This window comes from Leptinotarsa decemlineata, unplaced genomic scaffold (assembly GCF_025532065.1).
Source record: "Leptinotarsa decemlineata unplaced genomic scaffold, Ldec_3_MD MMD2_P_RNA_scaffold_14, whole genome shotgun sequence".
In the NCBI taxonomy this organism is placed as follows: Eukaryota; Metazoa; Arthropoda; class Insecta; order Coleoptera; family Chrysomelidae; genus Leptinotarsa; species Leptinotarsa decemlineata.
Window position 1 is genome coordinate 11610893 of NW_027412528.1, and position 72089 is coordinate 11682981.

The following is a 72089-nucleotide window of genomic DNA, read 5'->3' on the forward strand; positions in this document are numbered from 1 at the left end:
TTGTGGGATTCTGATCAATACTGGAGAATTGATTTCTAGGTATTGATCTGTTTTACATTTGGAATATAGGCGTTCTTCTTTGAAAGGGATTATCAATACTCGATCTTGTGTTACTTGTTCTACAATGGGATCTTGCACGTTGATTTCCAAAAGGTGGCATTTCTCTAAGGCTTTTCCTTCAAAAAGGTGAAGTGTGCAGTTATCCGGTGGCGCAAAGTTCTCCGGGCAGTAATATGTATTTTCTAGGAACGGGCAATCTTCTTTTTCGAACTGGATATCGCCCTGGTTCCGTGCCAAATATGGGTATTTGGGGAAAGACATCATGTGATTTTGGATAATAGGATATACATGATAGAATTCAAAGAATTTGGGCCTAACAATAGGGACGTGTATTGCAAAGATCAATTTGGTATTGACGAAACTGACTTGCGTTCCTAAAAATTGGTAATACGTGAGTGTATTCTTAAAATTTGGAACTTGATTTTGGTTATATATTTTCATTAAATATGTCGCCATCTCCTGAAGTTCAGTAGTAGATACAATTGAATTATGCAAAGTGTTCAGTTTTGAAAACATAATGGCATTTTCGATATTATCTATAAAGTTTATCAAATTCTGACAGTCTAAGTTCAATTGTAATAGTGTTCCTTGAAAACTAAGGTAATTATCGACATTTCTTATTGTATCACTAATCGTTACCTGAAATCTTTCCAAATCTCGCTCGAACTTCTCTTGATTCGCGTTGAAAATTCTAATGGTTTTGTTATAATGGTTTATTAATGTTTTAGACAAAGAAATTTGGAGATTGGTTTCGTGAATAATTTTTTCCTGATTATTTTCCAAAACTTTAATAGCGTTATTATAACGTTCCTCGTCATCAGAGTCGAGGTTGCCAAAAAGCCATTTGTTTACTTTACCAACTACATTGATTAGCCCTCTTTTATTGCGAGTATGGAATGAAGGTAATAGATTGTCGATTTTTCTCTGTAAAGTGCTAATGAGATATTTAGTTCTGATCAGCATATTTTCCGATAATCCGTGATAAGATATTGGGTTAGTTACATTAACTGTGGAAATACTATTTTCGATTGATTTAAAATTTTTATTCAAATTTTGTATCTGATCGATAATGATTTTAAGGTCCAAATAGTGTAGAAAGGTATGTTTAGTGTATATGAGTCTAGCGTTTCCTAGTTGTATTGGGAGGATAAGATTGTCTAGGTTGGTAACGTCTATGTCATCCTTACAATATGTTAGTTGAACGACCAGGCAAAGGAGAAGAAACTTCATCCTCTTGATTTTCCTGTAACAATGTTTGTTCTTTAATATTTCTGGGTTTTCTAGCAGAACTTTTATGATATGTTCCGGATTGTGTGATTAATTTTTTATCAGTTTCCTGATCGATAGTAACCTTTTTGAATTTTGGTAAATTTTTGTTTCGGGGTTTAGTTTTTATATAAACTGTTTTTCGACCCGTATATTGTGGGGCGTTTGACCTTTTTTCGTTTGCTCTAGTTATTACTTTTTCTTTAGTTGTTTGATTTGCTCTTTGTATATTTTCGTACATATTTTTGCTAACTTCCTTGTGATTTTGAATATAATTCGATATAATAACGTTATCGTTCATATCGAAGGGGTTAGAATCGTCAATATGTCCTTTGATAACTTCAAATGGAGTGAATTTGGTTACACTATGTATAGAATTATTATAGCTCAATATAGCGTATTTTACCAATTGGTCTGGGGTGAGGTTTTTATTTTCTTCTCTTAAACAACGAAAATGTTCAATTAAGGTAGAATGAAAACGTTCTACTGGGGAATTTGAGTTGCTATTCTTCGCTGTGGTGAAATGAAGTTGAATACGGTGAAGAGAGCAGAAGTTTTCTAAATCTTGATTTTTAAACTCCGTACCGCAATCACTTGTAATTTTTAGAGGTAACCCATGATGAGTTACAAAATTCAAAAGACCTTCAACTATTGATATTCCTGTTGCCGACTTTAAAGGGTATGCTTGGCCGTATCGGGAGAAAGCATCAATAATGGTCAAGTAAATATGGTTAGATATTCTAAAAACGTCGATGTGAATATGTTCGAATGGTTTGGATGCAGTGGGGGTCAGATTGAACTTAATGGCAGGGGGATCCCTGTCATATTTGTTTTTTAGGCATGTTTCACAATTGTTGATATAATTCTCTATATCTATAGACATATTCGGCCAATAATATCGAGAACCTAATGACATTTTCACTTCGTTCATTCCTCTATGACCGGATTTGTATATGTGGTAATACTCTAGCTTTTGCTTTTGTTCCTTCAACGTTTCTACGTCAGTCAAAAATTTTGTGCAGTGCAATAATTTGAATGAGGAATTTTTAAAAGTATTTTGGATAGTTACAGAAAATATTTCCGAGAGTTGAGGGTTTTTAAAGTACAGAGCATAATGCTGTTTGGGGTTCAAATATTCTCTTGCAAAAGTTTTAATTTGATTTTCGAGTTCGACTTTTGGAAAAGTGATGTATAGTCGGATATTTTCGAATACTTTTTCTCGTCTAACTTTGGTTTTGTCTATGTCTCCAACTGCCATAACTAGCTGATTTTTATATGTATTTAAAGATCGGTCTACTATTGGTATTGTCAATATAGGGTTTTCGGCAGAAGTATGTACTGTTTCCAAGTCCACCTCTGGTTCGGGGTTGACTTTGTTTGCCGGTTTTACTAATATATTAGAAATTATATTAACTCTTGGATTTCCAGTACTTGACGGCAGAGTATCCAATAGTGACTGATTTTCTAAGAAATCAGTGATATTCTCATTGTCTAGATTTGGAAGATTATTCAAGTTTTCTAGTTCTTTTTCTATTACTTCATCAATGTCATCCAAATTAACATCGGTTGACATTGTTTCTAGTGCATTTATCTCAAAATTAGGTGGGTATCTAGAGAGGACATCTGCTGCTTGATTATTTTTACCATTTTTGTATTTAATGACATAGTCAAACTCTTCCAATTTTAGGCGCCATCTCACAAGTCTTGAGTTTGGGTCCTTTGAGGAAAAAAGCCATTGCAGAGGTTTGTGATCTGTATAAATCACAAATTTCCTGCCAAACAGGTACGGTCGAAAATACTTACAGCTCCAAACTATTGCGAGCAGTTCTTTTTCTATTGTAGAGTAATTTATTTCAGCAGAGTTTAGTGTCCTAGATGCATAGCAAATGGGATGACCATTTTGAGACAAAATGCTACCCAATGCATATTTAGAGGCATCGGTAGAGAGTTCGAAATCTTTTTCGAAGTCTGGGTAAGCTAACACAGGTTCTGAGATTAGAATATTTTTGCAAGTTTCAAAACAATCTTTGAACTCCTTGGTATGTTCGACTTTATTGTCCTTTTTTAGACATGAAGTCATGGGTTTGGTGATTTTAGCGAAATCTTTTATAAATTTCCGATAATATCCAAGAAGGCCTAGAAATGATTTAATTTCTTTTTGGGTTCTAGGTAATGGGAAATTTTTTATCTTTTCAATTTTGATAGGATTCGGTTTTATCCCATCTTTTGTGACTATATGGCCTAAAAATTCTACTTCTTTGCGTAGAAATTCGCATTTATCTAGTTGGATTTTTAATTTAGCTTCCCTTAATTTTGTAAGAACCAATTTTAAATTTTGAATATGTTCTTGAAGGCCGGTACTGAAAATTATGATATCGTCCATGTAGACCATGCATATTTTGTGTTGTAGGTCTTTCAGGACTTCATCCATGGCCCTTTGAAAGGTAGAGGGCGCATTCTTCAACCCAAAGGGCATCCTTAAGTACTCGAAGTGCCCGTTATCCACGGTGAAAGCTGTCTTTTCGATAGAGCATTTACTCATCTCAATTTGGTGAAACCCGCTAGCAAGGTCAAGCGTGGTAAAATATTGAGCTCTACCAAGTTTGTCTAGTATATCCGCGATATTCGGGATCGGATATCGGTCGTCAATAGTTTTTTCGTTGACTTTTCGATAGTCAACTACTAAACGCCATTTTTGTTTACCTGATGCGTCTAACTTTTTTGGCACTATCCAAATTGGTGATGACCACGGGCTACAGGATGGTCTTATGATGTTTTTGTCAAGCATGTCTTTTATCTGTTGTTGTACCTCATTTTTGTGAACATACGGATATCTGTAAGACTTTGTATGTACGGGAATTTCGTCGTTTGTTCTGATTATGTGTTTGACTTTCGAGGTAAATGTCAGTTTGTCACCTGGTTTAAAAAATATGTCAGCATATTCCTTACAGAGCTTTGTAATAGCGGATTTTTCTTCAGAGTTCATGTGATCGGTACGAATGAAATCCAGTATTTCATTCTTTTGTATGTGTGTGTCTGTCTGTTGTGGCGGGATAGAAAAAGCTTCGAATTTATATGTTTCAAATTTTTGCGATTCGAAAGGGATTGCTTCAATATTGTTGTTTAATGTCATCGTAATGGATTGATCTGTAAGATTTTGAATTTCAATAGGTGCTAGACCGTTTTTTGCTGAAGTAAGAGTTCGAGGTATAACAAGTTTTCCTAAATAAATTCTTTCAATCAAAATATCTCCATCTGAAATATTGACCGGTAAATTTTTGATAATTTTTTCTTTGGGACCTACTGAGAAACTGAAACTACTGTCGTTACTTTCTCTATATTTGAGAGGAATTTCTACATGTTCCCCAATCAATCGGTTATTTGTGAGATCAATATTAAGATTCATATTGATCAGATCATTTAAACCAATCACACCGTCGAAATAATCATGAAAATCAAATAAAATAAAGTCAATTTCATAATTACTATTAAATTCTGGAAAACACGGAACAAGAGCTCTATATCTAATGTTTTTACTACCTAAAGTTGTTTTTAAGACAGTGTTCGAATGATAAATTGTGTTTGGACATAAATTTTCTATTATTGTTGGGCGTATTATAGATTTAGAGCTACCTGTGTCGATCAAGAGTTTCGATTTGGGATTTTGAATTTCTATGTAAGGAAGGGCGTTGTTTGAGAAGACATTAAATTCTTCTATGTCAGGTTTTCGTCTTGGTTGTCCGAAGGAAAATTTTGGTCTTGGTCATTATCAAATTCTATATTTTCGTCAGGCTTGGGTGTTTCGGTATTGAAATCGTAGGAATTTTGATATTGATCATGTTGATACTCAGGAGGGGAGTATAAATTTTCATTAGAATAGAAAGGGTCTGACACAAATTGATTGTCATATTCGTTAGAATTTAATTCTTCGAAAACAAAGTTTGGATTCCTACGTTGTTGTCCATTTGAATTCAGATTAGTATTTCCGAAATTTTGAAATCCGTGATTTTGAAATTGTCGGTTTCTTGATACTACAGTTGGGTTTCTCGAGGTTGTCGACATTGGTTCGGGTTTAGGTAATCGGTTTTGTGGTATTTGATTAGGTTTGAAGACATTTTTTGGGGGTCCGAAGACGTCACGATTTGTTGGGAATCTAGTTTGTTGTTGCCTAGGTTGAACAGGTATAGGCTGATTTGGCCAAACTGGTTTTTGACTATATTGTGACTGGAAAGTGTTGAAATTTCCAGAAAATTGGGGGTATTGGTGAAAGTGGGGTTGGTGATTTAAATAATGTTGGTTATTGAAATTATGCCCTTGTGAATTATTACCAAATTGTGGTTTAGGAACCAAATTAGTCCTGGGAGTTGTATTTTTTGTTTCGTTTGAACTTCCATACATTCTTTCAAAGTTTTCAAATTCATTCGCGTACGCCATTGCGTCTTCCAGTGAAGCTGGTTTTTTAATATGCATATTATTTTTCAGGATGCCAGTACACCCTGCAATGAAGGTACTCAGTGCTGTTTTATCATAGTGATTAATATGACATAATTTTTCGGGTTCGGTTAAATTGACATCATTACTTATTCTCTGGACAACACTACTTTTCAACAGTTGTATTCTACTCCCAAAATTAATAAGGTTTTCTCCTTTATAAGGTCTAGTTCTCGTGAGTTCTTGAACTAAACAATCTAAGTCCCTGCGATCTGAAAAACTTTGGCAAAGAGCATTTTTCAGTTTTTCCCAAGTATTTAATTCTATCCTGTTTCCTACCATTGCTTCTGCTTTTCCTACTAATTTTTCTTGAATGCATTCAAGTATATGTTTTTGAAAAGCAGCATCTCCATACATGGCATAATCGTTCAACAGGCTTTGACAACGAGTTATGAATTTATTAAGAGTATTACTATCCCCATCGTAGGGTTTAATGTTTTCCAAACGAGATTTAAAAAGGTTCCAGTCGACCATTCGAGGTTCCGCTGGTGGCATGTTTGGAATATTTTGATTATTGTCTTCGACTGACAGATTATTTAATAGTTGTAAAATATTTTCAATATCGTTCATAAATTGTTGATTTTGATCAATAGAATTCAGTATCTATCGATCGGCACTAATTTAACTTTCAAGTTCAATATAGTTATTATTTGTTATTTTTGCAAGTAAATGTAATGTCAATATCCAATATTCAGTTGGAATCAACGTCACTACCCTATCTCTCCCAAAGTCCTTAAAAAGAGGGTTTAGGAAAGTCGAAAAGGAATTTGGCACTTACAGTTTGGTGATTGTAGTCTCCTGGTTCCTTTCCCGATTCTTTTTTTCTGCAGAGAGCTCCTTGAATCCCTTCGATCCTCGCTGAAGAAGTTGAAACTTCAAAGTCACGAAAACGATTTCTGGCACAATGCAAATGTTCTTTTTCACGACCGCGAGAATCCTACCGACTGCGCCAATTATGTATTGGAAATCGAGAACTTAGTTTTTAAAAAGAAAATCGATTTCACATAAGACTCAAAAAGCGTTTATTCTCTTCGAGAGCAGTACAAAGAATGAATTTTTATTAAGACAATTATTACAAGATTTGAAATATAATGAGTTTGCAAAGTCTCGGGCTCCTGTAGATAAGGCACGTTTCTTGATAGCTGTTTCCACGTAACTTACGTTATTGCTGAATCATAGATTATCACTGACGAGTTTCATGAGGTATTATAAATATATTTTTAACCAATATTTCACAAAATGATAAAAAATGTCAAAATTTACAATATACCCCGTTTTCGACCACCTTGGATCAATTTTCGGCCAATAACGTACTAGTTTTCGACTACCAATCAGGGTATCATCTAGTTTTCGACACATGCAGTGTCTATTTTCGGACGCATTCGTTATTACATTGGATCCCTGGATATATGATTAATCTATTAGTACAAATAATCAATATATATTTTTCAACTGAGATAATATTCAAAATAAGAAGTATTTAACAAAATATAAATCATAATAAAAATAAAAATGGCATTCTAAAGGAACCAATAAATTGCACAACCGGTGCCGTATTAATGAAGGAAACTTAAGAGCAACGAAAACATGTATAATCTTTGGTTGCTACTTCTTCATACTGCATTCCGTAAAATTCTGTACATTTCATATGGAACCAGTTTGTACAATGATCACAGCCGATATTCTTTTCATTTTCTATTTCTGTATCACTCTCCAATTCCTCATCGCATGAAGAACATTTGATTTTTTGTTTCATTTCAGTGTTCTCTATGGAAACTACTTTTTCTCTGATTTTCTTTCCAGTGGTGGGTTTGCTGTTCTTTTTTTTTCGAGTTCTTATTAATTTCTTGTGCTTGTTTCGTAGCTTTGGCAGTCATCCGTATTTGTTTTCTTCTTTCTATTTCTTCACTCTTTTCACTTTTGATTCTGTCCTTTTCCTGAAAATGATGCCTCCAAGCCGCAGAAGAAATTGCGCTCGGGAGTTTGTCTTTGATTTTTCTATTTTTATTTTTCGATTGAATTGGTTCTGGATAGATCAAGTGGCGATCAAAAGAGTCATTCATGTCGATTTTACTATTCTCACTCGTGCTTGCCAATGAGAGATTTTGGTGTGTGACCGCTTCACATCCTGTCAGTCTTACATTTGATACATCTCTTAATACAAGTTGCAATCTTTGGTTTTCATTTTCTTTGGTTTGATATGTACCTTCGCTCCTTTGTTTTTCTTTGTCGGAACTATCTGGAATTTCTGATGACAATTGCAAGGCATCAGTTTCAGATATTTGGCTGCAATTGAAAGAGTCATTTGAGCCTATTTTACTCTTCAGACTGATGTTTGCCAATGAGATATTTTGGTGTGTTTCCGCTTCCGTTTCATTCAGTTTTATATTCTGTACATGACTTGACACAATTGTCAAGTTTTTGTATTCATTTTCTTCGGTTTGCTGTATTTCTTTGATTTTTGGTTTTTCAATGTCGCAACTTTTGATTTTTATTGTTTCATTGCGCTTTTCAATGTCAGAACTGTCTGGGATTTTTGACAATAATTGTGGAGATTCTGATACAAATTCCTCAATATTTGATAGGTCTTTGGGTTGCTCTATTGCACTATTTTCATCCACTTCATTTAAACTGTTTGGTTTTATTGACTCTTTTTCTAATTCCTCTCGTGCTGCAGTTGCATGGGTGTCATCTTCAAAATTATTTGTCATTTCCATTTTTTCGAAAATTGCCGGATTTGTTGATGATGTATCATTTGCTTCGGTAATATCCATCTCAGCTTGTGGCATAACTATTACCTTGTCTACTGGAAAAATAGTCAGCTCATCCATTGTCACAAGGGACCCAATCGGAATGTCTTCGTTAGGAGAATGACGCTCCTCGGAATGAGTATTTTCTGCTATTGCAGCTGGACAAAGGGAATCCTCTAAAACCCGAATCTCTTCAAATATAACATTGACATTGATACCGTAACTGGTCAATGTCTCACGAATTTCATTCAATACTTTCTTGGATGCTTTAATATCGCTAACTGTGATTGGTTCTGGCCTAGTCTCCTCAGTAGCCTGGTTATTTTGTTTTTCTAGAATGTTTTTCACACATTTTGTGTAATCTACGCTCTCGGGATTGAGAGGAAAAAGGCCACATTTTCGGAAACCGTTTATAATATGACTAATCATATTAACATTCGCTAGACATTCCTGGAAAATCTGACAGAAATTTGTTTTCGTGACGGAGCAGTTGACGTTTTCTGGGCGGCTTTGCCAATTCCTCACAGTGCTTTTCCATTGAGTTTTGAGTGGTTTGAATACACTGACATCTGCAGGTTGGAGTATGTGAGTTGTGTTGGGAGGAAGGGCATAGAGACTTATACCATTTTCTTCACAAAACTCACTCAGTGGCAGAGTCATATGTGACTTATGGCCGTCGATAAAGAGAAGAACTGGCTTTTTGATCTAATTTTATAGTAACCATTTGTGAAAATCATTGGCAATGTATTCGTAGAAAATATTTGATTTCATCCAGCCCGATTCTGATTTTCCGAGTACCCAATTTGCTGGCATATTTTCTACAATCGCTCTAGGTGGCCTTACGTACGGAAAAACCGCCAATGGTGGACATATTTTTCCGCTAGCAGTAAAAACTATCAAGACGGTGATCAAGGATTTTTCTTGACCAACTTTAATTTGGTAAAGATTTTTCCACCCTTTGGGAGCTAGAACTCTTCCCGTTTTGGGGCACATGGAAAATCTCGACTCGTCCCCATTCAGCATGCGGTTGGGGTCTTCCAAAATATCCATCCATCCATTGTTGGTGAGGAAAGTTTTCAGTTCTCTGAACCATGACCTAATACTTTCCTCGGTAACTATGGCTCTCGCTTTATTTATACCCTCTGCTTCACGGAGCGATATCTCAGGATGGCGTTTCAAAAAATTTCCATACCACCTTTGCCCTGGTTTACCATTTTTGAATAAAGGTTGTTTATTTGTTGCTTTGACTATTCCTTCAACAGTGGCAATCAGGTCGCATTTTTTAATCGGAAAACCACATTTCGCCAAATTTATGGTCCAATTACAAATTTTTTCCTCGCCTTCAATTGTCAACAATGGCTCCGGTCCAGTTTTTCTGATTTTCCTGGATATTTTTGGTATTTTTTTCATCAGGTAGTCCTGAATGGTGGTTTTAGGTACTCCAAATTCCCTGCTCGCTTGGCGAATTTTCATTTTATGTTCTCTTATTTCATACAGTGCCTGTTTCAATTGATCTTCGGAATACTTGAAGAACTCTCGTTTTTGTTTAGCCTTCTGCATATTCTTTCCTTTTTTTGTTTGATTGTCCATCTGCAACAATAAGGATAATGTTTAAGGTGGCCGAGAAGTATTTCCTCTTCATCTCATGGAAAACATATGTAGTTATCAATTTGTGCTGGTTTTCGGCCACTTAGGTTGTCTTCAAATTAGTGTTGATATTCCATACGAAAACAATGGCTGAAAACTGGATACTGAATTCATATCAATCTTTGAAGTAATGTGCTGAATGCAGAACGATGAAGGTAGGTGCGTGTGAATGAGAAAGAGAAAGACATTTTTCTGAGATATGACCAGTTTTCGACCGGCATGGCCGAAAACTGGATAGACTGAAATTTCATTGTCCGGTTTTCGACCACCATGCCTTTCACAGAAATGAGATTGAATATTAACTTTTATCTAATTTAAAATATGAACTCAATTATATGTTATGATGGAATGATATTTAACTCATTCAAAAGATACGAAATTTCATTAATACTCACTTTTTACTGGCAGCACTTCCACTACACAATCCACAGAACTTTAACGGATCATACGGCGAACAAAAACTCGGCCATCTTGAATTATCTAATACCTAGTTCGAAAAATTACCTGAAGGCGGCTGAAGCTGATAGTAGAGCAAAAATAGGTGGCCGAAAATGGGAATGCCCATAATACGAAGCAGGGTCAGGATTGCATACTATTTTCTGTGTTTTAATGTTGATGTGGTCGAAAACTGGCACTGGCCGGCTAACCGGCTAATCCACCCTATATAATCTTTATACTTACCACCTGTTTTGCGGAATTCGTTCCGATAAACAACCAGTGTCAGGTACATAATAACATCTGCCAACATTTCTTGGATTGAAATATCAAGAAATTACACGAAATTTCTTCAAAACTTTGCTTGGGTTGAAACTTCAACTAATAATTCACCAGAACTTGGACACTTATCTTTCGATTTAATACTGACAATTCGTCAATAACACTTAAAACACAAAAAATTCATTAACTCACTTCTTAAGTTATCCTAAAAACACAGTATGAAAAATGAATGTAGTGTTAGATATTCAGTGTATTTGTAACACACCTGTTCTCTGAACGCACCTTGTCACTTGTCAGAAAGCAAGCGTGGACACTTGTCACATTGTGTCGATGAGTTGGCTGGTGCTTCCGTTTACCGTTTATTGTATGACACGTTGTCACGTCGGTGTTACAGAAATAAAGTAAAAACTGTAAAAGTCGTTTATTTCAAAGTCCAACCTAGTCAAGGATATAACATTAATTGGCGACGAGCCGGAGATCGAATCTATACACATATATAAAAGTGTAAAAGTCTAGTTGAAACCGAAATGTCCTTAATCGGCAACATAGAACAGTTCAATGCAAGGGAAGGTGAAATATCTTCATACCTAGAAAGGTTGGAGCAACTATTTAATTGTAATGAAATCGCCAATGCAGAGAAAAAAGTTGCACTATTATTAACATTAATAGGAGGTGAAGCCTATGGAGTTCTCAGGGATTTGTTAGCACCAACCTTACCTAGTCAAAAGTCATATGATGAATTAGTAGCAGAGTTAAAAAAACATTATAGTCCTAAAAGGTTGGTTATAGCTGAAAGGTATAAGTTCCACAGTGCTCATCAAGAACAGCAAGAAGACATAAAAGGTTTTGTTGCCAGGCTTAAAAATCTTGCTAAATTCTGTGAGTTTGGTGAATTTCTAAACGATTCGCTCAGAGACAGACTAGTTTGTGGCCTTAAGTCAGAAAATATCAAAAGGAGGCTTTTAACCGAAGAAAACCTCACACTGGAAAAAGCATATACCACTGCCACTGGAATGGAATTAGCAGAAGGACAGTTAAAAGTCATGGGCCCTGAAAGTGAACAGATTAATAAGGTATTCAACAAGTCACACCAAAAAAAATCCATGTTTGTTAAGTCCAAAGTAAGTTTAAACCCAACACATCAACGAAATCGTCAAGCAAATGGACCACTGTACAACAACAAACAAAAATGTAGAAGATGTAACCGCACACACTATGACAATAGTAAATGTCCTGCAGTAACCTGGAAATGTTTTGCTTGTGAGCAGGTAGGCCATACAGCAAAATCTGCTATGTGCAAAGGAAAAATTAATGATTTAGAAGAGGTAAATCATTATCAAGAAAGTGAAGAGTCCGATGACAGCTTCGAATTGGGTTTGTTAGGTGAAAGTGTGGGTGAGTGTACCATTAAGTCTTTAAAAAAAAGTCTTAGTCAAATGTTGAAAGTAAAGCTTCGTATAGATAACCAACATGTAGTTATGGAAGTAGATTCAGGTGCAGTACGCTCTGTAATTCATGATCATGATTTTCGAAAATTATTCCCTAATTTAGTATTAGAGTCTGTTGATTACAAATTACGAGTTCTTACAGGACAAAAAGTGAACATTTTAGGTCAGATAGATGTAAATGTTGGTTATTTAAATAAAATGTATACCTTGCCATTAGTTGTCTTAGAATCTAATTCATATTTCACACCCTTATTAGGGCGTAACTGGTTAAATGTATTAAATATCAAATGGAAGGAAAATGTTTTAGATAGTAGTGTTATTGTTTGTAATGATAGTTCTTTGAATTCAGTTTCTAGTATAGTTCCTAATATTGTAAATGATGTATGTAATGATGTCAGACTTGAACTCATTTCCAATATAAAAAGAAACTTCTCAGACTTGTTTGAGTATAAGAAAAATTCATTTATCAAACATTTTAAAGCAGAGTTCAAAGTGAAAGAGGGAGCTAAACCTATATTTCACAGGGCATATGAAATGCCTTTTGCCCTCAAACCAAAAGTAGAAAAAGAACTTAAAGATATGGTAAACTCAGGGGTTTTAGTGAAAGTATCACATAGTAATTGGGCAAGTCCTATAGTTGTAGTCCCCAAGAAAAGTTCAGGTGAAATCCGCATATGTGTAGATTTTAAAAAGACAGTTAACCAAGCAGTAGATGCTGATCATTGTGTGTTACCATTGCCTTCTGATATTTTTGCTAGCCTTAGTGGTAGCAAGTATTTTACAGTATTAGACTTGAAAGGAGCTTATCAACAACTCCAAATAAGTGAACCCTCTAAGGATCTTTTCACAATAAATACCCATATTGGGTTATATAGGTACAATTGCTTGACATATCGCTGTCCTAGTGCTAAACTATCACATCCCAAAACCAACAGTTTTGAGATTATTGGAGGTTAATCATTCATGAGGTTTTGTTTTTGACTTTTAGCTTTCATATGCATAACTATGTTTATAATAAAAATTTTATTATGAATCTCATTTTATCGGTAAGATTTACAAAAATAACACATAATTCAATTTCTAAGATTTAAGTTTAAAATAATTATTACACTAACTCTACTTCGAGTTGTTACAGTATTGCCCAGATATTTAAAAAAATTATTTTGCATTGTTACTATTTGCATTGTTACTATTGTTATGTTACTGTATTGCACTAGACTTTTACATAACATTTTTGATTTGTGCTAATTTCTTATAGGAATAATATAATCCTATAATAGTATTCTTACAGCAAAGGATTAAAAAAGCAAGATTTTTTTATGAAACAACAGTTGAAAATAGAAAAAAAAAACAAACATTTGCTAAAACTGTGTATTTTTATTAATTGTAAGATTAGGCTACAAATGTTTTGTATACAAGATTATTTGTTTGTAGAATAAGTTTAGTCATCATCATCTTCAGGTTGTTCGTCGACTTCACCAACAGTGGAAGTTCTCAAATTTTCAAAAAAAGGATGGTATGGACGTGGAATGAGGTTCTCCCTGCACAAACTCAGTAGATCCGCTTTCTTCAAAACAGTTATACCTGGGGGAATTGGGTATGCTTGTTTGACTCTAAGAGTTGGAGTGTTGAGTGTATCATTGTTTACTGGAGAGTCAACACATTGCTTTGATTTAACTTTCCTCGACGTTCGTCTAGGTGTTTGAAGTGAGTTTTCATCTGCTGTTTTGGTCGATAAACCTCTGGGAATGATTGTTACAGAGCCATCTCTTTTCTTTACAATCTTGTCATCCAGGTTAAATGATTTCATGTCTTTTTTTTCATATGATGTTTTGTAAAAAACAGTGTTTCCTGTATCCTTCCGAACCTCAAACATTTTAACATTCGCCCACACTATTCTTTCCCCTGATGTATCATATTGAAAGTTTTTACCGAAAAGGTGAGTAGCTCCTTTCCAATCCAGGACATCTTGTGTGTCCATTTCTTTGACAACAAACTGATCTTCCCCTTTCTTAGCCATTTGGATTACGGCAACTAGCTGGCTAGGAACATAAAGAGGCGTCTTTTTAGTGGCTAATTTCATTTGTCTTTCGATCAGTGAATGCATCACATCTCCTTCATTTTGGGTATGCCCAACAATTAGATACTTATGTGTTATAGATGGGATATCCAAGGTTTTCACGGCATACAGGTACATTGTTAACAGAAGATGATTCTTATTTTGCCCACTACAGTTGTCTGAATAAAAGACTAATCTTTTACCAGTTCCACAGCAGTGTTCTTTCAAGTAGTTATAGAGAAACGATGATATTTCTAGTGCGCCACGCTTGGCACATGCTTCATGCCAAATGTAACAGAATCCTTGTTTATTGGTAGTATCATAAATTGTGAAATCAAAGGCATTTAATTTTCTTTTATAATAAAAGGTTGATACTTGGCCCTTTGGTAATTGGACAACGGCCTGAAGATCGAAACAAGAAACAATAAGATTTGAATTGGCTTCCCTGCTTGCTTCCTTATCATGTTTTTTCTCTTCTCGTGATAGTTCTTTTTCTTTTTTATGTAAATCCATCTCTTGTTTCATGTTTATCCTTTCTTCTTCTGAGCTATTGTTATAGCTTTCGCAGAAGGAACATTGGTCCTTTTTTGGTTGAAAAAATCCAATGTTAAATTTTGTAGTCAGAATTTCGTCATACTTATGCTGTTTTGCAAAAGAAATACCTTTATCTTGACAGCTTTTTTTGTATAGTCTGTACATCTCTGCTTGGTTTAAGTCTCCGTCGATATATTCTCTTTTAGTATCGGACCTACAATAGTGGCTCTCTATTCTAGCAAATGAATTTATATGATCAATTATATCTTTGATGGTTTGAGGGTCTGTTTTGGGTTGGTTTAAATGTTTGCCCCTAAGATCTGGCTCAATAACGCCTTTAGATGACATCTTTTTTTTTTTACAGTAGTTAAAAAAGTTGAACTAATGCATAACGTATCAGTAAACATCTTTTTACAAACTTTTACTTTATTTCTGTTGATGATGAAATTGTAAGAATAATTTGCTGATCTGTGCGAGTCATCTTTCTTATAACAGTATTTTGGTTTTACTTCATCCATTAGCTTTGAGATAAAGTCTCTTTTTCTGGTGATATCAGTAAGCGTTAGAAAATCAGATAACAATTTTTTTCTATCTTCCAAGTCAACATTTTCTGAACACTTTAATTTACACTTGTCTCCACAACCTTCTTTTACAGTTTTTGCCTGCTTCAGGTTACCTGATTTTGTTTGATAAGCTTCACCTGAATTTACTTTAAATTTTTTCACATTTTTTGCCCAAAGTTTCTCATTTTTCAATCTTTTTTTGGTTCCTCTGTTTATTTCTATGATTTCTTGATCTTGAGGTTCCTCTTGTACTTTTTCAAACTCTAATATTGGCTGTTGAACGTTATTTTCAAGGTTTTTATTCTCTTCATACTCTCTATCAGAACTATAACCATTTTCATCTGGTATATAATCATCACTCTTATCAGAAACATCGTCCTCATAAACGTTATTGCCATCATCTGCTATATTCACTTCTTGATCATAGGTTTTAACTTCTTCCTGCTCCTCATATTCCTGATTATTATTGTTGACTTCCGTAACAAGCTGGACTTCTTGTAATTCAATATTAGTATCATCAAACAAAAATTCACCTTTTAAAACATCATCAGCTGTAATATTTTCATTATTATACGTTAAAATGTAAACACCTTATGAATTTGGATGCGCCACTTCCAGAACTGGTACAGAACTGGTCTCAACAAAATTTGATTGTAGAGTCTCAACTTGAGGCCGGTTTTCCATCTGAAAAACAAGTGGAACGATTTAGGCCTTCTCTCAACTACACGCCCGGGATTGTTAAATAATAAACTTAAATCTTACCTTTTCATGATCCGCTTTGGATTCCTCCACAAACAATATCTGTAGCATCTTTTTCCCTCTGCCTTCATTGACATTTTCAATAAAACTATTCATTCTGGAAACTAATAACTCATACACTTTCAGAAATGTTACAAATAACCTTCCAAACTACCTTTCCAATTTCACAAGTTCTCTTCAAAAACAATAACAAACCACAGGTTATTCAACAGGTTATCTCTATGAACAGCTGAGAAATAAAAAAACATTTTGTGATATTACACTATTGCACTATAATCAAGGTTTGGAACAGCATAAATGTTTTGTGATGTTTCAGTGTTGCTCTAGAAACTAAAAGATATTTATTGGTGAAATAGTGTACTATTTTGAGTTGTTATTGTGTTGACCCACCAAAACCATCAGCTCAGGATGAAGTAAGAGTAAAACAAATGGTAAAAAAAATAAGGAAATGTAATATTTTGATATATTACTGTGTTGCTTTGGACGTAGTTCGGTGTCATTCTTCAGAATTAGTAATATCTCAAAATGTCAAAATTTTGAGATATTACTGTTTTGCACTGGGACAGCGATATGGAATAAGTTCAGCACCAGGAATATTTCAGTGTATCATGGATGCTATTTTGTCAGGCCTGACAAAAACAAAATGTTACCTTGATGACATTTTGGTACATGGCCAGACTATACAAGAGTGTTACCAAAACGTACAGAATGTTTTAAGTCGCTTGAGAAAATTTAACGTTAAAGTCAATCAAAGTAAATGCAAATTTTTTGAACGGTCAGTTGAGTTTTTAGGGTACACCATAGATTCAGTAGGTATCCACCCGAGTGGTGAAAAAATTGAATGTATAAAAGGAGCACCATCACCTAAAAATATAACACAATTGAAATCCTATTTAGGTTTAGTTAACTTCTATGGAAAATTTGTGCACATGCTATCTATTAAACTTAAGCCATTGTATGATCTATGTAAAACCAATTCCAATTTTATTTGGTCTGATGTATGTGAGGAAACATTTCAAAAAAGCAAAAAACTCATCACGTCAGATGATGTCTTAACGCATTTTGACCCAAGTAAACCCATTTTTATGACATGTGATGCAAGCGGGTATGGAGTAGGTGCTGTTTTGAGTCATAAAATAAATGGCGACGATAAACCTATTTTATTTGCTTCGAGTACATTATCGGTCTCAGAGCAAAAATACTCCAACTTGGAAAAAGAAAGTTTAGCAATTATGTTTGGAGTAAAAAAATTCCACAAATATATTTTTGGACGTAAGTTCACAATTGTTAGTGACCATCAACCATTACAGTTTATATTTGGAAAAAATAAAAATATTCCTGTAACGGCTGCTGCAAGAATCACCAGATGGGCAATAACCTTATCAGGGTACCAGTATGATATTATTCATAAAAAGGGAAGTCAAATTCCAAATGCAGATGGTTTGTCCAGGTTACCCATGAAGAGTGGGACTGAGATATCAGATTCTCTATTTTCATTTAATTTGTGTAATAACATTCCTTTAAATTCAAATGTTATTGCAGCAGAAACAAGAAAAGACGTTGTATTATCTAAGGCAATGGATTTAACTCTTAGCGGTTGGCCAAATTCTCTTGAAGATGATAGTTTAAAACCATTTTTTAAGAGAAAATTAGAATTAACTGTAGAAAAGGGATGTTTGTTAGTAGGGAACAAAGTTGTTATACCCAAACAACTCCATAATGATGTACTAAATCTTTTTCATGAGCAACATATTGGCATAGTCAAGACTAAGATGCTCATGAGATCCTATTGCTGGTGGCCCAAAATAAATGACGCTATTGAAAAATATATCAGTTGTTGCGATATATGTCAAGCAACCCAAAACTTTTCAGATAATAGTGTGTTGCTACCCTGGCCAAGTGCACCTAATAACTTTTACCGAGTAAACATTGACTTTTTCCACAAATATAATCATACATTTTTAATATTGGTTGACAATAGGTCAAAATGGTTGGAAGTCAAACTAATGAATGAGGGCACGAATGCCAAAGAAACAATCTTGAAGCTAAAACAGATTTTTTCAGTGTTTGGTTTACCAGTGGAGATAGTATCGGATAATGGTCCACCATTTAATTCATCAGAATTTAATGCATTCTGCCAATGCAACAGTATTAAATTAGTCAAAGCTCCACCCTACCATCCACAAAGTAATGGCATCGCTGAGAGATCGGTGCAAACAGTAAAAAAAGGACTGGAAAAAGCTTTTTTTAATGAAAAAGGAAAAGAATTGAGTAAAAACTCTATATTAAACCGTCTTGAAGACTTTCTATTTATACACAGAATTACTCCTTCACGTGCTACTGGGATATCACCTGCAGAATGTTTATTCAAAACCCGCCCGCGAACAAGATTTGATTTACTGAAACCTTGTTTTAACAAACCAACTGAGTTCAAGTCTGATATCCAAAAGCTCAAAATCTATAATACCAATGATCTTGTATTTGTTAAAAACAAACAAAGTAAACTGTGGCAAAAAGGAAAAATTGTAAGGGTCATGAGCCCCTCTACTTACCTAGTGCAAATAGATGATAGTATTAAACTCACTCATGTAAATGATATTCGAAGGACCCATGAAATTGCGGAAAATGAGAATTTCAATAATACTAGTTTCGCACATTCTCCTTCGAATACATCAAATCTTGCTAGCCCTTACAATATAGCAGGGCACAGTCAAAATTCAAATACACCCTGTCAACGGGAAGTCTTGGAAGTACCTTTTCCTGTAGAAACTTCCAAACCACCACAAAATCAATTAGAGTATAAAGAAGATAAACCTACAGAAGCTATTATTACTAGTGCTCACAATACTTCTCGATCAGGAAGAGTTAAGGACACTTCCCAAATATTGTACCAATCGATACAACAGACAAACCGACAAACCAAAAAAATATGTATAGACATATTTTTCCAATCAACAAGTAGCATACATAAGGACCAAACCAAAGCACGACAAAAAGACCAACCCAAATTCCGAAAAATTGAAATACTTGAGGAAACAAGTATGAAGCTCAAAACCAACAAAGGAACCTATCATAAAAATATTGGCCAAAAGGTCAAGACTAACAAAATACTTTTGTTACAGGAAACTGTCGAAAATGAGGTCACCAATCTTGTACCTGGTACTTCACGTACTCCAAGTACTATGTGACGAAGACATCCAAATCAATACCATTCATAACCCCATTCTTTCTAAACAATAAGGTGATGCCAAAATTATTTATAGTAAACATACATTTCTTTACTACATCGATTTGAGTCCAAATATCAATCAATTAAATAAGGTGGAGAAATATTTCAATAAAATCAAACATAATTTCAAGAAGGAAAATGATACGAACCCAATTTCCTACAATGGGCGATCCGAAAATATGCTGCAGAGAACTGAATATCTTATCCAAACAACTCAGACAAAACTGGTCAACCTTCAACTTCAAATTCGTGTTAAACGAATGTTCAATGAAATCGGTAAAATCCGGAACACTCGACGCCGATGACGGAAAGCGTTACGATCAAACCATTGCAGTTTTAGAAAAAAAATTAAGAAAATATCATTCACGAAGTAAATCTTCAGACCTCACTATGTAACCACTTCACTTCGCGTCACAATTGGTGGGCTATCAGGATGACAGTCAGGGCATACCGGTTTACTACAGAGGAGAAGGAGTGAGTTCGTCGAAGTTATCTTTTTGGGCGACAGGTAAATTGAGATGCCAAAGTCCCCTCTATTACGCTCTAATCATTTCCTCAACTTACCAAAAGAAACGAAATGAAACTGACAAGCCGCAATCCCAAAAAATCTTATATTTTCATATAATTTGTGAAATTACTATGGATCTTCATCAAGTAACGGCCGAATCAATCAGAAAATCTTATATTGATTATCGATACCAACAATTATTCAAAACAATATAACCTGAATTCCTAATTAACAGACGATCCACTCTCGATTTTAACAGTGAGCGAGCCCAAGTGACATTTGTCGGCTGATGGTTAAGCAGATTGCATTGACAACCTGGAAGACGCAATTACATTCGCAAAATTGAATGCCTTGCATAATTCAATTATATCCAGTTCAGATCTACAAGAAATGATAAAATACTTATGTCAAATTTACGTTGATTTAATATCTCTATTTGGCACAGGCAGCTTCGAAAAATCAATTCGAATTGAACATGTGTCTATTATTGGAGGAAACATATTTCTGTATCGAAGACTACTACCCACAGGACCAGTGTACAATTCAGCTGATTGAAGGCAATATCACAACGAATTGCCAACCCATTCCAATCAACATAGGCGAATCCATAGCCGAACAAATACCCAAGAGGATATGCTGATCATTCCCGTACAAGAAAAAATTATTTTCTCCAAGCGCAGAGCTGATCGATGTACCGAAAGAAACACCCCCGCACTCATCAAAATTCTCAAAGCATGTGAAGTTCGAATAACCCACAAGACGTTTTTCAACAACATGAAGATTCAAAAAGGAAAACTTCTGATTTTGCCAAAAATCCAAATCAACAATGTGGAAATCCAAAATGTATACGAAACTTAAAATTTCCCCAAGCTCAACTTAGATGAAATGTACGGACTCCACAACTTGACAGGAAAGTTGTCAACAGTCAAAGAGATCCATGTAGCCGATAATACCAATAACATGTTAAATCTTCGGAATCATTTTCGGATCAGCCATATTGGTATTGATTCTAATAATACTGATTAGAAAAAATAACAGAAAGTGTACCATACTAAAATGGTTTCGTCCTAAGAAAACAAAGAAAGATTCAGTAACCTCAAACATTATGAAAATTGGTTTAAAAATAACTGCACACAGCGCGCTCAATAAATTATGCCGAAAATATTCTTACACACTTCGGGGTCTGTTGAACTGCTTGTTGAACAGCTTTCGAAAATTTAGGCGTACGTATTTACGAAAATCATTATGCGTGCCGAGTACCTAGCTGCTAGTTATATCGTACTGGATTAACACGAAATGATTCTGAAAACACTATACCTGAATGAATCTAGTAAGTATACCTGATCATTATACCTGATGAATGTAAATACATAAAAGCATATGAAAGTGTCTCATTCACCAGAGAAAGAGCCTGTGATTCAAGTGAAATATGACAATTGAATTGTATTGAATAATTATAGGTACTGAAAGAGTTCACTGAAATAGACTCAGAAGGTAAGTTCCCTTTTTCATATCGTTTTATATCTGTGATAGTTTCTAGTAGAAAAGATATAAAAGTTTTCTATATCGTGACATATGTTGATTTCTCAAGTAAAAACTATGACAACGAGTTTCAGAAATAAATTTAGGGCTTCATGAGTGTGACGTAGTGCAGTCATTGTAGGTACTGTTTCAAATCCAGATCATGATATGGCGGTGAAAATGGAGTAGACCGCTTGAAATCCGCACAGATAGAACAAATCTCAATTCTCTAACGTGTTTATTCAAATATTTTTCGTGTTTCGTTGATTAAGATAAGAAAGCGTAGGTCTCCTTTTGTAATAATTCAGCATTTCACGAGAATTGGCTTTGAAATATGGCCTACCATGACTACATAACTGTTTTCACATTTGTTAATTTTTTGGCATTTGGCATTACTCATTTTTCATTTGTTACAGGTTTTGACTATGATTGATCTACAACTTATTATCAATATGGGAGCCTTTGAAGTTATGGAGACTATATTTCTCCACATAACAAGAACCTCAGTACCAATAACGGACCAAAGGCATCAGGATGATATTATAACAATATCCAAGACCTTGATTTCTTGTTATCACACTTGCCAAGAGTTTAGATATCTCACCAAAAAATATATTAAGTGTGATGATGTTGACTGGGGCTATATTTCAAAACAAACGAATTTATCTCAAAATTTTCTGAGGGATTATCAAGAATATTTAGATTGGTATGAGATTTCGTCAGGATACCACTTCTCAGATGATTTTCTTTAGGAGTTCAGACATAAGATTCATTGGAATGTATTTCTTGAATGCAATTTGGTCCCAGATGATTTATTAAAGAAATTAATACATAATAATATCATCAAAGCCAATCAATTATTCTGGGATCACATTTGTTCCAACTCCATATTATATGATGATTTCATCAGCGAATTCGCAGAGAAACTGGATTGGTCAATCGTGTGTGAGTACCAGACTTTGTCTGAAAATATTATGGAGCGATATTCGCACTTACTTGATTGGTATAATGTGTCGGTGTTTCAAAATCTATCGAAAGAGTTTATATTGAAATATAGGGATAGAATTGATTTTAATGGACTGCAAATTAATATGTATTTTCCGGAAACATTCGTTGCCACGTTATTGCAGAAAATAAATAGAAGAGTAATTATTGAAACTGAATACAGACTGAGTAATACTCATGAAAATAATTGTCAACGGATAGTTTTCTAGTACCTTAGGCAATAATCGACTATTTTGTGCATCATTCCAGAAACTACTGAATAGGAGCCTGAAGAGCATAGTATATACCCAGCAACAGGATTTTCATGATAATATGGAAAGTCATCGTAATCCTATAGATTTTGCGAACCTGAGATAGTCTTCAACTGATTGTGTTCATCGAACCTTCAAAGCCATTGGTCTTCTTTCGTGTTGTAAAAGAGAATATATTGCCAATAATCAAAATCCACAAGTATTTTCATAAACTGCATCCATTAGACGCTTTGGAGGAAACAACGACAATTCAATAGTAGAAAAAAAAGTATTCTAACTTTGGAGAGCTGCACTTCTAAATATCAACCACTAGGCATAGTCACAGTCCCTATGAGATATACGCCGTTTCGGGACATTGAAGATACTTTCATGACTCTAGCGAGTTATATCGTATCGCTACTTGTTTCGTGGCTCTAGCGGGTTATAACGTATCGCTACTACTTGTTGTCGTCAAAAGGGACCATGTTCTTCTATATATAGTCGATATATAATCATTTTTCAGCCACTGTATTCACCGGACTTTTATGTTTCCAATATTGAAAAGACCCATGAAAGGACAGAGTTTTTCGATGATTGAGAAGATAAAAACCGAATCTCTGAGAAAGCTGAAGGACATCTCAAAAAGTGCATATTAGATCTGCTTCTCGGATTGAAAAAAGGCTGGTACAAGTGTATTATATCTGAGGAGAACTACTTGAATGATAACATAGAAATTGATGAGTGAATAAATATTTTTTGAGATAAATGACAATTCACCTTATTTTTTGAACAGACAGCGTACAATACCCGTTTCAATTCAAACACTATTAATATTTTGATCGACTTTAGCTCCACAAAGTCATTTGTCGATCCCGAAATTGCCTTCGAATTTTTTTCAAACTGAAAAAGAAATTATTCAATTTGCACAAACCCATGAAGTTACATTTTTTTCAATTCACAATATTTTTGATGGGCTCAACTCAAAAATCTCACAACCTATCATTACTTTCGACAAGGGATATTTATTGAACCCATTCTCAACAATTAGACTACTGTTTCACAAAGAAAAGCAACGAATCAAATCTGATTACGATAATACGTAGGTTAGAGCAAGTAAATGTAATAATTTAGCGTTTCAATGAAACAAATAACTTCGTGGTTGTGAGTTGACTGCTTTATTCAGCATACAATTCCAACCTTCCAAGTAAAAAAACATTCTAAGAAATATGCCGGGAGGTTCCACCCAAATGATGGCACTCCGTGATATCACACATCGTCCGTAACCTCCTTGTAAAATTACAAGAAAGCAAAGCTGCTGTTGACCAGCAGAATGTAAAAACTGCGGCGGACGGCAAAGAATACTTAGAGCAGTGGCGTCAATTCAACACAGAACTGAAGTGTCTGAATGGGCAAACTTAACAAAGGTGCCTACGTGGAAAGAGGTGCAGAAAGTAATAGATTTACTGATCACGCAAGGGTTTATTAGCAGCAGCCAAAATACGAAAGTCTTTGATGAGTTTACATACATTTCCAACTATGCGGCAGATGAATAAAATCTCTGGTTGGAATGCCGAGAATGTATCGACTGAAAATTGTTGGGTTGAATTATACCGTACTAATAACCTTCATTTAACAAACTTTTACATAATTATTGAGTACGTTATGTGTCTGTCTGGTAGTAGCGCTGCAGTCGAAAGAGTTTTTTCCCAAATGAACAAAATATGAACCAGTGATAAAATACAGTTAAGTGTCACAGTACTGAAAGCTATTCTGATTACGAGAATAAATCATGTACAGAGTTAAGCACTCCCTAAACGATCAAGCGGTTTGATCAAATGTTGGATCAAAAGTGTTTGATCAAACGTGTTTGACCGTGTAGAAACTTGTTTGACGTTTGAAGCGAGGTTTGAGGTTGTTTGATAAGGGCCCTGTAAACGATCAAATTATTTGTCAAATATTCGTTTGACAAACGTGTTTGTCAAATTTTTTGAAAGTGTGCGAGCTTGTTTGACGTGTTTGTCAAACAATGTAAATGTTTGACCTGTTTGATGGAAATTTTGATTGACGGTGTGTTTGGCAAACCTGTTTGATAGTGTGCAATGGTGTTTGTCAAATAAGATCTCAGTTATTGCCTTGATACCATGGAGAACACAACTGCGACAATCAATAACGGCAACATGTCAGAAAAAGAATGTCTTTTGGAATTTATCTCCGTATATCGCGACATGCCGATGCTGTGGAGAATAAAATCAAAAGACTATATGGATAAACACAAGAGAATGAATGCGATCAAAAAAATGACGGAGTTATTGAAAGTGTCTCGCGGGAACATCACTGAAGAAGATGTTAAAAAAAAAATTAATATTTTACGAACAACTTTCAAGCGTGAAAATAATAAGGTGAAGAAATCTATGCTTTCTGGATCTGGTACTGATGAACTCTATGTACCTTCATTATGGTACTACAAAGAGCTTGAATTTCTACAAGACCAAGTGGAGGAAGAATCGGGGATCAGTTCAATAACAGGACAAACGGTAAATAGTAACAATGTTTATTTTATTTTAATTCTACAAGTACAACATATACAGTTACCCACTCTAAACATTTGAAATTTTTTCATTTTCAAATAAGAATTCATTTTCAAAAGAATATTTTTATAAACAACTTGTTACAAATAGGTACAACATAATATTTTAACCTAACCAATAATAATATTTTAACTTAACCAATTAATAAATATTTTTTATTTTCACAAGTACAGCAAATACGATTAGGTACCTATTCTAAACATTTGTTTTGCCATGGAATAGCACCCGTTGAATTAAAATATTCACAAAAATCATCTCTCACTTCTTTTGCTAATGTAGCGCTATTTCCAGCCCGTGCACGTTCGATATTCAACAATTGATTTGACTCATTTCTCCAAGATCCTTGTATGACAGTCCCTGTAACACAATCTTCCATGTCTAATTCTCCATTCCTAATGTAGTTTTTTTGTTTCATTAGTAAATTGTGTAAATGACAACACGCCATTACTACAATTTTAGCTTTTGTAGGACATAATTTGATGGGTTTTTGGAGAATCTTAAAACGACTCGCAAGAATGCCGAATACATTTTCAATTATTCGCCGAGCACGGGATAAACGATAATTGAAAATCCTTCTGTTGTCATTTAAAACCTGCTTATTGTAGGGCTTCATAAAATTTGGAAGAAGCTGGAAAGCTTCATCGCCTACAAATACAAATGGCATTTTTTTATTAAAGTTTGGCAATTCCTGTGGCTCTGGAATCTGCAACTGGTTGTTCTCAAACATATTCCAAAATTTTGTATTTTTAAGTACTCCTCCATCTGACACTCTACCATTTGTACCGACATCAATCATGATAAATTCATAATTTGCATTAGCTATGGCCATAAGCACTATGCTGTGTGTTCCCTTATAATTATAATAATAGGAACCGGAATGCTCAGGTTTTTGTAACGTGATATGCTTTCCGTCTACAGCTCCGATGCAATTATCAAAGTTCCATGAATTTCCAAATTGTCGTGCCAATATTTTCCAACTTTCTTGTGTTTTGGGTATCTGAAACATAAAAATACTTATTATTATTATGTAATATGTTTATTATTATGTATTATTATTATTATGTAATATGTTTATATTTATTGTTTTGGTTTCTAGGAATCGTCAAAACTATCAACATCAACATCAACACAATCACCTTTGCCACCTTCAGCATCTATTAGTCCTGTACAAATAAAAAAGAAGAAAAAGGAGGACTTGCAACAGGACTTATTGACATTAGCCAGGGATCATTTCAAAAAACCTGAAAATGAATATCAGGTGATGGCAAGAAACTGGGCCTTTAAGCTAGAGCGCATGTCTGGAGAACAAAGAAGACTGGCAGAAAAATTTATAAACGAAATACTCTTTGAAGGAGAAGAAGGAAACCTTCATCGACATTCGGTAGTTATTAATCCGTCTCAGCCAGCACTCGCTTGGAACACTCCATCACCTACTCCGTACAGCCCATCTCCTATTTCACAACAATCATATCTGTCCAATACGGAGCAACCTGTGGTGATTCATATTTCAGACTCGCAAACAAATGAAACTAATACAGAAACTGAAGATGATACAGCAGCCAAATTTATAAACAATTTTTATTCTCTTTAAATTATATATTTTGTAATTTTGAAATAAAAATCTTACCTGAATATTGCTTAATTTTTCATTTATTGCCTCACAAGTTTCAATGATAATGCCGCTGAGTGTACGAGGTGCAATGCAGGCTTGAAATTTTAGGTCTTCAAAATCGGCGCCACTAGCCAGGTACCTCAAGGTTATAGATAATCTTTGAGAAGCTGGTATAGATTTACGCATAACGGTATCTTGTTTTGCTATGCAAGGACTTAGCAATGTTAATAAATCTTCAAATGTTTTATGGTCCATGCGCAGGAAGTTTGCATAGTCATTTGGTTCTGTGAGCACTATTTCCCGTAACAAATTTTCGTGCGTATATTTATCCCGTAATTTCAACCATTCTCTAGACCATCGACGACCTTTTTTCTTTTTCTTCATACATAGTGCTAGTGTCAATGCCAAAAACGCCTTATCTGTATTATCACTCATTGTTATATACGACAGAAGATGATAACAACACACGAACGTCAAGGAGAAAACTGAAATATGGGCAAATTTATTTGATCTATTGGTTTGATCGTATGCGCTTTTGTTTGATGAAAACATGAAGTTTGACAAACAAATTCGACAAACAAATTTGACCGTCTACAGGACCCTATAGAAAGTTTGTTTGACTCAAACGGTTGGAGAGGGGATTGATCGTCTAGAACGGTTTTTGTCAAACATTGCGTCAGTCACTAGGCGAAAACCATGGAGAGTGAATGTGAAAACTCGGAACGGGAATTTATAACCTTGTTAATTGACTTGTACCGCGATTCTCCCGAATTGTGGAAGGTGAAAAGCAAGGATTATTTCAATAGAAATAAAAAAAATGCAGCGTTGGGAAAAATCGTAGAGGCCCTAAAAGTACTGAAACCAGATTTTACAGTGAAGCTTTTGAAAGCAAAAATTAATAATTTGAGAACAAGTTTTAATAGAATGTATAAGGCCATCGAGAGGAAAAAAGTATCAGGAACGTCTCCGGATGACATCCCTGAATCGTCTCTGTGGTATTACAATGATATGTTCTTCATAAAGGATCAGTTGGAAATAGCAGCAACTGAAACTTCTGAGGTACGTATTTATATCTTCATTTTTTAATTTTATTTTTATTGTACATGTTTATTAGTTTAGTATTACACGAATACAGTGGTACTTAACTCAAAACCTAAATATATATCAACACTAAATATTGTCACTTATTAATTGAGGCACTTATTTTGCCACGGAACTGCCCCAGAGGTGTTAAAGAACTCGCAGAAGTCGTCCCTTACTGTTTTTGCTAATACTGTTGCATTGCCTTTAGTCTTTTGAAGGGAAAGCATCTGTGGAGTGTCTTGTCTCCATGACCCAAGTTCCGTAGCACCAGTAGGAACGTCTTCATTGTCAATGTCCTGAGGTGGCAAATAGTTAGCTCTGTTTTTTGAGCATAAATAGTTATGCAAATGGCAACATGTCATAACGATTTTTCTAACTTTTAATGGCTCAAATTTAATGGGTTTTTAAAATATTTTACATCTTTTCGTTAATATTCCGAACGCATTCTCCACGACTCTTCTGGCTCGGGAGAGTCTGTAGTTGTAAATCGTTTTATCATTTGTCAGAGCAGCCCTATTGTACGGTTTCATGAAATTAGGGAGAAGTTGGAAAGCTTCATCGCCAAGAAACACGTACGGACATTTCTTAGAAGTGCCTGGTAACGGTCGAGGATCAGGCAAGTTAAGCTGGTTCTCAGACAACTTGCGCCAAAATAAGGTGTTTTTCATAACGCCACCATCAGACACTCGACCATTCGCTCCCACATCCACCATCAGAAATTTGTAGTTAGCATCAACAACAGCCATAAGCACAATGCTGAAATATCCCTTGTAATTGTAATAGTAGGATCCGGAATTGGGTGGTTTTTGGATTGCCACGTGTTTACCGTCAGCGCTCCCTAAGCAATTGGGGAAATTCCATTGTTCTTCGAACTCCTGCGATACTCTATCCCATCCATCTTGCAATTTCGGAACCTAAACGAAAAACAAGAAACGGTACTACGATTTTAAAGTTTACATAAAAATTACCACATTTAAAAAAAAGTACATGACTTCGTATAGTAATACATTGTTTATATGCCTACATTTCGTAAGCGTATATGAACCGTATTGTACTTTTTGTCACCGCTTGATGTCGACTCGCAGCTATCTCAAGATTCCGAAAGTACATCTCCTTCTGGAATTAATACAACGCCAACTTCTAACCCAGCCCCCCCTCCTCAAAAAAGGAATAAAAGGAAAGTAGTAGATACTAATGAGCAATTAGTGGGACTAGCCACCGAATATTTCAAGCGGCCTGAGACCGAAGAGGACATTATGGCCAAGGGGTGGGCTATGAAATTGAAAAAAATTCCTCCGGATCAACGACGTTTTGCGGAAAAAATTATTAATGATACAATTTTTGAAGCCGAAATGGGGACCCTAACAAGGGAAGGAGTGAAGTTTATTCGACCCTGGACACCTTCAACATCAACTTCATCATCATCGAATAGTTCAAATTGGCAAGACTACTCCAACTCAGCGCAGCCTATCTACTTATCGCATCCAAGCCCTTCTTTTCATCATGGGCAAAACCAAGACGATGACAGTGCGACAAATTTTTGTTCATTTACGTCAATGTGAACTTTTGTTTTTAATTGTATTTAACATTCATTATGCTTTTTCTTAATAAAATATAAATAGATGTACTTGACAAATAATTACCTGAATGTTGTTCTTCAATGCCTTCCTTATTGCCGAACAAGTTTCCATTATGATGGACTCTAGAGTTTGAGGTGCTATGGCGCACGTGAATTTTAGGTCTTCCAAATCTGCACCAGACGCTAGATACCTTAGTGTGATAGACAGTCTCTGGCTTGCAGGAATCGCTTCACGCATATTTGTATCCTTCTTCTCGATGTCGGACCTTACTAACTCCAGTAGATAATCGAAACTTTCTCCGTCCATTCTCAAAAAGTTCCTATAGTCGTCTGGTTCCGAAATCCGCAGAAAACGTATTAAATGGTCATGAGAAAAACGGTTTCTCATTTTGTACCACTCCTTGGACCACCGTCGTTTTCTTTTCTCTTTTTTCCGCTTGTTTAGGGCAACCAATGTTAGGGCCAGGAAGGCCAAATCAGTATTTGAAACCATAACGTGAAGCTCACAAAACAACACTGACAACTATTTAGCGAACGAACCGCACGAATGAACAACTAATAACAACTAAACAAAATATCTGATGAGGTTTGGTCAAATGTTTGAAGGCCTGCTTGATGGTTGTTTGAAGCGCGCGTCACGCGGCTTGATCAAACATTTGATCAAACCGCTTGATCGTTTAGGGAGTGCTTTACAGTTCGCCAGTGCAGTTTTCACCGATCAAAATTTTATCATTAAGTTACTCGTCTCGTTGGTTGTCTCTGGTAGGATATGAGATTTCAGGTACTAAAGTTGGAAAATATAAATTGAGGTTTATCATCTCTAGATTCATTGTCTCGAATCTGTTTTAGACAGTTTTCGACTCTGATATTCTCAGTACTTTTCTATTCCAATTTGAAAATGGCATCTACAAGCCACAAAAATCGAGCACCAAATTTTACCTATGCGGAAAAAGTGCATTTGATGCGTTTAATTGTTGACAAATATGCTGACACCATTGAAGATAAAAAAACCGACAGAGTCAGTGCGGCACAAAAAGAAAAAACCTGGGAACTTATAGAGAGTGAATTTAATGCATCTTCTAGTAGTACTTATAGAAATGCAGCAAATTTGAAAAAATGCTATGAAAACAGGAAGAAAGAATTGAGGAAGTCCTTGGCAGAAGAAAGGAAACAAACCCTTATGACTGGTGGGGGGCCTCCTCCAAAGATTAAGAAGGATGATACTGATGACATTCTTATGTCAATTTTGAATAAAAAAACACTTGTAGGGCTTCATAATGAGTTTGATGATGATGCCAATCTGCTGCCCATCAGAGCTACCTCTTCATCTGAACAAATCATTGAATATACTTTTGATCAAGATGAATATCAGCAACCAAATTCAGAACATCAGGTAACTAGTGTTTTATTATAAAATGTTATATTTAACAATATGTACCCTCTCAGTAACTAAACAAAAATATTTTTTAGAACACTAGTTCCACCAGACTCAATGTGGAAGTGACCCGCGAAGAGGATATTCCTGAAAGTACCAATCACAAATCTTGGAAAAAATATACTCCAGTGCGATTAGAGGACCCTGTTAGCACCCCACTAGTTTTACCAGAAGAAAAAAGTCAAAATAATGAAGCTGTTGACAGTCAGGTTAGTACTTGACAATTTGTTTCATTCTAGTTTAAAAAATGGTAAGGTGTAATTTATTTGAAAACCGTCATCATTTTTTCAGCACTCTAGAAAAACACCGAACCGGAGGCGACCAACTACAGTCATTAAGCCATTGACGTCTTCTCATATTGCCCAGAAATATGACATGGTTCTAGACAAGAGACTTCAAATTTTGGATATCCAAACCCGCCATATGGAAGAAGAAAACGCCCTCATCATAAAAAAACGGAAATTAGAAATAGAATTACTGGAAATTGAATTAGCCAATAAAAAAAAATTAAAATTTTGAAAGATTTTTTAAATTTTATATCTGCATTTTATATTAACATTTAGGATAAAAATTCAATACAAAATTATGAGTTTCAATCTAAAATAATAATAATATTTGCCATTGAGGAGATACAGTTTGAAATCAATATATGCTAATATATGCTAAGTAGTAGAAGATAAATAAATATGGTTAACCTACAGAAGAGCGAGTCTGTGCGTAGGTGGATAAAATGTTTACAATTAAACAAGAGAGAACATGTTTTGATGTTGATCTATATACATATATACAAACATACATAAATTTGTCCTAATCATTGTTTCTTCAGACACATAAGTAATGTTACTTATATATTCATTCATGTATTCATATATGTGATTCGAGAATCACAAAAGGATGATAAAATGATTTTTGAGTTGTAGAGGGAATATCCTATTCAGTAACGTTTTGTTGAACAATGTTGGAGTTGATGAAGTAAAATAAAATATAATGATTTATAGTTAATCTACTAGTTTATGTATTTCCCATCTTGGGATGCTTCTAATCTATTTTTCAATGCAGCTGACAAATAATGAAAAATGAATAACATTTTTGAGTTCTAATAAAAATATAGTTGTTTCGTTTTTGTAGATAATAAAATAAAACAGTATTTTTTACTGTCTGATATTATAATGTACCAAAAAAAGTGTTAACAATATCATTTCTTAAATCAAAATTGACATCTTCTTGTAAATTTACTGGAGGAATTTGTCCTTGGTGGATTAAATAATCTAGTTCCTCTGGATTTATTCCGACAGGAGGTGGCGGGATATCCTCGTGCATATTTCTGGCAATGTTGTATAAAATCGCTGTGGCAACAATAATTGTCATTGCATTATTTACACTACACCGGAGCCCATAACACAGTACTGGAAACCTTCTTTTGTATACACCATTTGTTCGTTCTATGCAATTTCTAGTACGAATATGTGATTCATTATATAATTGTTCGGCTTGCGTTCGAGGATTTGTGAGTGGGGTCAGTAAATATGATTTATTTGGGTATCCACTATCTCCTGAAAAATACAAAATGAAACAACAGTAATATTGTAAGTAACAATTTGTAATACCGAGTAGAATGGCATTTCCAAATTCTCCAACCTCAAATCTTGTTCTTAAGCGACTATTATTGAAAATTGTTGCATCATGTGTTGACCCAGGCCACCTTGCTACAATATTAGTAATATTCAATTTGCTATCGCATACCAACTGTACATTGATGGAAAAGTAAGATTTTCGGTTTCTATATACCTCACCATCCTCTCCTCCTACAATATTGAAACATTTATATCATTTTATGTTTGTTGCTTTTGTGTTATAGTTACAATACACATTATTTTCAAAAATTATTATTTCAAAATGTTATAGTTTATACTGACCTGGTGAACGGATTTTAACATGCGTCCCATCTACACACCCTATGACACGTGGAAACCTTACTTTTTGGTAAAACTCATTTTGACAGGATATTTCTTCTGGAGTAGGGGAAGATTGGCACCATTCGTACACGGGGAAGCTTCATACAGTCATTACAATTGCCCTTTGAAAAGACATATCTATTACCGTTTTGCGTCTTTGAGTAGGCTCAAGCGGCCGTCAATTGTCAACGAAGTTAGCTGCCAGTGCGGCCATTGCGAGCAATGCGACAGGTTGTAATGTGTTTTTGCACACTTAAAGTAAATATTTTGTTGATGTTCTAGTGTGTTTCTTGGTTATGTGAATCAACAAATTTTATTGGATTATTGATAATTGGTAAGTAACTACCATCACGATAATAATAATGTATCTTTTTTATGTACTTTTGTACATGATTTATCTGTGGGAAAAAATCTTTCATTTTTGACCTTCGGGGCAGATTCGTATGCCTACTTGAGGGGCACATTCATACGCATACGAATGTGCCCCTAACTGTACGAATGTACCCACACGTATATGTATAAACAGTTTTTTTTTAATTTCAGAAAATACGCAATAATGGTGCGGAATTACAAGAAGAAAGAGACTAGGTCTACATTAATAAATGAAGAAAATATGTCCTTGGCAATAAAAGATGTTTTGGAAAGAAAATTGTCTTATAGAAAAGCAGCGGATAAATATAACATTAGGGCCTCAACTTTGGAGAGTCGGATAAAAAAAATAAAAGGTAAACATAATGATGCTGGCACGAGCCGCACGTATCAGTCTAAATTCACCAGTTATCAAGTATTTTCTAAAGAACAAGAGTCCCAATTAAACGAATATATAGAAAAAAGTTCAAAAATGCATTACGGACTCACAATATTACAAGTCAGAAAGCTGGCATATGATTATGCTAAAGCTCTGAAATGTACGTATCCGCCAAAATGGGATGAAACTAAATTGGCTGGTATAGATTGGATCCATGGATTTCGGAAGAGAAATAGTAGTTTGAGTTTAAGAAAACCAGAAAACACGAGTGCTGCTAGATCTTTTGCTTTCAACAAAACAGTTGTTTATGAGTTTTACGATAATTTGAAAACCGTGTATGAAAGATATAAGTTTACTGCAGATCGTGTATTGAATTTCGATGAGTCTGGTATATCGACAGTTTTAAACACTCCAAAAGTGTTAGCTGCAAAGACTCAAAAACAAGTTGGGCAAATAGTATCATCAGAAAGAGGTGAATTAGTCACATTTGGCGGTATTATCTCAGCAAGCGGAAATACAATACCTCCACTTTTTGTATTTCCCCGAGTACATTATAAAGACCACTTCATGGAAAGAGCTCCTGAAGGTAGTATTGGGGCTACGAATAAAACTGGCTGGATCAACTCTGAAATATTTCTAGACGTTTTGAAACACATAAAAAAACATACACTGAGTTCTAAGGAAAATCCAATTTTATTACTATGTGACAATCATGAAAGTCACATTAGTTTGGCAGCAATTAACTACGCACGAGATAATGGCATAATTTATTTGTCGTTCCCACCACACACATCTCATAGGCTTCAACCTCTAGATGTTGGTGTGTTTGGGCCATTCAAATCAAAATTGAAAACAGCGTTCAATGATTGGCACGTGACAAATCCAGGAAAAACGATCAGTATTTACAATATCCCAAAATTAGCTAAGATAGCATACTTTGAAGCGTTCACTGCTAAGAACATCACAAGTTCATTCAGTTCACCAGGCATATGGCCATTCAATCAATTGGCTTTCAGTGATGAAGATTTTGCACCAATTGAGGTATATACGTCTAGCAACACAAACAATACAACTAATGGTCAACCAATGCAAGAACCCCATAATAATGCTAATGAACATCTGGAACTTTTAGCTTGTAGTGAAGAGTTACTCCGAAATGTTCACACAGATGCTGCATCTTCTTCTCAAGCACATCCAGTCGTAAACGTTGAGACACCTGATCTAGATTCTGCATCCGGAATTGAGGCTACACAAAAAACACCTCCTCGAGTACTTGAAGGTCATTATCAGACTTCAGAGCCGCAAGAAAAATCAAGTTCTATTACACCAGCAATGATTCGGCCCTATCCTATAGCTGATAAAAAGAAAAAAATGAAAAAAGGAAGGCAACCGGGAAAGTCTAGAATTTACACGGATACGCCGGAAAAAAAAAGGTTGGAAGATTTGCAGAATGCGAAACTATTTAAAAAAATAGAGCTAGAAAAAAAAGTTAAAGCGAGAGAGTTGAAACGCACTTTGAAAATGGTTGCGCAATCTAAGCCAAAAAAATCAAAAAAGAAAAAAGAAAGCAGTGATTCGGAATCTAAAAACTCTGACGTTAGTTTTCAGGAAAGTTCGACATCAGTAGTAAATTATTCTGATGACAATGAAGATGAATATGAATATGTCGATGCTACCGTGAGGCCCGAAATGATTAACGACAACAGTTTTGTTTTAATCAAATTTGAAAAAAAAAATCGATTGTCTACTACGTAGCTAAAATTATAGGCCATTATTCTCAAACAGAGTTTGAGGTCTCGTATTTGAGAAAAAAAACAGAAAAATCTTACTCCTTTGTGTTTCCTATAATTGAGGAAACACATAGCGTTGACATTTCTGATGTCGCATTGGTTCTTCCTAACCCGAAATCTCCAGGAGCTTCTACGGCTAGGACCTTTGAATTATTTACATTTCCTTTTGATTTCACACAGTATAATGTGCAATAATTAGTTATTAAGATCTGGTTTATTTTCTGTTTGTGACTGATGCACCAAATAACTAGAATATTGAACTCTTATTTACTGATTCGGGTTGAAAATTAGTGTAGTCTACGCCATGTTGTGTTTTTTATACTCATTGATTTATTTTTTAAAGAAAATATTATGTTTTGTTAATAAAATGTTTTATCATTCAGTTTATTACATCGCTGCTGTTTCTGATGCCAATTAATACAAGTATTGATAATCACTTTGCTACTTTATTCAACCCTTACCTACCGTCCGAATGTTCCCCTACCTATGTACGAATGTACCCCTATAATGGGGTAGATTCGGACATTTGACAGCTTTTACTGAAATGCATTTCATTCATTTATTTCCTGAAATAATGTCTCCATATATTTTAATCAGGAAGCTTAATGTATGTAATTTACTATAATAACCGAATAAGCAATTTATCTTTAATATCAGAATTTAAAAAAATCAAAGTCTAAAAAGTGTACGAATGGTGCCAATCTTCCCCTACTTGGCATTTTTATGAATTGATTGCGTAGAGAAGCAATAACTTCGGACACCCTTGTTATGATTCGAGAAACCGTGCTTTGGTTCATACACATAATATCACCAATATTAATCTGGTGGGCACTGCTGGCATAAAACAAAAGGGTTGTTAAAAGTTGATTAATAGGCGATACACTGTTGTTTCTGAAAAAAAAATAATACTAACTGTAGTTAGTCCATAAGGCATTTTAAAAATACTTACAGGATACGGATAAAACTGTAGCTTTGGTTAACCTAAATCTTCGAAAAAAATTCAAATCATCCATTTCTTCAAAATAATTTGGCCTGGCATGAATACGCCGTGGAAAACCGAATTCTATGATATCCAATAAATCTAAATCATCCTCTACATATAATTCATCCTCTACTTCCATTTTGTTAGACAGACAGATACACAATAAACAACACAAGGATGGAAAATAAAATAAATAATACCTGTCAGGTCAGTCCTCGCCCATCAGAAAGCTAGGTTAGATTCAATAAAGCTTGGCTTAAATATTTTAAGCCACCAAAATGGAGGGCTTAACTATAAGCAGGCTTAAAGCTGATTACTGTTACGGTGCATATAAAATTAACGAATTAAGCGAGCTTAGCTTCTAAGCCAGGCTTACTACCCTACGGAGAATACGGGCATAAATGTTGTATCTGTTGTATCAGATCATGGTGGTAATTTCCATAAATTCACCAAATCTCTTGGCGTTACTTGTGAAAAACCATATTTTATACATGAGGAATCGAAAATTTTTTATATGATTGATGTTCCACATTTGTTGAAGTCAACAAGAAATATGTTCTTCAAACATTCATTTATTATTGATGATCAAGCGACTAGCAAAACTTACTTAGAGTCTTTTTATGCAATTGATAAACTTAAAAAATTTCGATTAGCACCAAAATTAACAGATCACCACATATATCCCAATAATTTTCAAAAAATGAAAGTAAAACTGGCCTCACAAGTTTTTAGTGCGACAGTGGCTGCTGCATTGAATACATATATGTCATTCGGCCAATTGCCCGCTACGGCTGTCGCTACAATTGAATTTATTGAAAAAATGGACAACTTATTTGACATACTGAACTCCTCAAAATTTTCTGGATGCAAACTCTCGAATAGACCATTCATGGGTACTGAATCCCAAAAACTGTTTTTGAAAATGATGCTTGTGTTTTTCAAAAATTTAACTGTAAAAGACACAAAAGGGAAAAATGTTACTAATAAAATGAACTTTATTGGTGGTTGGACGCTGACAATATCTGCGTTCTTGGGTCTTTGGGATGTATTGAAGGCTAAAGGTGCCCATAAAATTCTCACAAGACGCCTGAATCAAGACTGTTTGGAAAACTTCTTTGGAAAGGTACGTCAACAAAATGGAAATTTTAGGAATCCCACACCCATTCGGTTTCAAAGAACATTTGGAAAAATGTTTTTATTGAATTACTTTGATAGTTCCGAAGGTTCTAATTGTTTGGAAGAATTTTATGGTATTCTAGGAACAATTACTCCAGAACTTGTTCAGGACAGCTCTTTATTGTTACCAAAACCAGAAAAGTTTATGCCTCTAAAAGTCTATACCACTGATTATAAACAGTTGAATATTACAGAAAAGAATGCTATTATGTATATTGGTGGCTATTTCTTAACACGTTCAATGCTGATGACGCACACGTTGCGTTCTTGCGGTCAATTGCGTAGCGCTCATGACGCAACTGTTGCGTTCTGTACTCAGTCGAGTTTTAACCTTCACTGCGTAATCATCGATGCAATAACTCGGTGTTTTGTGTGATATACGTTTTCGTTAATACTAGTAGAGTGTTATTTTATGTTTGGTTTGAACTCAAACGTTATTATGGATCCAAACCACCCCAGTACTTCTGGCTCACAGGAATTCGACCTATCGCAAAGTAAAAGGCCTCGAAAAGCCACAAAAACGACATGGAAAAGATATTTGACCGAGGATGAGTTGGAACGACTTTTATACGATTCGGATGAGGATTTTGACGAGTCGGCATTACTCGCAGGGAGTGAGAGCGAGAACGTTTATTCAGACACGGATGATCGCGATGTGGCCGAAGAAGCTTCGGAGGATGAGCCGGTCGATATTCCTGCAATCGAGCCGTCTACAATTCAGTGGAAGGAACAAGCAGAATTGTCTGTTTTTGGGTTCGATGGAACAAATAAATTTTTGGTGTCATTTCCAGGTAAACATAGTTCTAATTTTGTTAGGATCATTTTATATACCTTTTTATCAGTTTTAAGACATGATTTCGCATAAGTTTCTGAAGGCTGTTCTGTTCAGATACAGACAGAGCGGTACCTTTTCTTCGTTTTTATATATTCGCAAAATCAGTACATATTTTTAATTTCTTTTCAGGAAAGGAATCAACGGATATTTTCTGATGGATGATGAATTCTACCAGCTCATCATATCTGAGACAAATCAGTACGCAGAAAACGTATTTTTGGACAAGGCAGAAGTGGAACACGGTCGCATTACTAAATGGAGGCCCCTAACAAGAGAAGAATTTCGAGTTTTCTTAGGAGTACTTTTCCATATGGGAACAATACACCTTCCACGTTTGGAAGACTATTGGAAAACTGACAGGTTATTCAACACACCGTGCTTCCGTGAGGCTATGAGTCGCGACAGGTTCATGTTGATTTTGAGATGCCTTCATTTTGCCCCTAATCCGCCAACCACAGCAATTTCTAAACCAATTTCTAAAATTACGCCATTAGTGAATTATTTCAACAATAAAATAAGTAGTATTTATAGTCCACAAAAAAATTTATGTATTGATGAGTCAATGGTACTTTGGCGAGGAAGGCTTAGTTTTCGTCAATACATTCCCAATAAACGCCACAAATATGGAATCAAGTTTTACATACTGACTGAACCAGATGGTACGATATTGAAATTTTTTATTTATACGGGATGTTTGGGAGATTTTGGCGGAGACGGACATGCCGCCAATGTGGTGCTCCATCTGCTGGAGGGAAAACTGGATATTGGCCATTCTGTGTACATGGACAATTTTTATAACAGTTTTGCACTCGCAAAGGAATTATTGCGTAGAAGGACATACGCAACTGGTACTTTGCGAGCCAACAGAAAATATACATCTCTTGAGGTGCGAGATCAAAAATTGAAGAGGTGACAAACAATTGGTAGATACTCAAATAAAGTGTTAGGGAGTGCGTTAGGATCAGAGCTCTGGACAGCCCTGGACATTATCTTGTTGAGAGTACTGGATGGGACAGCCCTGAATATCACCTGATAAGTTTACATAAGAGGATGATACATTCCTTTGTGTGTTGAAATATGTTTAAGTGGGGCAGTCTGAAACTGACATTGTTGTTGAATAGACTAATAAATGTTATAAAGTTGGTGGTGTTATAAGAGTTTCAATATCGTTGTTAGCCAGTGAGGCATTCCTAACATCTCAGAAGAGGGATCTACGTCGTTTTTTTTCTTACGCTCCACGTTGAATGTTTGAAGATGGCAGGACGGCGATCAACAAAACGCCGTAGGAGGTCGAGTTCCTCAGAATCTTCATCTTCATCAAGTTCTGAAGAGTCGTCTAGCAGCAGTGAACCCAAACGACGAGCACATAGAGAGAAATCGGGTAAACGTAAAGGTCGGAGGTCCAGGGTAAGAAGCACCTATTTTGATTTTTGTGAAAGAGGTGAGTCGAAAAATGTTTCTACAATTTGTGAATTTGACCCAAAGTCTGATTCGGTTAGAGACTGGTTAAGTATTGTGGATCAACATGCAACATGTTTTAAATGGGACGATAATACAACAAAAACTATTGCTTTGAGTAAACTTGGAAATACTGCATCACAATGGTTTCAAACTTATATTCAAACGGAAATCGGTTGTGCGAATTATTCGTGGGCTAAATGAAAAAAAATTCTTTCTACCACATTTCAGTCTGTTAGGAACACCCATAAATTTTTTATGGAAGTTGCGAATCACAAACCATTTGAGGGGGAATCATTGTACAGTTTTCATTCCGATCACCTAGCTAAAATAGAAGCATTGAAAGCGAATTTTTCAGAGGCTGATAAAGTGTCACTCATTGTTGGCGCAATCGGGGATGACACGGTTGCGTCGGCTGTGAGAGCAGCTAATATTACAGATCTCAATCTTTTAGCAAGTTATTTGAGGGACAGAACATATGCTGAGTCAGGGCCAAGTCACAAACAAATATATAACAATACTTCAAATATCAAATTAGAACAGCCAAAACCTACTGGGAAGAATGATAAAAATTTAAAAATACAAAGCACTCAAATTAAATGCTTTCATTGTAATAAACGGGGACACAAAAGAAGCGAGTGTAGAAGTTATAATATAAGGAAGTGCAATTTTTGTCATAGAAAAGGTCATATCGAAGCCGATTGTTACTCACAAAAAAGACAGACCGAGGTAAAATCAGAGAAGTTCATAGAAAAACCACAAAAAATTAATGTGATCGAGAGTTCCAATAAAGATAAATTCTATCGAAAAATTAAAATCAATGACACTTCCCTTTTAACTTTTATTGATTTTGGTAGTGACTGTTTTATTTTGGAACATGAATTGGCACAGGAGCTTGGACTAAAAGTATGCAAACTATCAGTTCCTGCATTATTATCAGTTTTTTTAGATAACATTACAAAGGTAGACGAGATTGTCGAGGCTTCTGTAACAATCGATCAGATAACATTGCTTTGTCGATTTTATGTTATCAATTCTTTGTCAGTTGATTGTCAGTGTATAGTTGGTAGAAATTTTACTGAAAACATTGCAATCAATTACCAAAGAGTAGGCAATGACTTAACATTCAGTTATGCACAGGAACCTCTAGAGAAAGTTGAAAATATTTTAAAAATTTCGATTCACTCTGATCAAGAGATAAACGACCTGTTACGTGAAAATAGTGACTGTGTAGCTTCTTCTCTCAAATCACTTAAGGGTATTAAAAAGTTCTTGATGAAAATTCAACTTTGTCACCCGAAAGTTGTTGCACGAAATCCGTATAGGTTGGCACAAAGTGAAAAACCAATAGTCAGAAAGTTGGTGTCTGAATTATTAGAAGCAGGAATAATTCGCGAAAGCAGTTCTCCGTTTGCTAGTCCTATTTTGTTGGTAGATAAGAAAAATAATGAAAAACGTTTGTGTGTCGACTATAGAGAGCTTAACAAAATCACTATTGAAGAAAAATCTCCTCTCCCTTGTATAGAAGATTTGATAGATAGATTGAAGGGATGCCGATTTTTCACAAGTCTTGATTTCAAATCTGGCTACTATCAAATTCAGATGCACCCGGATTCAATAGAAAAAACAGCTTTTGTTACGCCGGATGGGCATTACGAGTTTTTAAGTATGCCCTTTGGCCTTTGTAATGCACCCGTATTTTTTCAAAAAGCTATACATTCAATTTTTGGAAATTTAAGATTTGATAAAATTATAATATACCTCGATGATATCTTGATTGCAACTAAAACTAAGGCAGAAAATATTGAAACTTTACAAAATGTCTTCCAAATTTTAAAGGAAAATCATTTAACGTTAAATTTGGACAAATGTTCATTTCTACAAACCAGTATACTCTTTTTAGGCTATGAAATTGATGAATCAGGTATTCGTCCTGGTAACAATAAGGTAAAAGCTGTACAACATTTTCCTACTCCACAAAATATTCATCAATTACGTCAGTTCCTCGGTTTGGTGAGTTACTTTAAAAAGTTCATTGATGAATTTGCACAAAAAGCTAGTATACTAACAAAATTGTTAAAAAAAATAGTCAATGGCTGTGGACGGAGGCACATTCAAAAACTGTTGAGGATTTCAAAAATATTTTGATTAATAAACCCGTTTTGATTATTTTTGATGCAAAATGTCGAACCGTTGTATATACTGATGCAAGTAGAGATGGAATCGGTGGCATTCTGATGCAAATAACCGACAAGGGAGAGCAGCCAGTGTCATTTTATAGTCGGCAAACAAGCGAGAGCGAGAAAAGATTTCATTCATTCGAGTTAGAGTTGTTGGCAATAGTGTCCGTACTACAAAAGTTTCGTCATTATTTATTGGGTACTGAATTTATCATCAGAACTGACTGTAATGCTGTTCGTGGAACAATTGAAAAAAAAAAATATAAACCCACGCATTGGCAGATGGGTCCTCTCTTTACAGGAATATAATTTTCAAATTATTCACAAATCGGGAAATCAAATGGTTCACGTGGATGCTTTGAGTCGCAATCCATGCGTAACTAGCGAAAGTATACAAACAGATATTATTATGAAAATATCTGAAGGTGATTGGTTGGCGGCTGTTCAAGCCAAAGATCCTGAAATTGTGAAAATTAAAGAAAATTTGGAGTCAGGTGATGTAAGTAGAGATATTATTTATAATTATGATTTGAGGGCAGGAAAAGTTTTCAAGCTTACTGAGTATGGTCGGCGTTGGCTTGTTCCGAAAAACTGTCGATGGCAGATAGTAAAGGCTAATCACGATGATTTGGGACATTTTTCTGTAGAGAAAACTCTTCACAGGTTGCAGGAACGATATTGGTTCCCTAGAATGCGACATTTTGTAAAAAAATATATTAAGTCTTGCTTACACTGCCAGTACCATAAAATGCCCACGGGGAAAAAGCCAGGATTTTTATTTTCCATTCATAAATGTCCTCGTCCTTTTCATACAATCCATGTTGATCATGTTGGTCCATTTATTGAAAGTAGAAACGGCAACAAATACATTTTTGTTATGGTCGACTCGTTCACAAAGTTCACAATTCTGAGTGCTCTTCCCAATACCAAGACGTCCCCGGTTCTGAACGAATTGCGTAAATTAATAGCCATTTTTGGAGTACCACTGCGTATAATATCGGATGCAGGCAAAGCATTTTCATCCAACAAATTTAAAAATTTTTGCGATGAACAAGGTATTCGCCATTATCAAAACTCTATAGCTATGCCTCGCGCAAATGGTCAGGTGGAACGATACAATAGGACAATTGTAGACGCTGCCGCAACAATGAGTGCTAATTTGGAGGAAGAAGATTGGGACAAAAACATATCTAAAATTCAGTTAGCAATCAACAGTACCTTCAATAAAACAATACAGACGACACCAAGTGAAGTTTTAGTTGGGTTTCAATTGAACTTGGCAATGACCGCTACGTCACTCATGTCCACGAACCCCCAGCGATTGACGTAACCAAATTGAGGCAGGATGTTGCAAAAAGATTGGAGGAAAATCGTGAAAGGCAGAATAAAATTTTCAATATGAGACGAAAAACAGCTCCGGTTTACAAAATAGGAGATTTGGTGCTCGTAAAAGTAACTAATTTCAAAAATGATGGAAACAGTAAGAAATTAGTCGAAAAATATAAAGGGCCATTCAAGATAAAACAGAATTTAGGAAATGATAGATATAAAGTATGTGAAGAATTAGGGTCAGAAAGGTGCCAAAACGCAAACCGTTATGAGGGAGTCATCGGTGTGGAACATCTCAAACCGTTCACAGTGAGAGACGACAATTAGTGAGTGAAAATCCAGTCATAATTTAGGGATTGAAACTAAATTCATGATGAGGAGTTGAAGTTGGGGATTAAACCAACCGGCAATGATAACTCAGGGATTAAACTGAGTTACAAAAAAAAAACAGTCATAATTTAGGGATTAAACTAAATTCATGACTGGGAGTTGAAGTTGGGGATTAAACCAACAGACACATACAGAAGTTGGGGATTAAACCAACAGACATGCATAACTTAGGGATTAAACTAAGTTATGACACATACACACATACATATACAAAAGTTGGGGATTAAACCAACGGACATAATAACTTAGGGAATAAACTAAGTTATGACACATACACATATACAAAATATATTGTTTATATAGGTTTTCATTGGAAAGTTTGTTACAGATTGTTCTGATGGGTGTTTGAACCCATTTGAGGCCAAATGGGGTAGCAGGATGGCCGAATGTTAGGGAGTGCGTTAGGATCAGAGCTCTGGACAGCCCTGGACATTATCTTGTTGAGAGTACTGGATGGGACAGCCCTGAATATCACCTGATAAGTTTACATAAGAGGATGATACATTCCTTTGTGTGTTGAAATATGTTTAAGTGGGGCAGTCTGAAACTGACATTGTTGTTGAATAGACTAATAAATGTTATAAAGTTGGTGGTGTTATAAGAGTTTCAATATCGTTGTTAGCCAGTGAGGCATTCCTAACAAAAGTTATGATTGGCAAATGGCGAGACCGTAGAGATGTCCTATATATCAGCACAGAATTTGAGAACAACTTGAGAAATGTGTTTACCAAAAGGGGTGAAAGCAAATTGAAACCCACTGCAGTTCTTCGTTATAACGAAAATATGGGTGGAATTGATCGCAAAGATCAATATTTGGCGTATTATCCCTGCCATAGAAAAACATTGAGGTGGTATAAAAAAGTGGCTGTTCATATTTTCCAGTTATTATTGTTGAATTCATTTTTTTTTTTTTACAAAAAATATATAAATGGCCGAATTTCATTTTATGATTTTCGATTGTCGATAATTCGGCAATTGTTACCAGAAAAACGAAAGCTCACACCTAGAATGTTGACTCATTATGTTTCTCACTGCCCGAATGGTTCTGGGGGCAAGACTCTACGCAAAAGGGCCAAATTGTGTCATTCAAAAAAATTACGAAAAGACACCCCTTATGAGTGTAAAGTCAGAACGCAGAATTCTGCCTTGAACCTTGCTTCGAGGAATTCCATCGAAATATGGAATAACAATAATATTTGAATGTTTTGTTTTTCGTTTTTTTTATCTTGTACTTGTTTTGTTTTGAATAAAAAAATGTAAGTTTATGGATTTTATTTCCTTTATGCAAAATAGATGAAAAAAAAGTGGCTGTGTCATCTTATATAAAAATGGTAGATTCCTAGGCTTGGACCAAGCATGAACGCATACGGTGCGTTTGCAGCGCTGCCCAACGAAGCATTCACCACACGCTAATGACGCACCGTATGCGTTTTCAACAAATGAACCATAATAAATATAAAAAAAGAAAAGAAACACAATCCCAAAGTGTTATCTAAAGTTTCAAGTCGATACATAAAAAAATGTATAGTCAGCGTGGGGCACGCGAGGGTAAAAAATGGTCAGCATTGAACGTGTTAAAGAAGTGTTTCGAAAAGCATTCTTGCCATGTATGTAGAGAATATGCACAGGGGCAAAAAGAATTGACAGACGTCACAATATATGCCCATTTTAGAGCATATCAGAATGCACAAAATGATACATTCGGTAATTTACAAATGCCTGAATATAGTTTTGTTGTGAGTTATATCAGGAACTGATAGTTCACCGGTATAACATTACAGATGCATGTTCCCAGACCAGGTCGTTAGCCGATCCAGCTTGCTTACTCAGCATTGCGTCATATGCGAACTTATTTATACACCTTGTTTTATTATTCATGTCATTCAATTGTAGTTATTTGCCTTAAATGTACAAATAAAGTTTTTTTAAAAAGTCTCAAAGCAAATCCTTCGAAATAATTGGCGCAGTCGTTGTAGGATTGTTCGAAAACGACTCATTGCGAATTCGTTTGTGAGTTTCAACTCTTAACGGACAAGAAACCGAAAATTTGGAGAACGAGCCAGAGACCCAGAAAAACACAGTGAGCCAGAAAAGTGGACGAAAACCAGGAATAGGTGAGCCATCCATTTTTCCTCTCCTTTTATTTGAATTTTGTGGCAAAGTTGACTATTGATTGAATCAATTAGTGCATATAATTTGAATTTAACAATAAGAACAGAATTTAGTGGAAATCAATTGCGTTTTAGATATTAGCGAAAATAATAATCTGAAACATAAATTTAGCATAAGAAGAGAAAGAGGATAATTACAATTTTTCGAAAGTATAGGAATAAGTAAAAGTAATAAAAGAAAGAATAGTAATAAAATAAATTTTCATTTACAATCAATCAAAATTGACGAATTAATTGGACAATTAAATAACTTAGTATTAGATAGAGATAATAATATGGTAAATCCTCAAGAAATGGGTATTAATTACCAATTATTGAGACTATATATTGATACGATTCCAAATTTTAATGGTGATAATGAAAGTACCTTAGAAGTATTTATTGAACATTGTGAATATTTGATTTCTACCTACAAAAATATTCAAAATATTGATGATCCAATTAATAAATTTTTAATCAGAGCTATAATTGGGAAATTATCAGGAAATGCATTAATGTTAGTTGGAAGTAGACCAGAAATTCGAGATTGGGATAATTTAAAGAATCTGCTTAGGCTTAGTTTCGGAGACCAAAGAAATCTAGATTGCCTTGTTCAAGAAATGATGATAATGAAACCTTTTCGAAATGAAACTTTCTTCTCTTTCGGTCAGAGAATTCAGAAAAGCAGGAGTACAATTGCTTCAAAATTAGTTTCAATGAACCTGAGTGTGGAAGAACGAACTTTCAAATTGCGAAATTACGATGAACTTTCTTTGAAAACCTTTATCCGTGGTTTAACAGGAAGAATACAAGACATGGTTAGACTACGAAATCCAAACTCTTTAGAACTAGCCATTTCTTATGTTCTAGAAGAAGAAAATTTCATTTATAGTCAAAAACAAAATAATTACTTTCAAAATCCTCTTCAACATAATAAAACGATGCCTCCAAGACCACAATCATCTAATCAATTCAAACCGCAACAACCAATTTCAAATTTCCGACAACAAATGCCAGTTCAAAATTTTCAAAGACCAAATTTCAATACCCAAAATTTCCAAAATAAAAACCAACCACCGGTTGAAAATTTGAGATACCAATTTCCATCTCAACCTATCCAGTTACAACCGAGACAAAATACGCCTCCTCCAAAATATTTTACTAACCAACAAGTATTTGGAACACCCCGTAATGTTTTCAAACCTACCGGACAAGTTATGCAAAATAAACCAGAACCTATGTCAACATCATCTCGTAATCCTACGATACAACAAAATCGTAATCCTAATAGAAATTATTTTCAAAATTCCGGTCCAAGAAATTTCATGTCAGAGGAACTTCATAATATAGAGACTAGATACTACCCAAATGATCAGTTAGAATTTGATAATCCCTTCGAAAACCAACAATATGAATGTTCAGGTGTTATAAATGAACAAAATGACCCAAATGCTTATAACGACAATTTTGAAAACTTTCAGGACACTGTATTCAACCAGTGCCCTTACGAAAATGTTAACGAAACCGAGAATTTTACTTTTGAAGAAAATTTTCCCCATATCTCGACCCAGGACAACACAACATAACAAATATAGACCTCAATCATTTACAGAACAATTTACCATATATATTCGTTCCCAAATTAAAAGCAAAATTTTTAATAGATACAGGTAGCTCTCGTAGTCTCATGAGTCCAAATTTGGCAAATAAATTTTTCCAAAATTATATTTCTAATGAAAACTTCAATATTCAAACCTCTCATAGTATTTCTTTTCACAACGAAGTGGTTGTTATTCCAATATTTGAGATTTTCAATATTGAGAAATGTCACAAATTCTATATTTTTGATTTTAATCAAAAATATGATGGACTTATAGGAATGGATCTTTCAAAACAATTACAAGCAATAGTCGATATTCATAAAAAATTACTGATTACTCCTAGTAACCAAATTCCAATTATTTTTGATGAGTCACTAAACACATCAAATAAAACTCCACAAAAATGTTTTCATACTTTGATAATCCCTGGCAGAATGCAGCAAGTTATTAAACTTCCTGTCCTTCAAAAATCTGGTTTAGGAATTTTAAATTATATAGATTTTGGAAACAATTTAGAATCTCCACAAGCTATCGTTAACATAGAAAATTATTTTGCTTATACAACAATAACAAACTCGAACACAAAGCCATTCAAAATCACGATAACAGAACCTTTTGAGATTGAACCTTTCGATTTAAATGAAACTAATTTCGTTGGAAATATCGAGACAAATAGTAAAGTAAACGAACAACAGGACCTTCTTTTAAAAAATAACTTGAAAAATCTAAGGTTGGAACATTGCAATAAAGAAGAAAAAGAAGCAATCACAAAATTGTGCTATGATTATAGAGATATATTTCATTGTGAAAACATTCCTTTGAGTTTCTCTAATGAAATTACTCATAAAATAAAATTAAAAAATGAAACCCCAATTTTTACAAAGACTTATCGAATTCCGGAAATTCACAAAATTGAAGTAAATTCTCAAATCAATAAAATGTTAGAACAGGGTATAATTCAACCTTCTACCTCACCCTGGAACAGCCCGATTTGGGTAGTTCCCAAAAAATTAGATCAAAGTGGAAAACAGAAGTGGCGCGTCGTCATAGACTATCGAAAATTGAATGAACAAACAATTGACGATAAATACCCTCTTCCCAACATTACAGACATCTTAGACAAACTTGGTAGGGCAAATTATTTCACAACCCTCGATTTGGCATCAGGATACCACCAAATCGAAATGGACAAAAATGACATTTCAAAAACAGCTTTTTCTACACAAAATGGGCACTACGAATTCAGACGTATGCCTTTTGGGGTAAAAAATGGTCCCTCTACTTTTCAGAGGACAATAAATAATGTTCTGAGGGGCTTAAACAACGAAATTTGTTTAGTGTACCTTGACGATATAATAATATTCAGTAGCTCCTTACAAGAACACATCTCTAGAATAAAAAACGTATTCGAGAGACTGAGGAAAGCAAATTTCAAAATACAATTGGATAAATCTGAATTTCTTAAAAAATCAGTTGCCTACCTAGGACATTTAATCACCCCTGAGGGAGTAAAACCCAATCCGGATAAAATCTCAGCAATTCAAAAATTCCCTATCCCAAAAACTCAGAGAGAAATCAAATCATTTTTAGGCTTAATGGGATATTATCGAAAATTCATTAAAGATTTTGCGAAAATTACAAAACCTATGACCGCATGTTTAAAACGAAATGCAAAAATAATACATGACCAAACTTTTATCGAAAGCTTCGAAACATGTAAGAAAATTTTATGTAACGACCCTATACTTCAATACCCCGACTTTGAACGAGAATTTATAGTGACCACAGACGCTTCAAACGTAGCCCTAGGCGCAATCCTTTCACAAGGTAATATTGGCCAAGACAAGCCTATCGCTTATGCTTCTCGAACTTTAAATGAGACTGAACAACGTTATAGCACTATCGAAAGAGAGCTTCTTGCGATAGTTTGGGCTTGCAAACAATTCAGACCTTACATTTTTGGACGACCCTTTACAATTGTATGTGACCACCGCCCACTAACATGGCTTTTTAATATTCGAGAACCCAATTCCAAACTATTCCGTTGGCGTTTGAAATTGGAAGAATACAACTACAAAATTGTTTATAAGAAAGGACTTCTAAACTCCAATGCGGACGCACTTTCACGTATTCAACTTAACATGCACGAAACCGACTCCATTGCTAACAATCCAGGTGACATTGACCAAGAAACTTTAGACTTTCTTAGAGAACTAGCAGAAAATCCAGTAGAAAATTCAAAACCAGATATATCTAATGATAATCCTGGAAAACAATCAAAAATTAATATCATTTCAGATATCCAAATCAATCCCCCGAATGAACTCACTAATCAAATCGATCAACTACCTATCTCTCAAACCGACGAAACTCCCCATTCTTTATCACAAGAAGTAGCCAATGATGGAATTCCTATTCGAGATGATATAATCAATAATAAAATATATCAAATTCACGTTTTAAAAAATAAACAAAATAAAATATCTCTTCAACAAGAAACATATGGTATTCATAAAATTTCAACAGTAAAACTACCTTCAGAAGAAAATGAGCTCTTGATTTTTAATTTCATGAAAGATTATTTGAAACCGAATATTAATTACTTCATATATTTTGAAAATGCTCAACTCATGAAAAATTTCACAAAAGTGTACTCTGAAAATTTTAGCAAACAGACTCTAAAATTAATCAGGTGTACAAAACTTGTCAACACTATAAAAGGTCAGGACGAACAAATCCTCTTGATGAAAAATCATCACGAAGGAAAAACAAATCATCGCGGAATCGAAGAAACTTTACAATATCTAAAAAGAAATTATTATTGGATAAATATGAAACAAACTATTACAAATTATATTAATTCATGTGATATTTGTCGAAGAACAAAGTATTCTAGGCAAAATCCATATGTACCTTTAGTTTTGACAGAAACTCCTTCAAAACCTTTTCAAATAATTCACATCGATGCTTTCTTTTTCGACGGCCAAATATATTTGACAATTATTGACTCTTTTTCTAAATTCGCTCAAGCGATACCAATAGCCGGCAAATCAGCCATTCACATTTGTAATGCTTTAGTAAAGTATTTTGCTTCTTTTGGCACACCTCAAAATATAACTGTTGATAGTGGCCGAGAATTCAATAACGAAACTGTCAAAGAACTTTTGAAATTACACAAAATAAAAGTGCATTTCACCACCCCTGGACACCATGAATCCAATAGCCCTGTAGAAAGACTTCATTCCACCTTAATCGAACATCTACGAATTTTGAAAGAAATACACCCTAACGAGACAGATCTCATTAATTACGCCATACTAGGTTACAATACTTCAATTCACAGTTCAACTGGTTTTACTCCATTTGAATTAATATTTGGTCATACAAATTCAAGAAGTCCAGAAGAAATTTTCAGTCCCAAAGAATTTTTTTCAACATATGTACAAGAACACAATAAGAAACTAACCCCTGTTTATGAAAAAGTTTTGGAAAAATTGAAATCTCGCAAAGAAAAAATACAAGAAAAAACAAACATTAAAGGTAACACGAACGAGGAATTTGAAATCAATCAAAAAGTTTTCAAGAAAAATCCGAAAAACAGAAATAAAAAGAACAATAAATTTTTAGGACCATTTACCATTACAAAAATCTTAGAACATAACAAAGTAGAAATAAAAAATAAAAAGGGAAAGGTTGAAATAATTCACATAAAAGAATTAAGAAAACCACCTTTGTTACAGGCTCAAAATGAAGAACCTGAGAATCCTGAACCTCCTGACGTTATTAGCAATGGTCAGGGCCAATCCAGAAATTGAAATAAAAACAATAAGTCCTTCCCCGGAATCCTTCCATTTAAACTTGGTTTTTCAAAAATTGTAACTAAAAAACATATTTTTCTCAACGATATTGATTTAAGTATCCTGGAACTTGAAATAAAAAATTTAATAAAGAACTATAATAAATTAAACGAGATATCAAGTAATAAACAGATGTACTTTAGGAGTTTGGCAAATAAATACGAACATTTAAAACCACTGGTTTTCGAAATTTCTCATAAACTCAAAAATATTCTAAATACACCAACGATCAGACAAAAACGAGGATTAATAAATGTTGGAGGAACAATCCAAAAATGGCTTTTTGGTAACTTAGACGCATCCGATGGAGAGCGATATGATAAGGCAATCGAAACCTTGAAAAGCAATCAACAAAAAATTGTAAAAGAAGTTAATTCACAAATTTCTCTTTCCAAACAAATAATTGATAAATTTTCCAAACATATTGAATCTATTATCAAAAATCAGAAAGATATTTCTAAATACATTGAAATCTATAAACCAGCTTTGATCAATATAACTGATCAATTTTATAAATATACTGTGTATTCAAGTATGCTAGATCAAATATTTTTAAATGCAAATGTAATTATCACCTTTCTTGATAACGTCGAAAATGCAATCACTTTTGCAAAATTACATACAGTTCACCCTGATATTTTAACAAGTCAAAATTTGGAAGAAATCATTAGTGAGCTTCACAGTCACTATAGTCCTGACGAAATACTTCAGTTAGATGTCCACTCATGGTATTCAATTATTCAAACAAACTGTTATTTTTCAAAAAATAAAATTATCTTTGCCATAGAATTTCCTATAGTTTATCCTAAAACCTTTCAATACTTCCATTTGTTTCCTATCCCAACTGAAACAAATACCATAATCATCCCAAAAAAACCTTACTTGGCTCTCGGAGAAGAAACATTCCAATATATGGACCAACCCTGTACACAAATCTTGGACATGTATCTCTGCAATCAAGAAAACCTGAGTTTCCACCCAGAAAAAGACTGCATTGCCGCCCTTATTCACGACAAGGATGCTAGGTGCCCCCAGATGCCGATAGAACCACCCACCCAAATATTCAATAAAATCAACGAGGAATATATTATCGTCATCACCTCAGAAGAAATGAAAATAAAATCAAAATGCCCAGAGGACCAATTCTTCACAGTCAAAGGCAGCACCCTTCTACGAATTCCAACCAATTGCAGTTTCGAATTCAAACGATACAAATTCGAAAACCGCCAAAATTCGAATTTCGGAAAACCATTTGTCTTGCCAAAAATCAACAATGAAGTGTTAAGGATTGAGACACTCGAAAGAAAACCTTTAAGGATAGAAAATATACCACTGGAAGATATCCATCAACTTCAGAGACATATCGATGCGACAAATCAACTATCAATAGAAGACATCGATTACTACCAATCAACCGACTGGATTCTATGGACAATTATCTGCTTTATTTTATTTGTTTTGGCCTGCTACACCTTCAGGAAAATTCAAAATGCACGGAAGAAACCAAACTCCGAATTGAAAGTGAAATTTGAAGGAAAAGAACTTGAAAATTCGCCTTCAGTCTTGTTCCAGCCCGAAGTCGAAATTTGAGGAGGGAGGAGTTATATCAGGAACTGATAGTTCACCGGTATAACATTACAGATGCATGTTCCCAGACCAGGTCGTTAGCCGATCCAGCTTGCTTACTCAGCATTGCGTCATATGCGAACTTATTTATACACCTTGTTTTATTATTCATGTCATTCAATTGTAGTTATTTGCCTTAAATGTACAAATAAAGTTTTTTTAAAAAGTCTCAAAGCAAATCCTTCGAAATAATTTGTGTTTCTGAATGCACTGGAAAACATTTTTTGTAATCAGTTCACTGAAAAAGCCACAGATAAAAATGTTGGAAATTCTATTAGAGCGTTGCTTTCTGAAATTACATTTCACAAACCATGTGAGCATTTTCCGTTAGACTATCTCATATCATTATTCGTAAGAGTGAGAATATTTTATAGCCTGAAATTCATAAATAGAGATTTGAGAAGCACCAAAACAAGAAAACCTTGTAGTAAGCTACTGATTGTCAATCACTGGTAGATGCTATAAAGTATTCCCAAATTATTATTTTCATTTTTAAATGTATCCATTCAATTATCTAAATGTTCCTGTAATAACAATGAAATAATATTTTCATCATCGTCATACTTATTCTAATTTACTACTGTAGGTTTGGCCGTTGTTTGAATGACTTCACTGACTCGACACCTTTTATAGTGGGGGAGACTCTCACAGTTCGAATTCAAACCTGCCACACAAATCTTTTACTTACGTAGAAGCAGTGACAGTAAGTGAGAGCGGTAACAAATATTAATTTATTTTATTTATTATGATATGTGGATATTTCATACTTGCTAAAAATACATATGTAACTGATTTGATAAAAACCCGAATTTAAAATAAAAAATGCTTCATTCAATAAGGTTTAAGGTTGTTAGACATTCATCGTTTTTCCCATTTTCTCTTCAAATGTCACTTCTATTCTATCACCTTTTTTTGGAATTGACTTAATAAAAATCGTATCCGAGTTTATGTGGAGCAGTATATAAAAGATTCATGTGTCGAGCAGTGTATATACACTGAACACGACTCCGCCAGTTGCGCGGGGGATCCAGCGCAGTAAAAACTTCATACCATCAACATCAAAGTACCGACATCGAAGTGATCCTACTGGTTCTAATATTGCTATATACTGTGGTATAACCACATACTCCATTTTATAATATCGAGTCTTATATTTCATAACAAATATCAAATATTAGCAATACAACACTCAACATATGTTTTTCTGAAAGAGAATCATGTATCTTGCGGTTTGAAGACACATTCAACACATTGTATTTCAGTATGACCCACATATACCATTTCATAAGATCGAGTGTTATATCTCAAAACAAATATAAAATATTAGCAATACAACATCCAACATCTGTTTTTCTGAAAGAGAATCATGTTTCTTGCGGTTTGAAGACACATTCAACAAATTGTATTTCACATATTCCATTTTATAAAATCAAGTGTTATATCTCACAATAAATTTAAAATATTAGCAGTATAACACTTCACATCTGTTTTCCTGAAAGAAAATCATGCATCTCAGGATTTGAAGACACATTCAACAAATTGTATTTCAGTATGACCTACATATTCCATTTTATAAGATCGAGTGTTATATTCCATAAGAAATATAAAATATTAGCAATACAACACCCAACATCTGTTATTCTGAAAGAGAATAATGTATCTTGCGATTTGACGACACGTTCTACAAGTTGTATATCAGTATGACCCACCAAAACAATTTTATAATATCGAATATTATATTTCATACCAAATATAAAATATTCGCAATACGACACTTTACATCTGTAGTTCTGAAAGAGAATCAGATATCTTGCGAGTTGAGGACACATTCAACAAATTGTTCATCAGTATAACCACATATTCCATTTTATAAGATGGAGTCTTATATTTCATAACAAATATAAAATATTAGCAATAAAACACTAAAGATCTATTTTTCTGAAAGAGAATCATGTATCTTTCGTCTTGAAGACATATTCAACAAATTGTATTTCAGTATGACCCACATATTCCATTTTATAAGATCGAGTGTTGTATTCCATAAGAAATATAAAATATTAGCAATACAACACCCAACATCTGTTTTTCTGAAAGAGAATAATGTATCTTGCGATTTGAAGGCACATTCAACAAATTGAATTTCAGTTTGCCCCACATATTCCATTTTATAAGATCGAGTGTTATATTTCATAAGGAATATAAAATATTAGCAATACAACAGTTCACATGTTTTTCTGAAAGATTATCATATATCTTGCAATTTGCGGACACATCTAACAAATTGTATGTTAATATAACCCACATATTCCATTTTATAAGATCAAGTGTTATATCTCACAATAAATTTAAAATATTAGCAAAACAACACTTCACAATCTCTTTTTCTGATAGAGAGTCATGTATCCTACGATTTGAATAAACATTCAACAAATTGTATTTCAGTATGACCTACATATTCCATTTCATAAGATCGAATGTAATATTTCATGCCATATATAAATTATTAGTAATGCGACACTTCACATCTGTATTTGTGAAAGAGAATCATGTATCTTGCAATTTGATGACACATTTTACAAAATGTATTTCAGTATGACCCACATATTCCATTTCATAAGATTGAGGGTTATAAATATATTGATATAATTTTTTCAACAATATAGAATTATTTGTATCCAGAGCCATTTTGAAAATTATATAAGTGAAACTACTGGTACATAACATTAATGGATGAATTTTGCATATGGAAATTTCAGAAAAATAACATTAGCTATACAAACCGGTATACTTTAACTTAGTTATACCAGTTGAACCCATGAAAAATCATCTATAAATAACTTCTTTCTTACTACAGAATCTAAATGCACACATCATAAAAATCCTCCTTCAATAGAGCATATTACGCATGTATTGGCAGTAACAAAATTGGTCCTCAAAGTAATATTATGAGTTGATTCCTGATCCAATATTTGAACAATATACTTCTTTGTGGGATGTACTGATTTCCAAACAAAGTTATGTACTTTTATTTCAATCATTTACATGGGAAAATATGTGTCACTAAGATCGAGATAAAATATTTACATCAATAAAAAAGGAAACTATATTCCAAGTAACTCATCTGCATCCTTGATATACTACCACCTGCAGCATCCTGAAGTGTATCTCCATATTGATCAGTTCTTGTGCAGAAATTCTGAAAAAAAAATAAATTTCAATTCAATTTAATCCACTAAAAATAAGTCATATATACATTTCTGAGTTTTCACTTCCCCCCTCCCCTGAAATAAAAATCGCAGATAAAGCCTTTATGGAGAGAAATACTAAATTTGAATAAAAATATTACTGTTTTGAAGTAAATAATATATGAACACGGACTTTCACATGAAGAGTCATGATTGAAGAGCACAAAATCCAGGCTGGTAGGACGTGATCAAATGAAACCTGAAGCACTATCATAAAACAAGGATTTGATACTTTTCAAATTATTTCTTTAACTGCATTGAACTGATTCGATATGAACTCACAATTAGTTAAGAAGGACTCAAAAACTTTCAATATTTCTTTATATTTGATGATTCAAAATCTTCCGTCTGATTATAATTATATCTATGATTGCATTTAGAAATCATATATTTATTTTTACAATACCAGAAACAGAATCCAAATTCCAAAAGCTTTATGAAGAGAAACAAAAACGTTTTTTCTTGAATGTGCGAAATGATCATTTGGGGAAAAGACGGTGGTAAATTAGTTCCAACTTTGGATCTGATTACCGCTATAGAATCCACATCTCAGAATGTATCTACAGAAACTTCTGGTGATTTCAGGTCTGACTGCCAAACTGATCTTTCTCAACCATATCAAGTTGAAAGTAATCTTAAAAGTAAACTTGAAAGTATTGCACTCAAATCTTTCAGATCCGACAGCAATATTGAAATTATTCCCGCAGATAAGGATTATGCAACAGTTATGATGCATTCCCATGAATACGAAAACAAATTCAGGCAATTGTTTCCAGAGACAACATACTAAGTACACAATACAGGTTCCACTGTTACAACCATGAACGTTAAAAACTGAAAGAAAATCCAACATAATCGATGGAACAAAAGGTATAACACAAACACTATATACAAGTGAAATTAAAGTTATAATTAAAATTAGTAAGTCATAATTTTAATTATGAATATTAGTGAGTCAAGATTTTAAAAATTAATATTAAACAACTAGACACATTCTAAAAGTTGAGAAACGAAAACACATTTTTAAATGTTGAGAAACTCTTCTATAAAATATTTGTTCTGTCAGAAAACGTTAGACTTTAATGCTAAATGATATATTAGACATATTATAGGAATATCGTTTAAGCTCAAATGTACATTTAAATTTATTATATAATTTCTCTTATGAAGTCAGGCGAGTTCCGGCAGATTTGTAATCGTGAGTAACTCTGGTGTAGACTTCTTTTCATTCGTGAGTCATGCGAGTGCAAGTCCTCATTTTTCTTGAACCTGTTTTCATTTTTTTAATATACAGTGCATTTCTTTAATATATTAATATCTGTACATTTAGAACTTGGAACTGGTTCAATCTTAGTATTTAGCACATAGTTTCTTGTACCTATTTCGGTTGTCTGTAATGCGTATCAATATTTGGATCTGGTATCAAAATGTTCATAAAACGTTCATCTTTGGAGTTGTGAAGTCTGATCTACAAAAATCGATAAACTGAAGAGATAATCGAGTTTATAACATCAATTCTCACAACAAACAGTAATATTCATTGTGTTTTTATAGAGCTAACAAGAAACACTTCTGGGAAAAACTTTTTTTATTCCATTAATAAATACCGAACCATTAGTTACAAACAGGGTGGCCCAACAAATTTCTAAAACAATGTTGTCTCTGAAATGTGAACTCAATATAAACAATGACCAATACAGTCCGTGTGATGGGTCTAACCAATGGATTCATTACAGCTGTGCGATTCTTACCACTTCAGAGGTGGAATTCTAACAACTGCTCGTATCGTATCGGTGCACTCTTTCCTGACTACAGGTAAATTTGTTGGTCCTCGAGGAAAGGATTTGTATAAAAAACATTGGGATGAATTGGCGCATAATCTGAATGATCTAGGATATGGAACAAAACCTACTGAAAAATGGCAAAAAGGTAAACCAAAGTCTCGAATACTTAGATTTTTTATAACTTATTAGAGCTTTCGTTTGTAGTCTTGGTCAGATCTAAAGTATTAATTAAAAAAAGAAGGCTGCTGCGTGGGATTAAATAATCCAGAATGTGGTGTACCTGTATCCCCTGACCAGAGTCCTGCGAAAATAGTCTTGATGAACCATCAACATCGAAGATACCTTCAACATCAAAAACTATGCCCCAGAGAGATGATAAGGAACCACCACATAAGAGACACAAAATGGACTTCCACAATGAATTCAGGGAAACTATTGAAGTGTTAAAAGATATAAAAAATACATTAAAATCTTCCTTGAGCGATATTGCTTCCAATTTGAAAGATGTTGCAAATGAATTGAGAACTTTAAACAATTATTTGCCACAGGTAACAAACAACAAATGCCATGATATAAATGAATGAATTTAACAAAAATAACAGCTTCTAGATGGGCAAGTGATTTTTTAAGAAAGTTCCTCCCCAGAACTGAAATAGAAAGCAGCCTTCCATTCTTGTGGTACCAAATGAATGGTTTTGTTGTACTTCTTCATCATTTTGTGGAATATCAGAGATTATTTTCATTTTATTGTTATAGAAAGCTATGTTTATTTTTAGTTCGAATGTACCTGATTTTGTACTGGAGTATATCATTAATAATTATGTTTGAATCTTCACTTTATTTCACAAATAGATAGTTTAGTCCTCATTCAAATTATTGCACAGGTTGGTGAAAAAACTCAAAAAACGACAATATTACATAGACTTTTCGACGTTTAACATATGCACTGTATCATATACTTGTTTTTTTTTTAAATATTTGTATGTTCGCAAAAGAAATCAATTTTATGACAATATAAATGTTCCAATCACAACATATTTGATATAGGTTTACAAAAAAAATCATTGATAATACTGCTGAACGATTATATCTCTAACTCTCATTCGTTCTACAGCAAATTATCCTTGATTATTGAGTGGTTCTGCAATCAGGACGTCACCGTTATCAATGTCTGGATCACCTACGTTCTCATCGATGGGTATGTTTGCATCCACACACATATTGTGTATCTCAAAGTACGCTCCTTCAAAAGACAGTGAAATCTCATTTTTAGGATGCCAAAACATCCTTCGATGCAATCACTTACTCTAATGTGGGCATGATTAAACCTAGATTCTCCTAGATTTCTCCATGAAAGCCATTTTTAATACATTCCTTTCCCGAATATTCTGAGGGAATACTATAAATTCTGCACCCATCACTTCAACTATTCGAATTGATACTCCATGTATTGCTCGATGAACTGCAATTTGACTCAAACTGCAAAAAGTTTCCTCACCAACACCCCTCTGCTAAGTCCCTGTGGCATAGAAACGGAGAGCGCAAAATATTTTACTTTCTATTGTAATACCTCCTCTTATGCGAGGTGACCTCAAATGGGGGGTTAATACGGCTATCAATCATCTTGTCAAATGTTTATTTAACCGCAAATACTTTAATCTATTTCGTTTTCAGGTTAGGATTTTGAAATGTTGAAAAGGGAAACATGTACTATTGAAAAGAGAAACATATATCGAAATCTTTAAACGATAGATCTACACCTATCAGATGAAATTACGAAAATTTGATACACGAAACGATACCAACTACTACTTAGAATTCCTACTGTCGTCTCAAACGATACTTTGCAGATATAAAATGTATGCAGCTTAAAACCAAGAGAGCTCTCGAATACTTCTGTGAAAGTTGTCAAGAAGGTTTGAGGATCATTTCTATACTTCAAAAACAAATCAAAAATTAAAAACGTCTTGATGACTTGTCATAAGGCAGCAGAATATTCCGCATAGCAATATTAGAAAACAAAGTGATATAACAAACTTCGAAGCACTCTTTTGTGAACATGAAGAGAAGTTGGTGCAAAAAAATATAATGGTGTACAACCTACCAGAGAGTATTGCTGATGGTCCTCAGAATAAGATGCACAAAGAGGCAACTGACGTTTACCAACTCTGATCTGATTGTCAAATCAATGATAGTAGGAAAACTCGGTGAGAGATCAAGATCATTAAAAGTATTTTTTTTAAGCAGATTCGTCTGTAAGGTTGTTGAGAAATAAGAAAAAATCAACAAGCCACATGTTAAAATAGAAAATGATCAGACGTGAATTATTAAAAAACTCAAGAGAAGAATTAGAATCCCGCAAAAGTAGAAGAGAAATGAACCTAACCATAAAATACATCAACAATGTTTCTACCATAACTCAAACAAATATAAAAAAATGTCAATTTTCTGATGGAGAATTGGAATTCAAACAATACAATATATTCAGATGTGACAGAGAATCTACCGGGAGCGACAAACGTGGAGGAGGTGTACTGAGTGTTGGTAATTTCTAGAATCAAAGCTAACTCAATAACTGTGCATAACAATGTTGAACATATTTTTGTGATAACCGAATACGGCAACTCCTCAATTATTTTTGGCTGTGCTTACATTCCACCATCATCCCCCAAGACTTGTGAAACTGTAGAAGATATTCATAATGAGTACCCAAACAGCTTGCTCATTCTAGCTGAGGACTATGCCTGATGCCAAATGGGATAATGATAATATGAGGCTAAATGTCACTTGTAACCTAAATTCACCCGCTTTGATATTGAATTGTTGTTAGTTGGATCTATATCAACTTAGTAGCATTTCTAATAGTGAAAATACCTTCTTAGATTTAGTTTTCTTCAAGAGACATGACATATCAATTCAACTTTCAATGGATCCACTACTACAGGCTAGCACTCATCACTCTTCTTTTTCATTTAGCATTATAACACACACTTCTAGCTATACACTCGATTAAAATGAATACTTTTGATGACTTGAAAAACGTCGACTATGGCTCCATAAATGCATACATATATTGTGTGGACTTGCATATGCTCAATTACCACAATGATATCAATCAAGAAGTTTCTTATATCTACGAAGTCTTGCGTAATGCTTTCAAGCTTTATGTAAAAAAATTTAATTGATCGAATATTACTTCTTGGTTCACTCCTCAGTTATGGCAGTTGGTCAGAGAAAAAAAAAAGTATCATAAACTCTACTAACAATTTGGCTTGGATGAGGATTATATAAATGTTTCTAACCTGAGAGCTTACTGTAAATCCATTAGCCAAAATGTTACAAGAGTCGTATTGAAGTCATAGAGAGAATATGTAACAATCCTAGGTATTTCTGATCACATGTCAACAAAATAAAAAATTCACACAAAATTTCAGAAAAAATGCACTACAATGATTGGTCAATTCCAATGGTAATGATGTATATCACCCTTCGATGCATGATAACAAACATTTGGACTATAGTAGGGATGAACTACGATGTCTAACAAGCCTTCTCACAGGTAATTGTCATCTGAGTCATTATATGCAAAGACTAGGACTGTCAGAAGACACTAAAGTGATTATCCGCAACCCTTTAACAGCAAATAACACAGCAGTCAAAGTAGTCCTTGCCTTACCGAAGGACCCACAAATGAATGGGAGCATCCAACGGCAGTTCAAGGAAAAACTCCCAGAACTGGCAGACCTGTTCGATGACAAAAGCGTTGGGCAGCAGACAACCAGAATCAAAGGAATCAACGTCCAACTGACAAAAAAGACAATTAAAATAAACCACGACGGCACGGAGCCAGACATTTGGAACAAACTGAAAGATAAGACTGCAACGGACCGAAAGGTGGATATGCACCACGCGGAAAGCATGTCGGTGCTCGACCTGCAGAAGATGACGGAAGCCATCTTCCATAAATCCCCAACAGGGAGGAAGCCAAAACAAATGACCAAAACAGTTCTTTCGGGGGATACCTGAAGGTAGGACTAGCGAGGTGCAAGCTAAAGAGGCGGCTGAAAGTAAACAGATGTGCGAAATGCTGGTCTTAAGAACATGACTAGGTGCCCCGTTTTCAAATACGCCATGAAAAAGGACCAGACACAAACAGAAGGCAAAGAGACCAACCAAAGAAGTGAGACAAGTGAATGGGATACAGAAAGAGAGACCAACCAAGGATGGAAGAGACTACAAATAATACAATGAAAAAGTCGACGGAGTCTACCAGCATCCTCCGCGATCTCATAGCATAACATAAAATAAAGTTTCGAATGAAAGAAACGTGAGTTGGTATGGTTTCCTACAAAGCACATAGACGCGAAGACCTTTCATGACACAATTCCTAAGTTGCACACTGGCATAAATGATCTTGAGAGCCTCGCAAGAACAATCAGAAGCGCCCTCTCGTGGGCGCTTTTATCTCTCAACAAGGAAGAATGGAATCATCAGACCGCAACCAGTATGGTAGAATGACCAAATAGTCACTCAACGGAAAAAATCGCAGTAGGATAGTAGGAGATTATTAAGGGCACGGAGTCGTTAGGCCTTCACCTCATTTTGTGAACAGACCTCGTATAGTAACTTCGTGTAACTAGGAAAATTCAAAAAACAATAGTAAATGGTATATTCAAAACTGTTCAATTGATTATGAAAAGGGAAGAAGAGCTTATAAAAAAAATATTTACAAAAACACGATAGTGAGCCTGAATTTTAAACTCAGATTTTATATATATATATATATATATATATATATATATATATATATATATATATATATATAATCATTTTTTTTACCAGTTTGATTGTTTTTGTTAAATTTTTCTCTTTACATTTATAACTCAACCCATACCTCAGGAAAACGAATATATTCAAATTCAATCTTCTAGAAAAATAGCTTACATGACTTGACAAATTATTAAATAGTTACCTTCTGCAATTGAAAATCTGGCAATAATTTCGTTGATGGTCTAATCGACAGCTATCCAGTTACAACTATCTGCGAAATTGAACAACCATTCAACCAACATTAAAGTGTGAATAGTACACAGCCCGGTCTACAAATTTGTGAAGCCAATCACCTGAAAAACAATATTGGACATAAATATATTAATCAAAATCAATAAGACTATGTTATAAAATGACGAAGGAAGGTTGAAGGAATTGGCTCTTTTAAAACAAAAACCCAGCATTAATAGGCCTGAGTTGATATGAATATATATAATCTTCATCTTTATACATCAGACTTATTTTTGGAATTTGTGGACGTTAGAGGATATCACATAAATTACGAGACATCGGACGGTTGAACATGGTTGAAAGGAGACATGTACATAGTGCAAATATCATTCATAGAATTATAAGATTAGATAAGAATGTATTGGTCTTCATAATACAATAGTACATGATTTGAAAAACAAGCTATAAAGGTGCCATTTCGTTAAATTGTTAAATTTTCCAAACTGCACCAATGGCTTCATTTATTTTGTAAAATGCTTAGCTTACAAGTGCCCGCTTCACAAGTTTTTTAAATGACATTTTCCATTCTTGATATAATATATTATTTTTATTTCATATGAACATTTCTTTATACAACACACTACATACATGGTACACATAACATTGAAAGAAAAAACGTCAAATAAAAACAATAATTTTAGTGATTTACTTCAAAACGTATTTTTTCAAATCATATGGTTCCACATTCAACAGAATTTGTTTCAATTTAATCTTTCGGAAGAGTATTATATATTTTGCCGTGTTAGGAATCACAAGATAAAAGGTAAGACCTCGTTAGTCTTTAGCTCGCACAAGTTTCTCAACTTCTGAGAGTTGTCGTTTATATGGGGACTACAGCTGATTAACGGAAAAACAGATTTTTTAATGCTTTGGATTGTTTTTCAGTATTCACCGAATTCATTTTAGCTGTTCTAATGATCTCCTTGCTTTTGGTATTGTATTTGTGAATCACTGCCCCAGTAGTATATTTATTTTAATTTTTATGAGCATATAATATAGCTGTGAGTATATGTAAATATGAGACAGTGAGATTCTCTAGATTTATGAATAAAAGGTTTTGCATGATCAGTCGTTTGCTTCAACCATCTCTCTAATTATTTTTTCTGAGTTATAAAAACTTCATTAATATGAATAAACTTATTATGAATAAAACCCTGTATTATCTACATAAAAAAATTACTTTTGGTAAAATCATTACTGATAATTTATGAAGGTTGAGTGCAAGAACAGTTTATTTTAGAGTTTATAATTCATTATACTTTTTTAGAAATATAATGTAGCTCAAAATCTATCACTGTAAATATTTAAAAATTGTACACTGGGGAAGAACTTCGATCGATGGCCCTTTGGTATTCACCAATAAATAATATTTATTATTTACATTTAGTTACATTCAGGGTTTTGAATTGATCCTGAAATAAAAATGTTATCTAGTGGTTCTATCTATGTATAAAAATGTGTACTGTGCAACATTTTCTCTAGGAGAACTTTTCAAAACTATGCTTCTCTGATGTCACAGTGGAAAAAAAATGAAAATTTACAAAAAATTTGTCTTGCATTTGTGAATAATCTCATAAATATAAATATTTCAAATCGTATATAGCCACTAATTTGTCAAGATAACATGTAATGAACATATGCAACAGAAATCCAATCTAATCTTTAAACCTAAACCTAAAAAAACAAATCTGAATAACTAGGCAATTTTCGAATTCAATTCAATTTCAGTTCGTGTCAATGAATTCAGGCTGTCCAACTCAATGATGGTTCATCATTCAATAATCGAATCTCACCTGTGTTCTGGCATTGCCTTTTGGGGGGTTAATAACAACCACATGCGGGCCATTTTAATCCCACAAAAACAGGCAATTCAGATGTGGCTGAAGTTAACTTTAGATTTAAATCCGATTCCTTCAATTTTACAGTTGACCAGATGAATAAAATGCTCATAATGATAATTTCTCGAAATATGTCTACTTCACAATGAATTTTGGATGTAGAAATGCATGATTATATCACGCATATTGGGATTCATATCAAAGATTACCCTAAAAAGGCGAGTAAATACCCTTAATAGAAATACCTTCAAAAAAGAGTTTGGCAAACAATTATCGAGATATACTTGGATTTAAAACAAAAAATAATTGAAGTGAAAATTGAGAGATAACCAAGCTGCTTGAACCTAGAAAGGGTGATCTCACCCCTATTTCTACAAGCAATTACAATGTCTCTACTGGTAATTGATATTTATCTACCACAAACATGACGAGACTGGTATAAATTTCATAAGTCAAATAATGAAAAACGTTTCTCTGTATAGAATGCACATGTTGATTTATTATAGTTGGTAGACTGAAAGGAGGTTCAACCCCTTATATAAAAATTTTTCTCAGGTCAATTTCTGGTGAGAAAATCGAAATCCACGAAAATCTATTATAAGAACATATAGGAAACAACACCAATATCATGAAAATAAATACCATTCATATTGATTAATAATAAGAGGGCGGTCCCACCCTTACTTTGTCAATATATATGAATTTCTGTTTGTCAAAAATTTAACGAGATCGGAAGAATTTTCAGTACTCAAATGATTCAGTATAACCCTCTCGATAAAATGCATATAGGGATTCATAGCAAAGATCAGGCCATAAGGGCAAGTCGGCACCCCCACAGAAATATATTTGAAAAAGTGTTCGGCAAGAACCTGTTGAGATCGACTATAATCGGAAACAGAAAAGTAGTGAGAATGAGCCTTACTGAAATATTGAATAGTCAATATTCACTTAAACAAAATAAAAAGGGTAAAATCACCTCTATTTTCTCAGATATTTAACGCCTCTCCACCAAAAACCTGACGAGATCGGTGAAAACTATATATGTCAAGTGATGAACGATGTTACTCTGAATATATTCCATATGGAGATTTATGAAAGTTAATAGACTGCAAGGGGGATTAATCCCCTAATATTAAAATTAATATTAATTGGTTCTCAGTTGAAAAAAGATTGTATTATTTCACAATGATTTTTGTATATAAAATATTGAATAACCTGGCTCCTGTTTACTTTCATACATTTATAATATTGAATAGAGACATTCACACTTATAACACTCGGGGTAAAAATGACATTCACATTAGCAGCACTGCTTATCACAGTACTATGAACTCTTTATTTTTCAAAGGTTTCCAAGAATTTAATAAACTACCAGACTTCATTAAAACATCATCATCGTTGAATTTGTTTAAAAAACAATTGAAAGAACTTATTAAGATGGAATAGATATTGTACTGAAAGCAATTCTTGTCATTTTTGTAATTCTACTAATTCTATTAATTCTATTTTTAAAATTGTGATTTTCGTATATTATTGTTGCATTGTATTTCTTTTTTTGTGTTTGTCTAATGTTGTATATATACACCTTTGATTTAATTGGGATATATATGTATATTAGGGTTACCTATTTTTAAATAAAGATCTATCTATCTATCTAATTGTGCCTGAGGCAGTTTCTCGCGAGAATACGCGGATCAATAATGAAAAGGGTGCTTCCGCCCTTATTTTGTCAATATATACATCTCCCCTCGTGAAGATGACATCTGTCGGATAGACAGAAGAACGAATCAAAGATAAAAGAGATCACCCAAAGCAGTCAAGTTGCAGAACCGAGCTTCAACATTCAATTGCAGAACAAGATTCTTCCTCGTTCACTTGAAAGCAACTGGTTGAAGCCTTGGGCCAAAAAAAAAAAGCATTCATGATCCAGCACCAGGCGGTGATATTTTGACCCGCCACGAATCTGATCAGTGGGGTTGACAGTGAAACAGGAATGCATCTGTGGACTCATTTCTCCTTGAAAGACAAACCAAATTTCATCTTCCTTTTTGTTCACAAATGCTTTGTTTCAAGACTCAGATTCTAACTAGTTACCTTGCAATGAAAGACGGGAAAAAGATTGTTCAGCGATCAATGTTGAATTGTTGTTTCACAAGTGACTGACTTGATTAGAATTTTTTACGTTAGTCCAGCACAAGAATCACTGATTCTTCTAGATCTCTTCATTTGTTACTAAAACTATCGTTATTATTATCTTATGTACAATTGTATACTTTCATAGTCTTCAAACAATGAATTTGTATTAAATGAGCTATAGCTCAAAAGCTGCTGAGCTAAAAAGACGAATCAAATCTTTCAAAAATTCAGAGTAATATTATGTTCAAAACAGATTTTTCTCGCGAAAACAAAAACTTGTTAATGGAATGGATTTGAGTATAACAAGCATTTTTGATTTTCAACAGCACATCTTTTCAAAAAATCTGCATCTTTAAAAATAAATAAGAAATGAATACAATACACTTTAACCTTTTTCCTTCTTGGTACAGAAACATGGTTTTGATAATATTGACAATGTGTAATTCCTGGATCGTTTCAAGAAAGCTTTGTATTACGTATTTGAAAAATGCATAGTTGAAACCAAAAATAATGCCGCCTTCTGTATTCAAATCAAATACAATCTCAAGTTACTGAAAAACATACCCCAACTCACCTCTGGATAAGATTCCATTGCTGAAGTTGCTGTGAAATTTCACAAAAAGAGTTGTGATTTTCCAGAAGAAGCAGTGATCCCATTCCATATAATTCTACTCCCACTTATCAAAAACAAATTAATGAACGGGAATCTTAAATATGAAATTTTCGTTGAAAGTCATGCTACACTCCCACAGGAAATCAAAAACTAAAACGGCTACAATCCAATATGCAATACGTGTCACAGAACCACAGAATAGTAAACAATACAACAGTGCTTACCGTACATTCCACTAAGTGCTCACAACGATCAAATTGCTACTTTAGCCGCAATCGACTGGGGTCGTTGTAGTCGTGGCGAAATGGTCACTCGTGTCATTACTTTCGCTCACGGCAAGCTCTCAGCAATCTATCCGAAGAGGTGGGTCAAAGTGGACGTGGAGATTATTTAGGTTCAATTTTAATTTTGACATTTAAGTCTTGAAGACGGCGACAGAAAAAACCACCTTATTTGATTCAGAAAAATAAATTCTGGTGGAAGCTATTGTTCCTGGAGCCGATGTGGCTCGTGCAAAAACAGATGAATATAATTATGCGAAAAAAGTTATTAGTTCGTTTTAGTTCATATTCAACAGATATTCATACCTTCATTCTTACCAATCAAATACATAACCTAACTCAATGAATAAACAATGATACAGCAACAATGAATCAGCTAATTTCAGACATTTCAAAAGTTTTTCCAATAACTTGTCATTAACAAAAATAAAAAATGAAGCAATTAGAAATCTTGAAAAACTACTAATTTCGTTATTTAAAACACGTTTAAAGCTTATTTCATATATCAATCCAAAATATTCTCATATGTCTGCCCACCCCACAATCACAATAAATAAATATATAACTAGGTATGTCATGAACTAAATATATTCCATTAGGAATATATTCAGTTCATGTCACGAACTAAATATATATTTAGTTCATGACACAGGAATATATTTAGTTCGTGACAAATTTATTTCATTTGTAAACATGTTCTCTGCAACAAAGTTGTTACGAAACATTGTTAATCAAGAACCTCAAGCTATCACATTTGATGATGTTGAACATCAGTATGCTAAATTATACGATGAAGAAACTTCAGAGAGTGTCATCGACGAAGAAAGACTTGATAGTGGTGACTCTGAAACTCTAGATTCTGAAGATTTACTATAATATTAACTTCATCTTGCTTCTTATATATCATCCGAGAATTTCGTACCTTCACTAAAATTAAATATAAAAAAATATTACACTTCTTTTCTATTATGAATAGAGTTAGTTTGCAATTGTTGAAATTGCAAGCCGAGGCTCACCTAACCTCTTTGAAACCCCTTAAAACTTCTACTTTATTCTTTCATCTTCTCCATTTGTAATGTTTTCATAAACGCCCAAAACGCTCCACAATCCATTGTACTTGAGTCAATGACAGTAACGTTCACAAGCAAGCGGAAAACTGCGGTCGTGATCGTTATAGTTGTATACGCGTAGTGGAACGCACACACAGAGAATTCATGTTTTAGCCACAAACCACCTACTATAGTAGTTTGTGGTTTTAGCACGAGTTCTCGAGTTCTGTAAGGTTTGTTCTGTATTTCGAACTGTTATTGAACCGACCCGTATCGACGCCGAATCAATGCGCAGAATATTACAGTCACAGAACAGTTCTGGAACGATCCCAACAAGTAAAAAACCAAAACATATAAAAAAATTATTCTGACAAGTGTATAAACAAAGATTGGAAGTTAGTTACCTCTACTGTGATATAACGATCATTGAACTTTTGAGTTAAGTTTAAAGACAAGAGTGGAAAAGTTAAGCAAATATATAATTAAAGTGTAATATCGACGCCGAATCAATGCGCAGAATATTACAGTCACAGAACAGTTCTGGAACGGTCCCAACAAGTAAACAACCAAAACATATAAAACAATAATTCTGACAGGTGTATAAACAAAGATTGGAGGTTAGGTACCTCTACTCTGGTATAACGATCATTGGACTTTTGAGTTAAGTTTAAAGACAAGAGTGAAAAAGTTAAGCAAATATATAATTAAAGTGTAATGATGTTTTTGAAAAAATGGGAGTAACAGGTATTAACTAAGACGTTATCTCCGGTTATCCAAAATCAAATTGAAAACATATAGTGTCCTCTCTTTGTAATCTTATTCTAATGAGTTTGACAAAAACAAGCCAAGAATAAATTTTTGGAATTCTAAAAGATGTGATAATAATAATGATTATTATTATTGCTATATATATTTCACGTCTATCTGTTACGGTATGAGAATAATGTTGATATATAATTTTATCTTATTTACAGGTCACAATGAACTCTCCGAGTTTCTTTGTTTTACCGGAGACAGTATTGTAGATGAAATACCAAATGAAACAGCAACTAAAATACGGATAAAAATGAGATTAAGAAAACGTTACCACCAAAATCACAATGCAAAAGAAAAATTTTATTTGTGCGCAAGTGCAAATTCTAAGTTCTAAACGGTCCCTACTCAAATGTGCGAACTAATAATTATCGTTCTGGAATAGTTCCGAATCGGTTCGGAGAAAGTCAAAACACTTTGTGAACGATACTAGAACGATTCTAACTGAACCAAAACACATTTTAATAACTTCATTCAAATGTTAGTAGTTTTTTAGCTCACAAGGCTGATATATTTTTGAACATTATTTGTTATAAGCCTTATGTAATTGTTCTTAGTGAAACATGTATCACTGAAGAGATAGATGATGCTGAACTTTATATTGAAAGGTATCAGATGTTAGCACAAATCGTTATACGGGTGGAGTTTTAATTTTTGTAAGGGAAGATGTTGAAGTTAAGTCAAGTAAAAAACTCATATAACTGACATGGTTTATTGGTGTCTGTTCATAAAAATCAAAATAGGTAATAATATATGGAACATTGGGGGTCTTTATAGGTCTCCAAGTTCCAGTAAGCCTGTTTTTATTGATGCTCTGGAGGATGTGATAGAAAAACATTTTTCTGATGGTAAAAGATGTTTATTAATTGGTGATTTTGATTTCAATTTTTTTAGTAATGAATATTATGAGCAAAAAATAAAAACACTATTTAATATGTATGGGTTAGATCAAGATTAATTGATTATGTTGTTGCAAATTACGATAATGTTAGAGCAGTTGTGAATGAACCTAACATCTCCGAGCATGGCATTATATCTATTAATTTATCCACTGAACACTTTCGATTGCCTGCAAAATCAATTACTTTTAGAAAATTTACAGATCAAGAGTATCATAATATAAATATGCAATTAATCTCTTGTAACTGGAACAGTAACTCAGTTAATGTCGATAATATTTTAAATGAATTAATTGATAATGTGTCAACAATTGTTGATGAAATTGTCCCTGAGAAAACAATATATCTCAAAAGTAATTATGTACCCTACTTTGATGATGAACTTAAAGAAAAAAGACGTGAGCGTAATAATGCATATTACAATTTTAGGCATTGCGAGGGTGGTCTAAAAGAAGAACTTTGGAATGTCTATAAGATCATTAGAAATCAATGTTTGTTTTACTAAAGGAAAAAGAGAGATTATATTTTGAGCAAACTATAGACAAAAATAAAAATAGTAGTATGGAAATGTGGAAGTGTCTTAAAAAACTTGTTAAGCCAAAACAAGATGTTTGCCGTATTCAGTTTGAGATTAATAATCAAAATGTAATTTTAAATAAGGAAATAGACATTGCTAATAATTTCATTTTATATTTCATATATAGTGTAAATGAAATAACTTCAATTTTTCAAAATGTACAGCAATGGACCCATGACTACCCTGTTATATCAGCTAATTACACTGAATTCGCGCCTTTAACAATTAATGAACTAAGAAATATTATATTCTCGCTTGACAAAACTAACAAAGCAGAAATTTTAAATGATAATTTCTTAAAAAAAAAAGCTTTGATGTAGCTGGGTACGCAATATTAAATTTAATTAACAAATCACTTAGAACCGGATCAATTTAAGATTTCCACTGTTCCTGTACCGAAAATTAACTCAATTAAAGCTGGACATTTTAGACCATTAAATATACTACTAACTCTTGAAAAAGTGTTAGAAATGTCTGTATATAGCCAATAAATTCAGTACTTTAATACCAATAAGTTGTTTATTGGCAACCAATCAGGTTTTAAAGCTAGACACTCATGTGAAACGTCTCTACAATTTTTAAAAACTGAATGGAAAAATACAATTGATAGAAATCAGTACATTGTTGCGAAA

General features: G+C 34.1%; 4 protein-coding genes and 1 long non-coding RNA gene across 5 annotated transcripts; 3 read left to right on the forward strand and 2 right to left on the reverse strand.

Moving 5' to 3' along the window:
* Nucleotides 1-9278: 9278 nt before the first annotated feature.
* Nucleotides 9279-19139, reverse strand: LOC141484646 (uncharacterized). Its single transcript, XM_074179767.1, has 2 exons — nucleotides 10610-19139; nucleotides 9279-10157 (listed from the first exon to the last, which is right to left on the reverse strand). Exon 2 carries the CDS (start codon nucleotides 10155-10157, stop codon nucleotides 9279-9281), a length of 879 nt encoding a protein of 292 aa, XP_074035868.1. The 5' UTR covers nucleotides 10610-19139.
* Nucleotides 19140-24713: 5574 nt separating this feature from the next.
* Nucleotides 24714-27007, forward strand: LOC141484205 (uncharacterized). The gene is made up of 2 exons (XM_074179292.1): nucleotides 24714-25321; nucleotides 26472-27007. The coding sequence occupies exons 1-2, from the start codon at nucleotides 24929-24931 to the stop codon at nucleotides 26964-26966; spliced, it is 888 nt and encodes a 295-aa protein (XP_074035393.1). The 5' UTR covers nucleotides 24714-24928; the 3' UTR covers nucleotides 26967-27007.
* Nucleotides 27008-29267: 2260 nt separating this feature from the next.
* LOC111516907 (uncharacterized) lies at nucleotides 29268-31642 on the forward strand. Its single transcript, XM_074179284.1, has 3 exons — nucleotides 29268-31042; nucleotides 31120-31293; nucleotides 31376-31642. The coding sequence occupies exons 1-3, from the start codon at nucleotides 30548-30550 to the stop codon at nucleotides 31601-31603; spliced, it is 897 nt and encodes a 298-aa protein (XP_074035385.1). The 5' UTR covers nucleotides 29268-30547; the 3' UTR covers nucleotides 31604-31642.
* A 655-nt stretch (nucleotides 31643-32297) lies between these two features.
* On the reverse strand, nucleotides 32298-33138 carry LOC141484215 (uncharacterized). The gene is made up of 3 exons (XR_012466531.1): nucleotides 33001-33138; nucleotides 32692-32889; nucleotides 32298-32637 (listed from the first exon to the last, which is right to left on the reverse strand). It is a non-coding gene; the product is annotated as an uncharacterized lncRNA (long non-coding RNA).
* Nucleotides 33139-33255: 117 nt separating this feature from the next.
* Nucleotides 33256-36282, forward strand: LOC141484177 (uncharacterized). The gene is made up of 2 exons (XM_074179274.1): nucleotides 33256-33373; nucleotides 33583-36282. The coding sequence occupies exon 2, from the start codon at nucleotides 33596-33598 to the stop codon at nucleotides 35540-35542; it is 1947 nt and encodes a 648-aa protein (XP_074035375.1). The 5' UTR covers nucleotides 33256-33373; nucleotides 33583-33595; the 3' UTR covers nucleotides 35543-36282.
* The last annotated feature ends 35807 nt before the right edge of the window (nucleotides 36283-72089 follow it).

Coding starts and splice junctions, on each gene's coding strand:
- LOC141484646 (XM_074179767.1), bottom strand. CDS start 10,157: ATGGACAATCAAACAAAAAAAGGAAAGAATATGCAGAAGGCTAAACAA.
- LOC141484205 (XM_074179292.1), top strand. CDS start 24,929: ATGGAGAACACAACTGCGACAATCAATAACGGCAACATGTCAGAAAAA. Junction 25,322..26,471: donor GTTCAATAACAGGACAAACG/GTAAATAGTAAC, acceptor TTTGGTTTCTAG/GAATCGTCAAAACTATCAAC.
- LOC111516907 (XM_074179284.1), top strand. CDS start 30,548: ATGGCATCTACAAGCCACAAAAATCGAGCACCAAATTTTACCTATGCG. Junction 31,043..31,119: donor AACCAAATTCAGAACATCAG/GTAACTAGTGTT, acceptor AATATTTTTTAG/AACACTAGTTCCACCAGACT. Junction 31,294..31,375: donor ATGAAGCTGTTGACAGTCAG/GTTAGTACTTGA, acceptor TCATTTTTTCAG/CACTCTAGAAAAACACCGAA.
- LOC141484177 (XM_074179274.1), top strand. CDS start 33,596: ATGGTGCGGAATTACAAGAAGAAAGAGACTAGGTCTACATTAATAAAT.